This window comes from Sus scrofa, chromosome 7, assembly GCF_000003025.6.
Source record: "Sus scrofa isolate TJ Tabasco breed Duroc chromosome 7, Sscrofa11.1, whole genome shotgun sequence".
Lineage (NCBI taxonomy): Eukaryota > Metazoa > Chordata > Mammalia > Artiodactyla > Suidae > Sus > Sus scrofa.
Genome location: NC_010449.5, coordinates 83,003,083 through 83,064,030, shown reverse-complemented (window position 1 = coordinate 83,064,030; position 60,948 = coordinate 83,003,083). Strand labels below are relative to the sequence as shown.

At 45.8% G+C, this 60,948-nt stretch overlaps 1 protein-coding gene across 1 annotated transcript; it reads left to right on the top strand.

Moving 5' to 3' along the window:
* On the top strand, nucleotides 234-33,712 carry LOC110261756 (microtubule-associated protein tau-like). The gene is made up of 4 exons (XM_021100068.1): nucleotides 234-459; nucleotides 1,783-2,302; nucleotides 31,814-31,911; nucleotides 32,459-33,712. The coding sequence occupies exons 1-4, from the start codon at nucleotides 234-236 to the stop codon at nucleotides 32,488-32,490; spliced, it is 876 nt and encodes a 291-aa protein (XP_020955727.1). The 3' UTR covers nucleotides 32,491-33,712.

Sequence of the window (60,948 nt, the reverse complement as noted above, 5' to 3'; positions counted from 1 at the left end):
CTCGTCTGGAGCCCCGCCGCCGCCGCGCCCTGGGCCTGAGCGGGAGGAGCCGCGGGACGCCGGGCCTCGGGCCTCCGAGCATAGAGAGCTTGCCTCTCGCCCAAGCCTGACCTCAGCGGCCCTCATAGCCCTGTTCAATTGCCTCTGGATTTCCAGCGCGAAGAAATGGCAGCATCATTGGAACCTGTTGGTCTTCCTTCTCCCAGGCTAGAGACCTGGGGCCCACACAGTGCATGGCCACACAGGGCAGGTTGGATGTGGGCGGAGGACCACAGGCGAGGAAGCAGGATGCCTGCTCCAGGCCCGGCTGCCCGCAGCGACCCCACCACCTCTCCAGGCAGAAAACGCGTCGTGGGGTAAAAACCTGTATCCCCAGCCATGTGATCCCACCTAGCTGGCTGCCCCTTGCAGCCCTGCCCGCTCGGAGGCCTACCCTTGGCCATGACGCCTTGTCCTCCGGTTTGGAGACCCCCCAGGGGGATGGATACGATACCTGGTACATAGAAGCACTCAATAAATGTTAGCCATGCTTCTTGTCATTATGAGGCACATCTGGTTTTCTCCCTGAGCATCTCCTCATACACATTTGTTCCAGACCAACCCTGTGCTGGGTCCCCAAGCCCTCAATTCCTGCCTAGGTGCCTACCAGCTGCCTCTGACCCCTCTGAGCCTAGGAGCCACAGCCCTCCACCCCTAATATGCCATAATCTGAGGCCCTTGCCATTTCTCCCCCAGCGTGTAGTCCAGGCCTGGACCACCAGGAGCAGAAGACCTGGAGGCCTGATGCAAAATCCCTAATGCCTCAGGTTAGCATCAGGGGAAAGGAATTTCTGTTAAATAAGAACTTCCTGTTTCATTAAAAGAAAAGAAAAGAAAAGAAAGAAAGAAAGAAAGAAAGAAAGAAAGAAAGAAAGAAAGAAAGAAACCCTTCAGTGTGGTGTGGGTGGAGTGGGGGGAGCAGGGACAGGCTGAGACAGGAGGAGCAATAGTAGCTGAGTCAGGAGCATCAGAATGACACCTTTTTCTTCCAGAAACAATTTCTTGGGTAAGCTTTTAATCGGCCCGGGCCAAGGGGAACGAATCGTCAGAGACAAGCCACTAAATATACCTAGGACGTCTTGAGGCCAGATTTTATTTTACGATCTCAAATAAATATAACCCTGCCTTTCCAATTCTTCTTCTTATCAATAATACTAATAATATTGTTGTCGTTATTATTTTGCCAACGATATTTCAGCTCCAGACTGCCTCTGGAGCCACAGCAGGAGCCACGCCCAGGACAGCGATCACCTGCTGCGCTGTGGCTGGGACTTCGCCCCCTCTTCGTCCCTTCCCTCCTCCCCACAACCCCCAAGGCCGATGCATGTTCTTAAATGTGGACCCCTTTAAAAATGACAAATGTCTTGTCAATACAGACCATCCATCCCCTCTTGCTTTCTAATCATTTTTTTTCGGCGAGAGGAGGGACCCAGGCTCAGGCCCAGCGGCGCGTGTCACGCGGCCTGCATTGTACCGTAATCGCCAAAACCTTGGCCTAATTTGCAGCTAATAGATCTTGAGCGAGGGAGTCGGAAAGAAATCAGTGGCCTAGGAACTAGATTTAAGCTTTGGGGGGATAAGAAATTAAGGAACTGGAAGGAGGATGTGATTCATATTATTCTCTCTCCCTCCTCTCCTCCCACGTCTCCCGGATCGGCCTTTGGGGACGCGGACCTTAGCTCTCGGCAGCCTGTGTCCCTACCGCTGCTCGCTTCCCTGGATCGGGACGACTGTGCGTCTGAGGCGCCCTTCGGCGCGCTCAGACCCCGCGCCCTCCGCCTGGCTTCTCCCCAGCCCCCGGGAGGAGGCGCTGGTGCCCGGGTCGGGCCTCTGGTCCCTCCCAGCCGGCGTCCCGGAGCCCCCATTCACAATTCACAAAGCTCCGCTTGGAGGACGGACACACACACACACACACACACACACACACGCACGCACGCACACATTGCGAAGAGGGGAGCTTGATCTTGTCTCATTGGCGTCTCGGGCCTGAAAGGAAAATCGTTTGGGTAAACAGCCAAGCTTCCAGGCTTAACGTCGGCTCCCGCCCCTGCCCCTCCACCCCCTCCGCCTCCCCCACTCCCCTTCCACCCCACCCGCCACCCACACTCGGCTCCGCAGCCGGGCCCCGAGCGAGCTCCGCGCAGCCGGCCGGGAGCCCAGGGCCCCCAGGTTCAAAGGGCCGCGGCCCGGAGGGGAAGCCCTACTCGCTGTGCCCCGGGGGGCAGAAGCGGACTGCAGGGCGGTGGGACCGGCCCGGGCCACGGTAGGAACCGCGAAACCTCCCGCTTCCCTAAGTAGAGCTGGTCCCGGGGGAGGGCGCCGGGGAGTTCGGAGCCCGGAGGGACCTTTCCGCCAAGATCGAGAGGAGGCCGAGCCCGGGCCACAGGCTTTCCCAGGCGGGCACCCCGGGGCCCTGCAGGCTGTGCCAGGCAGGTGTGCAAGTGTGTGCATGACCGCAGGCGGGGGCGTTGAGCCTCTGCAGGCCGCGGGGCGCTCCGCACACCCCAGAGTGATTACTGGGTCCCCACCTCCCTCCTAGCGGGGCGGCTCCTGGAAAAGCCTTTAATCTGATATTAAGCATTTTCCGAAGTTTGATTTTTTGCAAAGGAGAGTTCTTCACTTAACTGACTGTAAACGTAATAGTTATTAACATGAAAAAAAAAAAGCCTTTGTGTTGTGTTGTCTAAAAGGATATTGCTTTCTCTCTAGCTCACACTCTCAAGCTTGGTAAGAACCTTGAAATCCGAAAATATCCTGATTAGATTATTAGGCCTGATTATATGGTGACCCTCCCTTCCTCTAATGAAATCCCTCTCTCTTCTCCCTTCTGTCTCCCTCTCTTGTCCTCTCTCTCTCTCTCTCTCTTCTTCTCCCAGTCTCAATCTCCCTCTAATCCAGGAGTCATTAGCAACACCCTCTGGCTACATGTTTTGCATCAGTGAAACATTGTGACATAGTTGTAATACAAACTCTGCCGCCTTGCACTGCATCTTGCGGTAGAAAGTGTAATAGCAATAAAAATCATTTTTAATCTCAGGCATTATTCGGTGGAAAAAAACTCAAAAAAATCTGAATGTGAGAAGTGGAGGGGATAGAGGAGAGAGAAAGGAAAGGAGAGAAGAGAAGGAGGGGAGGGAGGGAGAGAAGGAGAGAAACTTTTCCAATTTAGAGACTTTTCAAAACTATAGGTATGCAGATTCAAGCATGTCACTTGCTCTGCTCTCCTCTCCTCTGCTTTTGCCTCCGATCCTGATCCTCACAGCTGGCACTCAGTGGACCCCTGGACCCTCTCAGGAATTGCCTTTTAGTTGCCAGGATCTCTCAGCAACTTCCTTCTTCCCCAGCACAGCACCTCTCTAGTCAGGAAAGCTGCAGGATCCCCCAGGGGCTGAGCCACCCCTCCTCAGCTGTGAAGGGTGAGGGGTCCTCATTCAAGTCCTGCAAGGAAATCGGGGCTTCTTTCTTGTATGGTGTAGCAGAAATCTTTGCTAGCCTGATGGAGAAGGGACAAACCACCCAGAAAAAGCCAACCTGGCTATTTTCTTGGCGCAGCCTTATAATTTATGAGCAAGGGCTCTCAGAGAACCTCCTAATCTTCCATGAGGAGTGCTGGTTACAGGGAGAAGGAGTGCTCCCTCCATCACCTGTTGGCCCTCTGGGAGCTCACCCTACCAACTCTGGGAGGACAAAGTTTCCAGAAATGGTATCTAGGTTGGGTTTGCTCAGGCAGGGAAATACACCTCCACGTGTATACACCCCCCCCCACCATAGCTCCCAGTTCAGTCATCTTTCTAAGTGGGATCCACTGAGCTTCTTAACACAAAAACAAAATTTTGGTCAAAACTAAATTAGAAAAATGTTCTGTACCTTCCTCAAAACAAAGAAATCACACAAATCCTCACAGGACCATAAGATAGACATTCTATTTTTTAATACCAAGTTGGCATCCTCAAGGAAAAGAATCTTATTTTGTGAGATTTGTTTTTACTTAGAACACCTATTTCTAGGGTGGTGTGCTTTGAAAACTTGAAGCAAACTCACCATATGAGTGAACTGATTTTCTGTATATTTTTAGTCTTGCAGAACTTAAGAGCAGGGCAAATCCCTTAAGTTACCAACTGGATTAAATAGGGTCAAATGCCCACTTGCACTTTGAGGAGAAAAGCTGTGTGATTTGGAACTCTTGCCATAACTGCTTCCACTAGCCCATAGATGTACAGGTTAGGGGCTGCATTTTGTGGTAACTTTGTCAGCAGAGCGGAAGGCTGTGCGGTACAAGGTCCCAGTAGGCTGGTTGACGGGCATGGCAGAGACCCTCTGATGTCCGTCTGACCAGAATGAGTGGATTTCGGTGAAAATCATAATTGGGAAGGGACGACTTCATAAGCACCCGCCTCATGGGAGATGTCTGCATCGGCCACAGCCGAGTGGCCGGAAACACATGGCAGCCCGAACCCGTGGCCTCAGAGGAGACATTGCTCATTTCTCTTTTCTATGAAAGCAGCGTCCCAGTTTAGACGCTGGTGGAATTGTACCTACGTGTATTTTTCTCTTTCTCCTGTTATTTTCCCTTTATCCTAGTGCAGACGTTGCGGGATATGTCGGTCACAGATAATGGGTTTTAGCCGGTGGGAAGGCCTGTGTGTTTCGGTTTCTCTTAGGGTTTAGATGAAGGAAAAACTGCGGTGATGGTCAAGCTAGGATTCAGGAGTCTGGGCGGCATGGCCGCGTAATTCCAGTTTCCGCAGCAAGGTGGCGCTCCAAGGTACTGCAGCGCACCCGGCTGCTGGGCGCCAAGCGCCGCGGCCGCGCTCCCGGAGTGAGGCGGCAGCTACCGAGCGTCGTTCGCACCCGCTTCCCTTCGCCTGGGCACGAAAAGTCGGAGAGCGCTCAGACCCGCTAGGCGGACCTGTTCTCGGGTGGGCGAAGGCCTAAGGCCACGATCGGGAAGCTGGCAGTGGCGGGGAGCGTGGCGCGGCCCAGGCCGGGGCACATTCTGGACTCCACGGCTCCGGGGAATCTGCAAAGTTCTTGCTCGCGATGGGACCCGGGCAGAGCCGAAGCGAGGGTGCGGGGCCCGCGCCGCCAGCACGCGGGTTCACCCTCGAACCAATCCTGGAAGTCCGGGCCCAAACACACCAAGCGAGTTGCTCTGGTCCTCCTCCCCCGGCTCGTGAGACTTCGATCTCTTTTTTTTTTTTTTTTTCTTTTTTCTTTTTTTTGAGAAAGAAAATCTAACGCACTCGATATTGTTTTGTCCCCCTAACTAGACAGTTTTCCTGTTTATAGGCGTTTCTTTTTACCTTTTCTTTCCTTCTCATTTTTTCCTTTTTTCCTTTATATATATATATATTTTTTTTTTTTTCTTTCTTTCCCTCCCTCCCTCCCTTCTTTCCTTCCTTCTTAGAGCTGTTTCCTTGTGGGTGGGTGGGTGAGGTAGGGAGAGGAAGTGAGAGCGAGAAAGAGGGAGATTAACACCAGCCCTGGAAGACCCAGCATCGGGCAAATGGCAGCAAAATTGAAGAAGAAATTATTTCGATTTATTGCATGTACTTCCATCCATGCGATTTCGTTGCCACACTTGCCCTCCATGGGTATCTCACAAGATCTAAGTCAAAGACAACTGGGAGGAAATGCCTTTCGCCCTGCCAACTTGGGTTCCATTACAACCAGTTTGGAAACAACGCTAGAAATAATAATGGTAGTAAATAGTCCCGATGGACAGCATTTCCAAACTGCACAGTCTTCCCCGTGACTTTGCGCCTGGCTCTGGGGGAGCCGGGCGGTGTGCGTGGCTGTCAGACTGGGCCCTCTTTTCAGCAGTTTGGTACACCTGAACACCCTGCCCCAAGAAATGCCCCCCTACCCAGCAGCTTTGGGTACCCCGCCTGGGCCCTAGCCGCTGCTGGGAAGTTCTGCTGAGGCTGCACCCGGTCGACTTGTCACCAGCCGCACTTTTTCTTTTAATCAGTATTTCTTGTCACCTCACCTTCCTTCCTTTAAGTTTTCTGGTATAAATGCAGAAATTTTCGGTCCAATTTAGGAGTCTACAGAAACTCAGAGGGTCAGGTCATTAGGAATGTTAACGTGGTGACCAAAATTATAAACATGATCTAAAAGTCTCTTTCAATTCATTTCTTCAAGTATTTATTTGAGTTAAGTGATGAAAAGTGACAGTTGTGAAATAGACAGCTTTTAAAAGTAATGAAGTCAGATGAGGCTTTAACCTGTCGATTGCTATAAATCAACTTTGAAAAAGACAAATGAAGAATATTATTTGGGAGCCTAACTGCGAGCATTTGCTGTGTGGGCTGCGGGTTCTGAAATCAGCCTGTGAACGCCCCAGGAGCAGCAGCTAGTTGAGGCCCTGAGATCGCAGCTTGGCCCTCAGTGATCAGGGATTGGCACTGCCTGAAGGCTACATTTTGGCGGTCGAGGGTCTCCCTTTGCGCTTAGACTTAAGCATATTTGGGCCACCGCAGTGTATCTGAGCAGATGATCCCAGCCCTCAGCAGAGTTGGAAATTTAGAGGGACCCCACCACCCAGGGGACTAAATGCCATGATATGGAACTAAATGCCATGATGTAAATGGGTGCTCAGCCCAGCTCCCCACCCAGTTAAGGGTGTCAACTTCTTTCCTCCAGCCAAAAGACTAGGGCCTGCCTGAGCCCTATCTTACTAACCCTTAGGAAATGGTGGCAGGTGAGGAGGAAGGTGAAAAAGAACAGGAAATTTAATTAGGAGGAGGAGGGCAAAGTGGGGGGGGGCAGGTGGATTTTCAGTGACTTCAAATGGCCCTTAACTATGAGGGAACTCTGGAAAGAGAAGGACAGCATTAGATACCCAGAGGTCTTTGATGGGGATAAGGGTCTTCATTTTTCACCTGCCCCAGTCGGGGGTGGGGGGATCCACATTTGGCTTCTAAGGAAGGTGAACTGACTGGGTGTTTTAAAATAAATTTGACCCATTTTCTTGGAGATCTAATTTCTGCACGAATGCAACTTCTGTCAAAGCCAGGTTTGGGGGGAAGGTCCCCTTCCCCATAACTTCAGCCCCGCATCCCAGTATCCACCCCAAGTCTGAAGGAACATGCCTGGGGCTTCTGGCCCTCTGGATCTGCTAGGGTCTCTTTCCTCCAACACTTCCCTGAGGCTAAAAGTGCACAGAGGCTCTTTCCCTTTTCCTATGCCCCCGCCGCCGACGTGGCTTCTTGGAGAAATCGGGCATTCGACATTCTCCAGGAGAGGCGCCACTCGGCTGGGGCACGGGCAACAGGTCCTGTTGCACTATGTCTCCTGAGCCCTCCATCCCTTTCCCTCTCTATCCTCACTGCTGGGGTCACCTGGGAAGAGAGGGAGTACCTCTAGCTTCCTCTCTCTGAGACCACCAAGAGATACTCAAGGAAGGCGAGGAGACAGCGCCCGGGTCTGGGGGCAAACGATGGACCGGATGGCTTTAGGGACGGTTTTTGGCCCTCCGCATTTGCCCAACTCGAAATTCTGACTCTAGGAGGAGGCTCCGACTCAGAGGGCTCTGAGAAGGAGACCCAGCGGAAAGTGAAGGGGAGGACGAGTGAAGAGGACCACGCCCTCCCCGGGGACAGTCACTAGTGACATAGGGGCAAGGTGGGCTGGTGGCTCCACTGGGCCTACCATGGCTTGCGACCCCTTCTCGCCGCCTGGGGGCCAGATACCGACCAAGTGCAGCGTCCCCTCCCCCTTCAGGTCAATTTCCCTTCCCTGAAGACCCGGACATGGGAAAGAAGGCGCCCCGCCCGGGCGCAAGAGGCTCCCGCTCTCCCCGAGCTCAACCCGCCCTCCAGGTCAGCCGAGCTGGAACCGGGCGGCTGGGACTCCGCAGTCGGCTGCGCGGCCACCGTCCCCCGCCCGCCCCGCTGGCGCCAGGGTTCCCAGCCTCCCAGGCTGGGGCATTGAGGGGCGCGGGGGCTACCGGGACCCGCCGCAGTGGAGGGTGGGGAGCGGGGACGGCAACTTTCAGTTTCCGGCCGGGAGGAGGGAAACTCGTCCTAGGAGGGGGCTGGTCGAGACTCCTCCTCCACTCCGCCCCGAGGCGGCCGGGACGCAGCGAGCAGCGCTTCTCCGCCCGCCCGAGCGTTTCCATAAATCAGGCCGCTGGCAGGCTGCTAATTAGCTCGGGCCGATAAGAATAGGAGGAGGGAGAATCCAGGAGTGTTCGCTGGTGTGGGTGTGGGGGTGGGGGTGGGGGTGGGTGGGGTGGAGGGAGCTCTGTAGGTGGGAGATCAGAATTTCTACGGGACCAACCGGAGACTCCTCGGGGCACGTCAGCAGCCCCCGCGGAGGCCGCCGCAGATCACATCCCCCTCCCAGCCCAGGCCTCCTAGCAGGGGCCTCCAGATCACACGCCCCCCGCACTGCGCGCACCCCCACGTTCGACCCGGCCCGCCCACCCACGCTGACGCCCCCTCTCCCACTCTCCCAGCCAGCCCGGCGTTAATTAACTCTCCCCTCACCCCACTGCCAGATCGTAGGACTTTCACAACTCCTCCCCGAGTGGTTCCTCTTTAAGCCTCAAGCCTCTGGCTTGGAACAGCCTCCAGGAAAAGAGGGAGCTGGGTCTGGAAGGAGGGTCAGTCACCCCTAGGCTTTTGGGATAACGCGGCTCTCCCGGGCCTGGAGGGTGGTGTGAGTTACGATGTTGTGACCCTGTTCCTCCTCCCCCAATGTAAAGAGACGGGTCATTTCAAGATTAGAAAAAACACTAAAGTTGGATTATCTATTTCCATGTAAATCCGGAGCAGAGGACGCAGCAGTGAGAGCGACTTCTGTTTATTTTCCTCCCTTCCCCCCCCCCCCGCCTGCTCCCAGCCTGCCCGGCTCTGCTCCCCTCCCAGTCCTCCCCGCCCTCCGCCGAGAAGGGACTGCGATGACATCACCGCGGAGACCCGCGGCCTCCCCGCCCCCGGCCTCGGGACCCCAGAGCGGAGATTGACAGGTGTCGTTCGCAAGGACAATGCCTTCCAGGTGTCACTGTTACAGTCTCATCCCTCCGAACCCGTCCTCCCTGCCCCCTTCACTTCCAACTCCCCCCCCCCATTTCTCCTCAGAGAGAAGCGCTCTCATACCCCTCCCCTAGCTCCTCGCATCTGGGCACCTTGGCCCGGGTCTAGAGCATGGGCAAGGGTGGCAGGGACTCCGCCTACTGCCTGCCACCGGGCGGCTCTTAGATGCCAAGACACCGGTAAGGGTCCGGGCGGCGACAGCCCGAGAGCAGAGAGGGAGCGTGCGTGTATTTTAAAGGAACCGGTGAGGTCTCTGGACTTCCCTGCCTTCGCTCTCCATCCTCCCCCACCCCAACACGCATATAAAATAACAGACGCGAAGATAATCCTGCCATCTGGCAAATCCCAAATTTGGCGACCGAGCTCAGAAAGCCACGGCGAAGTGTCATCCTGGGAGTAGGTGGCCGACTCTCCGGAACTGGGATGAGGGAGATGAGCTCTGCCCGTACCTGCCCGCACCTTGAACCTCGGCCGGATCCCTCATCCCTGCCCTGACTCCACAGTTTGTGGGGGTTTCCTCTCTCAGTGGACAGAATCTCTAGGGTTCAGGAATGGGGACCCAGGAATGGTGGGGCCCCAGCCCCAGGTTCCACCAATACTGCCTCAATGAGCTAAAACCCAAATTCGGCCTCATTATGTAACTCCGAATGTAATTTATAGCTGGGCGGCCTGTCGGCAGCGATTTAGATCATTTGGTGATAAGGATCACACTTATTAGATTTCTTCAAAGCCGATGGGGGTTTTCTATCTTTTTTTTTTTTTTTTTTTTTTTTAAGGAGGGCATTTGTGCTAAATTGCCCAGTGCTGGTGTGATAACTGTCAAAAGTTTGACATCAAAGGAGCTAATATTATTCAGTTACCAGAGAAGCTGTCTGTCTAAATAAGAATATCTTAATTACTGCATGACAAAGGTAGGAAGGGGTCGGATCTGAAAAGGGGAGAGGCATTCAGCCGCTCCTTTTGATGCGCTATCTATATTAGACCGATGCGCGCTCTTAATCAGGCCCTAGTCCGATTTCCTCTCCTCTCCCCGTCGGTCCCCTGAACTTTATAACTAAATGTAAACACGTTGTCACTGGGGACATAATCTTCTCGGGTTCTTATTAGAAGAAATTTCCATCCTTTCCCGTTCTAGATTAGCAGTGGAGTCCGCTCCATCAATGAAGGGACTAAGGTTTCGTGGACAATAATGTGGCAATTGTTGATGGTTTGTGACCCATAAAATGTGGAGGTGACTGTTCTGGCTTTGGTATGTAATTATGCAAAACACTTTCCATAAAGACTTGCCATTCGATCTAATGGCAGTCCCTGCGGTCTATTTCAAAAAGGGAGGGTCTATGTACAGAGAGAGAAAAGTAACATTTGTTTTAACACAGGTTTTATGGGGGGGGGGGATGGATAAATACAAACACATCCCACTGCCGCCCAAAGTATTTTTTTTTCGAGTCAAATTAAAATAATTACGAGGGGGTTTAATAAGTTAATCATAGCAACATGGCCCATCCAAACACAGAGGGAAGGGCAGTTCAGGCTTCAGCCCACCACCTCCCCGACCTGAGACTGGGCTTGTGGGTGGTGATTCACCTAAGCCCGGTGGTGTGCCTCTCCATCTCAGTTCAATCCACATGGGTGCTGGGTGGGCATCTAAAGTCCAGTCTGGGGCTGAGATTGGGGGTGGGGGGTGGGCAACATTCCCATCCCCGAAATCTTGTCGGGGAACTGTTTGCCAGAGGGCATTTTAACAAAGCAGCCCTCTCCCAAGAAGCCCTCCGCCACATGCCCTTTCTCTTTTGTGCCCTCAGGCCCCCAGGATTTAGGGGTCCACAGAAAGGATGATGGGAGGGGATGCCAGGGCAGGAAGGAGTGTCTGACTGGTTTGGATAAGATGTAAGAGATGCCTCTCATGTCTCAGAGGCGTCAGCTATGGGGTGCGACTCCCAGTAGCTAAACCAGCACCTCTCCAAGCTACCTGAGATTTTGTTTTGTTTTAAAAGCAAATAACGGAAGGAATTAAAAACGGCTTCTAGGTGGAGAGGTGGAATGAGAAGGGAGGGTGGCCACCGATCCCGACCCAGTCCCAGACGCCGGCTAAAAAGTTAGCGTTTTTTCTGTAACTCCAGGGGCCCCCACCCCGCCCGGGAGAGATGCCCTCCACACTCGGAAGGGGTCTGCGTATGACTCCGCGGCCTCGCTGCCAGCCGCGCCCTGACATTGCGGTGTGAGCCCCGCAATGGCGGGCGACGGGAGATTGTTTTTCAAGGGAGAAATGATGATTAAAAGAGAATCATCTAAATATCAAAGTGATACATGGGGAGACCTGGAAAAAAAAAAACATTTAAGCTAATGAAAAGCAAATAAAGAAGCAGGCACTTAAGCTGGGAAATTAAATATTATGTTTAAGATGGTGCTTTTGTGCAGGCTTGAAGATTTCCGATTCATGTACACATAATAAACACTCAGGTTTGTCATCTGGAGGTGCAAATCTGAAAGATATTCCAACAAATGAAGTGCTGGCAGAGAGAGGAATAAAGAGATCGGCGCCTGTCAGGGGTCAGGCAGCCTGAGATTGCTTCTAGAGATCTTTTGAAAATTTCACACGATTGAAGGCTTAGGGGCTTCGCTGCGCTCGCATTTCAAACTCAGATCAGTGGGATCACAATCAAAAAATAGAGGTCTGGAAAATTTTGATGGCCACGGGCTGCAGTGTTTCTCTCACGAGCTCCCGCTCGCTCTCTCTCTCTCTCTCTCCTTTCTCTCCTCTCTCTCTCTCAATCTCTCTTTCTTTCTAAGATACACACCCTGACATGGCTGTGATCCTTTGGATGACAGAGTTGTCAGAAAAGAAAGAGAAAATTGGATCTTGTCTCATAACTTCCTTTCAGTCCAAAGGAATTTAAGGTCTTATTTCCAATAAAAGAAAGAAAAATGATTATTTTTTAGGAAGTATAGGACCCTAGCTCAAAAGAGTTTCAGATTTCATAATTAGCGATCTACTCCTAGACATTTTAGGTCTAGGTCTGCTCTTCATTTTTTTTCAGATTATTAAGATGATTTTTCATTCAGTTTGTTTTTACATTACATTAATATTTCTTACCTCCATCAATTATATGCAAGTTCAGGGGTATAAGCAAAAGTATACACTTACACATACATTCAGAGTGCACATACAAGTTTAATTGTTAAACTTGGAGATTGGCCTGGGTGCTCATATTATGTGGGATTTAACGCTCATTCATACTTCCTCCACACACCCCCCCCCCCAGATGTCAGCACTTTCTGGTTCAAACAGGACACAGAAAAATCAATTGTCTCTGTGATTGATCCATCGGATGGGGGTAAGGGAGGGGAAGAAAATAAAGGAACTAGGGAGGGGGAGAGTGCTATGAGAGTTCTAAGGAACTCTGAAATGGGACCAGGCTGGGTAGATGCAAGGAAGCAGGTTTGACAGGGCTGTGGAACACTTTGCAAACAACCAGAAGCAATGCCAACTATTCCAAAGTGGAAATGGTCTAAAATTAATTTCTACTGGTTTGGCAAACTTTAGGAAGAGCAGATAAAAAAAAGGACTAACTTACTGTCACTTTTTCAGTTTTAGTTTTAACCCAGCTATCTTAGACAAACAACAGGGTACTTTGGGGGAAATAATCTGAATTGTAGCTGGTTTTCATTAAATCTGATCCCAAGGTGAGCTGATGTTAGAGTCCTGAGAATTTCCATTAAGTGCAGGTATTGAGAAATCTTTCCTGAGCTGAGACCCCACAGTGGAGGAAGAGACCGTACTAAAGAATGCCTCCCGTCCCCTGAAATATCGACTCAAACTGGTAATGATGTGTGTACTTTAACAGGTGGGCAGAAAGGGAATAATGTAGAGTTGCTCTAACTGGTTTTACAGGTTCAAATCCTGGCTTCCTCTAGTTTCTGCCAAGTAGAGCAGCCGCTGTCAGATCTTCAGATTTGGGGCACAGAGGCAGGACCCAGGTGGCAGCTAGGCAGGCGGACAGGCCTCTGCAGTTGTGGCTCTCCTACAGTGCCAGGCCAAGGGGAGGGTTTGGTGTCTGGTGCCCTGGGTTTGGTGATTCCAGAGGGAGGCACAAAAATTAGAGTACCCTTTAAATCTCACATTTAGAGCCTTTGCAGACAACCAAGCTGCCAGGCTAGAAGTCACCCTGGAGATTTTAGAGGAAGCAGCCCTAAGTCGGCCGGACTGCCTCTACTGTCAGGTGGGCTTCTCCAATATATATCTTCCCCTAGATCTACGGTAAAGGAGTAGGGAGCAGATACTTTTATAACTTTTCAAAGCTTGAGCAGAGATGCAAACGAAGAGCAGCCTTCTATTTGCAGGAGGGCCACACACTGGTTCTCAATCTCGTTCTTTCTCCGTCTCCAAAAAGGGACCAAGCCCCTCAGCTGGGCTTTAAATGCGGGGGTTTTGTGCCGAGAATACCGTGGGGCCTGTTCTGGCTTCCAAGAGAAGCTCTTGGAGTGAAAAAGGGCTGGCAGGATAACCGGCAGGGAGCGGGGGAAGCAGGAAGGGACCCTTGGCGGAAAGGACACTGTGCCGCCTCTGAGCCGTAGCCCGGCGGGGCCCCAGCGGGGAGGCGGCACAGCGGGGCGAGGGTTCGGCGGAGATCGACGCCTTCGCGGGCACAAGGAGTGTCCGCGATTGCCCCTGAACCAGGCCCGAGAGGGATTCAAGGCTCTTCCGGTGGAACGTGGGAGGTCTTGGGATAGCCTTCCCCGCAGAATGCAGAGCTGGCAGGAGGCTCCATAAAACCCACTATAACGATGCGGTTTTGAGGGCTGCCCGCTTTGCCCACAACAGAGGGGTTTTCTCGCACCACGAGGGGAGGTGAAACCCATGCCACTCTGACCCCGAGAGGGACAGGCGCGGTATACCCCTTCCGCAATTGATTAACCAGGAGCTCAGGGTCGAGGATAAGGCAGACAATTCCAATTCACAGGTTGCCGGTGACCTCCGGGTCCTCCTTTTCTACCATCTCCAGCCTGTGAGCCGAGGACGCGAGTAACTTTCCTCTTACAGTTCTAGTCTTGCCTTAGCGCGCCCCCACCCCCCCGCCCCCGCAAAAAAAAAAAAAAAAAAAAAAGTCAGGGCCCAGGGGAAGATTGCAAGCTGGAGGTCAGAGACTTCACGGAGCTTGAAAGGAACCCGCGTCTCTAGGTTTTAAAGCAAACAAAGCCGAAAACAACCCAAGCGCCTCTGGCAGTCCACGGGTCAGAGCTCGGTATGTCCAGGGCAGCGCGGGAGCCGAGCGCTCTGCCTCGGGATCATCCCGGGCCAGATCCTGGGCTGGGCCCGCGCTCCTCTGTCTGACTGGCCTTAAGGCAAGAGACCCTAAGTGCACCCTTCTTCTCAGCTGTGGGACCCCTCCAGACTGGGTGGTTGCCTGTAAGGGGCGCCGCCCAGGGCATGGAGGGCGTGGGGCTCAGGTGGAGAGTCAGACGCGCTGGAGGCTGGGCGCTCAATACCGGGCCCCGATCTCAACCGCTCAGCCCCGCGCTCTGCTCTCTACAGGAGTGAAACGTTCCCGGGTCTAGCCGAACGCTGGGGAGGGAGAGTTGGAGAGACCGGAGGCAACCTCCCGCAGTATTACCCCCGGCACGGAAAAATGAGCGTTTCCAGTGTTAGAAACCTCCCGCGGCTGCTGGGAGAGGCCCGCCACGCCGGGCGGCGGGAAAGCACTCGAAATCCCCGCTTGGCCAAGTTGGCCTTTTCTAAAATGATGCCTTAAAAAATAACATGAAACTAAAAACTCCAGGCAAGGCAACGCTTTTCTTCCTCTTTTGATATGGCATCCACTAAATAAAATCCGCTTTTAAGCCACCCAGACTCTAATTTCAAAGGAGCGAATGTTAATTTTACCTTTATGTATATAGATTGCCAGGCAGACTTGTGAGAGATTCTCTCCCTCTTCTGGTCCTCCCTCTAGATTTTAACATATGGAGGATGGTAAAGATGGAGCTGGAGAGCAGGCAGCTCTTCCCACCTGCCACCCCCCCATCCCAACAAACTCCTTGACTCATTTTGGTCGATATTGTTAATTCATAGAACACCCTTTAAAGTTAAGCCTGAAATGCACGTCCCATGACACACTGGGCGAGTGTGTCGGTGATCTCTAGAGAAATCGAAGAGGTGACACACTAAGAACACATTTGAAGGCTCCTTGGGTGCCTGCAGACCATGCCATACGGGTTTTAGTGGACACCATTTCCTGGTACCCATGATTCCATGATCTAAGCCCAGACATGGATATTCCCATGCCTCCCACGCCCAGGTGACCACAATCCCAGGGGTTTGCCACTCAGGACTAAAGTGCTGTTCCTTGAAGACAAGGGTTTTTGAGGTGGAAGGAATCGTGGGGGACTTCATATGATCTTTTTGACACCACGTCCAGTTTTTAGGATCTCATGCCAATTTCTCAGTGTGTTTTTGTCCAGATAGACTAAGCTCTTTGGAGTTAATTAACCTGTGGTCCTACACCGATTAATACAGAGCAAAGACAAGACAGAAAGAGGGGGATTTAGAGAGAGGAGAGGGAAATCAAGTAGAGTGCGTTTAGCGGCATTCCTTTACACAGGTCGGCCACAGTTAGTTACCGACTTTCCAGCTGCGAGGACGCTGTGCGCCATTTACTGTAATTGAATTGCTGTTATAACACCTTTCAGGGGGACAGCAGTGTGTTGCAAAAAAAAAAAAAGTTGCACGCGCGGCCTGCGGCTGCCTATCCTCCTCTTGCAGTCGCCGGCTACCCGCCAGGCAAAGCTGCCCCACGGAGATTGGAGACACAGGGCTCGACGTGCCCCTGGGTGGAGCTGGAGGAACCCAGCCCCTGTGAATCCATCCCGGGCAGTGGAGTGGACGTCTCTCTCGCTTGGCGGAGACTGGAAACGGCGGAGGGACTGAAACCCCAAGTTGAGACTGAATAAGGGACGAGGATAGACCTGGAACTGCAGAAACTGGGAAAATCAATATGCGGTCTGGAGTAATCTCCCTGCCACCAAGGCCTTTGCCCTCACTCCTCCACTGGGTTTGGATATACCCGTGCTTCTCCCGGCCAGGGCTGGTTAGACAGCGCCACCCCCCTCCCCCAATCCCCAGCCTTGGCCTGGCCTCTCCTGGGTACCTGCTTGCCCTTAGGAAATAGGAAGGTTTCCTGCTCAGGGCTTGGAGCCAGAGGTTGGGGACCGATGTTGAGATGCCCCGCGGTGTACTCCCGCGGATCCCACTCCGACTCTGACCGACCTCTCCAGCCTCAGCTTTTGGCCCTTCGGACCAGGGCAAAACCTTGGAGGCGCCAAGACTCAACACCTCGGTCTCTCGGCAACAGCCTCCTGCCTCTTCCACCGCCTGGGACCCGCACCGCCCCCCGCCCCAACTCTTCCTTGCGGCTCCAAACGCCGCCGAAGCAGTGTCTTCGCTAAGATGTCAGGGCCACCTCTTTTCTCTGGTACTCCTATATGGGCGCTGGCTCCTTTCTTCGGCTCTGCACACCTTACTAGGCGCAGAGAGAAAACTATCCATATGTGCATCCTTCCCCCAGCCGCCAGGCCCAGGACAGACAAGGTCTCGATGCTTCCTGTGCAGCCTTTGGCTCAGCTGCCAGGGTAGCAGCAAGTTGGGAGAACTGTGTGTGTGTGTGTAGGGTGTGCGTGCAGGGGGATCTCCCCACCCTACAGCCCCCAGTACAATCTCTGTGGCTATTTTAAAGAGGCTAGGAAAAGAGGAAGGCAAGAACCAAAGGCTGGAATGTATTTCACCAGCCCTGGGAGGTGAGCAGAGTGCAGCAGGATCCAGCACACTGGTTGTCAAGGATAACTCTTAGACTCTAGCATTCTCTGTCTCATCTGTGCAGGTCAACCACAGAAGGCTGAGGTGCTGTCCGCCACTCTGTTCTTCCCCATTCACCAAGCACACTGCGGGGCAGGGGTCAGTGAGGTGTGGGGGGAAAAAAAAACTGTCCGGGGAAGACTGGGACTGAAACCGCAGAGCGATACAGGGTAGAAGGAAAAATAGCTCTGGGGTGGGGGTGGGGGTGGGAGGTGGGGATGGGTGTGGGGCAGAAAGAATGCCATAGGGTCTGGCTCAGCAACTGTGTGTGGAAGACTTATGGCCTTAGTTTGGGGCTCACCAACCTGTATGTGTCTCTGTGTGTGTCGGAGCACATGAGGTGGTAGTGTTGAGTGGGAGACCTGGGACATGGGGGTGGGGGGATGGTGGCTTGGCATCCACCACAGACATTGATGTGACTCCACTTGACCTTCTCTTTTCCTGGGAAATCTTCAGCGTCTTCCCGGGCTTGCTAGACATAAAGTTGCCTTCAGAACCAAAAGAGTCTATTGCACTTGGAGGCATTTGGCAGAGACCCAGAGTGTGCTCTGAGGTCCTGAGAACTGGGGTGCCTTCACTTCTTTCCCTTCACACTACAACACCCCCACCATCAGCATCCTCTTTTCTGCAAAACCAAATTCTTTACCTTTCCTGTGTGGGCAAGAGATGGGATGGGGAAGATACCTGCTGCTGGTCCTCCTGCAGCTGAGAACAGTTTGGGGTGGAGTTGGGGAGGGTGATAATACCTGCAAAACTAGGGGAAATGGATTTGATGGGGAGGCCTTGGGGAATAAATTGCTTCAAAGCTCAGTAGAGGACAGGAGAAAAAAAGTGGGTGCCATCTGTCTGTATTTGGACCCAGTTTAATCTGCAGGAAACCCCAGCTCTTAGGTTTGTGCCTCAGCGTGTCTTGGAGATGGAACAGGTTCATGCCTGCCCGGTTAGTAGCGAGAAGGGAGGAGAGGACCCCAGGGGGATGGGGCTGCAGAGCTCATTCAGGAGTCAAGGGCAAAACCTCATTGTGCTCGCCCAGGGCCAGTAGCAAGGCCTGGGTGGGTCTGTCGGGTCTAAGACCCCTCTTCACCTGGGATCGCAGCCTATGCTGATTTGTGAATGCCTCGCTCCCACCCCACTTCTGGCTCCATCTACTCCCGCAACCCTGACAAAAATCCATATCCTTGCAGTTTTGACCTACTCATCTGTAGACCTTGCTCAAGAGTAATTTTCGCTGGGTATTAACCTTTGTACAACAAAGTTGATTGCCAACAGCTAGAAAAATTCTTTAGGAAAAAAACATGGACAAAAATAGAAATAAGAATACTGGCGTGCCTCATGAGCCAGCAAGTGGCTAAGCACCTTACCTGGCTTATCTCCTTACATCCTCCCAACCCACTCTCCACCCCCCACCAAGAACGTAGGTACTATATTGTCTCCTTTTTTGCTGCTGAAGACACTGAGCCTCAAGGAAATAAGAACCCTAAGTTTAGCCAGCTAGCCTGACCTGGATGGAACAGGGTCAACTTTTCTGAAAGCCAGCTTCCCTCCCAGACTAGACTTGGGAGAGAAACCTGCTCACTAGGAGGGCTAAAGGGAGCCTCTCTCTGGGACAAAGTGGTCCTTTTCTGTATAGCTCTGTCCCAGCCTGTAGGGAGCCAGGAAAGTGTTTTCTACAGGCTCCAGCTCACAGACCATTCAGCTGGGAGGCAGTAACCAGATGGACCAGCGATTCCCATCCAGGGCCCAGCTTGCTGCTGCCAGGGCTAGGAGTCAGTATGACCCTGCACTTGCCATGATTCAGAGGTGAAGCAGAGGTACTTGCTGTGTCATATGTCCCCACAAAAGGAGTGCAGGATAATAATTCCTTTGTGAGAGCCCTTTAAAAGAGCACTTACATTTGTAAGGGGGTTGGGGAGAGAGAAAAAGAAAAGAAAGAACCTCTAATTTTTGGGTATATTTATCCTGGGAGATGAGCACATTTTGGTGGTGGCAAACAGTTCGGTGATTTGCAACATTAGAACAAGTAGTTCTATTTCCAGTATGCTCCCTGTGATGATGGGGAGAGGTACTGATATAAACACAGGCAAGAGTATTTCCTTTTTACTAAGAAGTCCCATTTCCTCGTGGGACTTCAGGAAAATGTTCTCAGGGTGAAACAGAGAGTTGTCCATTTATGTTTCCAGAAGTTCCTGCCTGTGGGTGCTGATGGGGGAACAAATGGCAAGAAGGGACGCACCCCATTTTTTCCCTCTTAATTTACTTCAATGCTCTTTTCACAGATTTCATGAAGAATCCAACTTTAGAACTAATTTTTTTTTTCCAGCTAGGAAAGCAGATTATGCCTTAGGCATAATCATAGCAGACTTATGTAGTAGCAATAATAGAGAAGGATTAATTTTCCTACCAAATTGGTGTAGGTAGTATTTGACCTAACTTTTTTCTTTTCTTTCGGTATTTTTTTTTTTTAATATTCTTGTGAGGGTGAAGCGATTTTGAGAGCACTCTTAGAATCTCTCTCTCTCTCATATATATTACTTCTCTGTGAGGCTAAGCATCTAATTTTTTTTAAGGCTGATGTGGAAAAAAAAATCCTTGTACCTAGTTAGTCATTTTTTAAAAAAAATTCACAGCAGCAAAATGACAGACAGCTTTCAAATCTTCAACTTGTAGGAGGGAACCCCAATGTGTATTACTCATCTGGAAGAAAATGGTCAGCGTGGGTCAGTCAGTCCTAGGGGAATATTGTAAATCAAGATCAGCTGTGCCTTCCTGGTGACACTCCAGGCCTATTCTGCTTTTAGAACCTCCTGGCTTGGGAAGTGGATCATGCAGGCCAGGGGGAGGTGGAAGCATGGGTGGGGCCGTGGGTGTAGCATGAAGAATACAGAAATCTAGTAGGAGGGGGAAAGAGAGATTATTTTCCTGCTCTCCATGGAAACTTTTTCACTTATGTGTCTATTGCACGCCCACTAATTGAGTAGGTAGGATGTTCCCAGCATGGTACAAGACACTTGTGGATACAAAGATTAGTAAGTCCTGGCCTCAAGGAGTTTTCAAGTCTGTGGGGGTGAAGCAAGCAAACATGACATCATCATACTCGCTGATAACAGGTACAAAGATCTTTGGAAGCTTGAAAGAAGGTGGTTCTTCCTGCTTCAGAAAACCACCTGGGAAAACTGTCAATAGTGAAGGTGATTTAATCTGGGATTCAGAAGGTGTGGGAGGTGGAGCAGAACAAGGATGGGGAGAAGAAAGAAATGGGAACTCCAGGGGGAGGGAGGCACAGAGTAAAGGTAGGAACATTCAGACCAGGTTTTGATTTCTCTGAAGGACAATCATGTTTAGTTTCTTGGATTATTGAGGTTTGTGTGAAGAAGCTATGGGTTTCTCACATCTAATTCTTAATTAGAATGTGTCTTCCTCCGCCCTGTCATTCTCATGATGGGTAGGGGCAGTGGATTTGAAATGGTTTCCAAGAGAATGGAGGTTCTTTTTAGTCTGATGGATGAGCCACATTTAGATTTCCTTCTAGAGTGAGTACATTGAGCTCCTTGTGTCCTGGACATTTAACTGAAGTTTTAAGACAGAGAAAGCCACGTAGAAGTGGACAAGGTTGTGAAAATATGAGACAGTATTAGTACAAGGAGCATTGTGTTCCCCTGCTTCAAATTCCTGCCAGGATGTATTCCTAACTTTGCATGTGTGCCAGAAGTTTGGGTACCATTGGCTTCCTCTTCAGTGCTTATGCTTCTCTCAGAACAGATGAAACATGCTGTTTTGGTTAGTTCTATGTGTCTCTCTCTCCCTTGGGGCTGGAAGCCCCTCAGAGGCTGGGAGTAGAACTGTTTCACTTATATTCCCAGCTCCTGGCACGGCGCCAGGCACATAATAAGGGCTCAGTCAGTTCTAAATGAATGAACAATGCAAATGTAAGGCTTTTACCTTGTGTTCATGATAGCTGGAGAATCTGAATATCTTTTTATGTTTATCATTTAGAGTTTTTAATTATGATTGCAAAAAGTAATCACAATTACAACTAGTTCTAATAAAAACCAGTTCGTATGGTGGGACTAATCTGTTGAGGTAAAAACCATGAGCACAATAGTTATTAAACTGTGTCCTCTGCCTTGACTTTGGATAGTCACCTCCAAGAAACTCAAGAGCCACAGGGTTGTAAACAAAAGGCTTCAAATCCATGTTGTCCAGTGCTCTGGTTACCTCTCAGCATGAGGATTAGTCTTCACTATGCTCCCTATCTTAATCTTCATACCTTCAGAACCATAGTAACTTCTCATACAACCCAAACTCACTTTTTGCATATATTCTGCTGTGGTTATTTTGTTGTCATTTGATATGCAATTTGAACATTGGCCAACATACTTTCTTAGTCAGACTACAGTGAGGTTAGGATTCTTCTTCCTATGGCTTCTATATAACTTTTGGATGACCTAAGAAATGGCAATAATCTGGGTTCTTAAAAGTCAATGTCTTATGGCCCCTTGCCTAGGGAGAGGGCAAGATCTATGTCAGAACAGGAATTAATCTAAGATGTTTTCATGCCCTTCTTTTGCACCGCTGCTCTGTGTTAGCATTTTCCAGTGTAGGCACCAATTAGATCTTGGAAACAAGCATGAAGAAAAGCATAAAATGAGATCAAAACATGATCAGCTCCCTCTGAATTCTACCTTATGTTTTAGCCAGTCTATTGGCTCCTTGGCTTGGAGTAATTTCAAATTCCCACTGGCTTAGTGGCAAGATGTCTTCTCATTCTTTTCTAAATACACTCTTTCTAAAAAAAAACCCAAAAAACAAACAAACAAAAAAAAACCAAAAACCTCCCCACCACCTTCTCTCTCTTGTGAATTCTCTTTTTAGAATTTATATTGCAAAGAAATTCACAAGTGAAATAGAATACATTTTTGAGCACTATGCTTATTGTCATTCCTAGCTCTAGGGAGAAGTAGAAATTTTCAGTAAAGAAGTTTATAGTTTTTGTTTGCTTTTAGCTGAGGGGGCCATGTTAGTCTTGATAGTCATCTCAGAGATACCATGTTTTGGTATTCAGACAGCCGAGGTACTGTACAAATATCATCCAGCCATGAGTCCATGACTCAAAAAAAAAAAAAAAAAAAAGGCAAAATTTTGAGGGCTGTGGGCCTCTAGGGGTAAGGATGTGTTAAGTTCTATCAGTAATATCAAAGTATGATTCCAGAGAGCCCAGGGAGAGAGATTCAAATGGGATTGGATGATACAAATGCAAAAGATAGGTAATCCAGCTTTAGATCAGATGGCAGCCCTTTGCATGCTAGTGGCTCTGTGAAGACTATAAAAAGTGGAACTGTGTGTGATTGGGTCATTTTATTATACAACAGCAATTGAAGAACCATTGTAAATCAACTGTAATTTTTAAAAAAAGTAGAGATTTCGCCTTTGAGATTCTAATGGGAAACCAACATAGTAACCTCTTCCACCTTGGAGGATTGTATTCATGCTCCACATGTTTACACCTGGGAATCTAAATAAATATTAAAATTAATGTAATATTAATCTATTATTCTATTATTATTATTATTATCAATCTATTATTCTCTCTCTCTCTCTCTCTTTTTTTTTTTTTTTTGGTCTTTCTTAGGGCTGCATCCATGGCATATGTAGGTTCCCAGGCTCGGGGTCCAATTGGAGCTGTAGCTGTCAGCCTATGCTACAGCCACAGCCAGAGCAATGCCAGATCTGAGCCTACACCAGATGTGGTGTCTGGAACCTACTCCACAGCTCACAGCAAAGCCGGATCTTTAACCCACTGAGCGAGGCCAGGGGTTGAACCTGCATCCTCATGGATACTAGTCAGATTTGCTTCCACTGAGCCATGACAGGAACTCCCTCAATCTCTTATTCTTGATGCAAACATTCCTAAGAAATAATAAGAAAGAAAATGGTACACTCATCAATTGAAAGAATTAAAATTAATTGTATTTAAAACTGGTTGTGCCAATATGTTTCCTTTTGTATAAAGTATGGCTGCCTGTGCCTTCTGTACTTCCATGAGATGGCCTGTGAGGATCTTCCATGGTAGACAATGAAAAAAATTCTTCCTATGTTGCCAATTTAGTGAGCATAAATTACTGGGAACTTTATATGGAATAAATTATGTTCTTAAGCCTTCTCAGATGTGCAGCCAATAGAGATTTTAAAGCAGAAAAGGAAATGCAAAATTTAGCTCGAAGGGGCATTTGTTGTGTTTGGAACCCTCTCTGGGGTTGTTTCCTCTTCACCTCTGTGAGGGGATTACAGGGGCTGCATCCCAACCCGAGGCTTTCTTAGCCACACACCGCTCTTCAGAAACCTGCATGTGGTTTGCTTCTTAGATTTAAATAAAGCAACCAGGAATATTGCAATTTGATGTGGCAGTGGGTCCAAGGAGAAAAATGAAGAACTCTACTCGAGTCACAGACAGGACAAAGAGGGAAGGTGTCACTGACCCCAAATATGCCATTACCCGACTCATGTGCTTTTGTTGAGAACCCTGTGCTACCATCTTTTTTTGTATGACCATTGTAAGTGCAATTCATGGGTACTTGTAAATGCAAGGTAAGTTTAATTGATTTGTGGCTTTCCACATTGCTGACGATGAAGTGGTGCTTTGGCTGTTGAAAGGTGAGGGGAGCTTGATTTCAATGCAGAGATGAGATGCTGCATTCTCTACACTGACAGATGGAAATTCCGCTTCAGAGTTCATTATTCAATGTGAAAGACAATAGTGAAAATTTGAATCTTCGAAACAGTTCAACAGGTCAAAATACAGTCAGACCATTAAAAGTTAAATGAATTGCAGTGTGGAAAATCATTGGTAAACGCATACATGTGGCAATTTCTAGGTTCCCTGATGATCTTTTTTTTATAGCCTTTTCTGTGTCATCTTAAGTTTTTCTCACTCTCTTTGAGCTACAAAAGTGCCCAGCTAGAACTTTGGGTCTATGTAATACCTGGCACATGAATGGAAAATAGCATTCCTCATCCAAAGATACCAAATATCTTAATGAGGGTTGATGCTTTCTGGGTCTCCTATGTAGAGATCAAAACCACATGGCAACATATAGTTTATTAGTAGAAAATTAAGTTGCAACAGAACACAAATTAGTCAAAAATGTGTATGATTTTTTTTCAAAGGTTCCTTTCTAATCAACCCCCCTCCATGGTTTTCAAATTATATACATGGATTCTCTGACGGTCCTCTCTTTGAAGGGTGGAGCCTATTTCCCAGAAATAACATAGAACTTTGGAGATGGCATAATAAAAAGCAATTGTGGCTTCTGATTCAGATGTAGGCTCCCTTGTTTTCTCTGACTCTTGGAAACCTTACAGAAAGGTCCACATGGCAAGGAACTGAAATCACTACCAAGAGCCAGTGAGGAACCAAGGCCTGTCAACAGCTAGGAGAGTGAACTTGGAACCAGACTCGCAACCCTAGCTGGTCTTAAGATGACTTCAGCTCCAGCCAATAGCATGTCTGAAACCTCAGGAGAGACCCAGAAGCAAAAGCACTTCACTAAATTGTTCCCATAACCCCGAGCACTAAATGTTCTTTGTTTTAACCATAAGTTGGGGGTTAATTTGTTGTACAATAATAGATAACTAATACATCCCTAGGAAGTAATTGCATAGTGTCTGGCATTGGCTAGAAATCTAATAAATATTTGTTGAGTTTATGAATTAAAATGAATAAATGAAAAGTTTAATTCCATATCATCCCCTATTTTATAGCCTTTTAAAAACTAGCTTCACTGAAGAGTATTTCTGGGAGAGAAATCTTTTTAATAATTAAAAATTCAATCATGCAACAAATGTTTATTGCTGTTACTATTTGTCAATGAACTACTTGTCCATTATGAAATACTTCTGAGCCCATTTGAGCATCTGCCAAGCTTTTATAAAGAAATAGTTACTGAAGCGCTCTCTGCTTAAAGAATTGAGGAACAAAGGTTGGTGTTAGGTAGACACAGTGACCGAAAAAAGTGAAAGATTAGTGAAAGGACAGAAGTTATTTCTACACTGACATACTCAAGGTATTTATAGGTGAGAATGAGACCAATCATTGAACTGAAGGATATGAGTAGTGTAAGACATTCAACAGTGAATGTGAGCAACGTAGGAGAATGTCTCTCATTCATCTTCTCTGTGGTGTGATGTGTGACTGCAGCTGGCTTTTGGGTCAAAAAATCTGACTCAGAATCTCACCTCTTCCATTTACCAAGTGTGAGAACTTAAATAACGCATTTAATCCGTTGGAGTCTTGTTTTCTTCATCTACACATTAAGTAAACAAATAGTACGACATAGGATTTTTAAAAAGACAGGACATGTAAAAGGGTTAACCTACTACCTGGCCTGTAGGAGGCACTTCAGAAATTGTTAGCTACTTTTCTTAGAATGTGTTGTCATGTTTCCTTCATTATTAGACCACATTATCGCTCACATGAACCTCCCTGTCTTTTTACCCATGTGCAATATGTTGAGACGTCTGAAAATCTGGAGTCAAGGATTGCAATTAGAACATGGTTGGACTTCTCTGCTACCCTAGGAGGAGGCTGGTAATGTGGGATAAAGGGAGCACTGACACATTTACAGTGTTTAAGACTGGAATCTGGAGAAGATGCTGAACACTCATGCTACTGCTCTTTCGGCTCCATGTGGCTTCTGTTTAGGTGTAGTTCTGCCTTTTGATTGGTCTCTTTAAGGGACCAAATGCATTTGGAGGCTCCTCTTGCACTGTCAAGGTGATCTTGATGGTTGGTCCTACATACCTCTAAGCTGCAATTCTGAGATTTGGGCCATGGCAGAAATAGCTCGACCAAAAGATTTCAGAGCTATTTAGCGAAAGAGTCAAGTCAAGAAGTGGTCACCACTCACCACTTGGCTGCTTGACCTTGACTTGGTCATTCTTGAAACTGTGTGAGCCCTCTGCATATTCTCTGCTCTTTTCTCTTTATCTTGTTAACCCTTCATACTCAGTCAGTTTCTTCTTCCACTCTCACCCACCACAGTAATCTCCCTCATTTCCCCTTTCTCCTTTCCCTTCTATCCACCTCCCACTCAGAGTGAGATAGGAGAGAAGAAAACCAGGAGTGGGACTGGAATCATTCTGGTTCCTCCCTTTCTTTTCTTCACCTTACTCTGTGCTTCCCTTATAGAGGCATTCTGGAATTATGCCAAGCAAGTGAGTTTTCAGGTAGATTTTGTTATAGTTTAGGAAGAGATCTAAGGCTTCTGTAAGGATCAATAAAACATATTCAAGTCTTTTACTTTTATTTTTTAAATTTTTTTTTGTCTTTTTTTTAGGGCCACACCCATGGCATATGCAGATTCCCAGGCTAGGGGTCCAATTGGAGCTGGCCTACACCACAGCCACAGCAATGCCAGATCTGAGCCGCATCTGCGACCTACACCACAGCTCACAGCAACACCAGATCGCTGACCCACTGAGGGATCTAACTCACAACCTCATGGTTCCTAGTTGGATTCGTTTCTGCTGCGCCACGACAGGAACTCCTTATATTGAAGTCTTTTAGTAAAGTGGACAAAGATACCTTTTTCACTTGCCTTCCTCTTTGGCTAGAAACACACCATTTTTCTTTTTCTCAACCTTTGGTATTTTCCTTGAACAAGCCTTCTGATCTCTGGCAACAAAATAAAACATGAATACATAAAGCTGACAAAATATCAACCAGTTTGAACATACTCCTTGGTTATGAGAGTAAAGACATAATGTGGGGAGTTTCCATCGTGGCACAGTGGTTAACAAATCTGACTAGGAACCATGAGGTTGAGGGTTCAGTCCCTGCCCTTGCTCAGTGGGTTAACGATCCGGCATTGCCGTGGGCTGTGGTGTAGGTTGCAGACATGGCTCGGATCCCGCGTTGCTGTGGCTCTGGCGTAGGCTGGTGGCTACAGCTCTGATTCGACCCCTAGCCTGGGAACCTCCATATGCCGTGGGAGCGGCCCAAGAAATAGCAAAAAGACAAAAAAAAAAAAAAAAAAAAAAAAAGACATAATGTGCAGAGTCAGGACTATGAAGTTATTTATTCGATTTATTAAAATGTACTTGTTATTCAAGCCCTTTGGGACACATCTGCAAATAAATATCACTAATAAATTAAATGCAACAGCTAATTATATTAAACCTCCATTTCTAATTTGTATACTTTTAAATTAACATGTCTTTCAAGTTTTACTCCCACTTTTTTATATTTAGTAAGATAAAACACATCTTTTAATTTATTTTTTATAGTCCTGGTGGGAGGAATTGAAAGACAATATTTAAGAAAATTTTGTAGGAGTTCCCATCGTGGCGCAGTGGTTAACAAATCTGACTGGGAACCATGAGGTTGCGGGTTCAGTCCCTGCCCTTGCTCAGTGCGTTAATGATCCCGAGTTGGCGTGAGCTGTGGTGTAGGTTGCAGACATGGCTCATGATCCCGCGTTGCTGTGGCTCTGGCGTAGGCTGGCGGCTACAGCTCTGATTTGATCCCTAGCCTGGGAACCTCCATATGCCACGGGATCAGCCCAAGAAATAGCAAAAAAAAAGACAAAAACAAACAAACAAACAAAAAGAAAATTTTGTAGAATGACTCTTCCTGGAGATAGAGAAACTCTATGGGGCCTCTCCTTAATCCCTGTCTCTCCCTGCAACTTATAAAGAAAAACTATCCTAGCAGATCTGTAGGGTTCATGGCTTCTTTTTTGCTCTATATCCATTATTTCAGCATAGAAAACATATGCATGGCAATTGCAGCAAGTGAGAGTTGAGAGAAAAAGTGGAAATGATTGTATTAGTCAGTATAAGTAGGTTATGATACTGTAACAAATTAGAACTGAAATATTTATTGTTTTTAAAAAATGAAGGCTTATTTCTTATTCATACTACATATCAGTTTCAGGTTGGCAAGGGGATTCTGTTCCAAGTACCTCCTTGAGGTCCACGACGATGGAGGCTCAATCATCTATGATTGGACCATCTTGAATTAATGGCATCCTCTGCGGCCATAGCAGAGGAAGAGAATACTGGAGGGTATCAAGACCAGAAGTAACATGTGTGTCTTTTTTTTTTTATATCTTGTTGGCCATAACTGGTCACCTGGCCAAGCATAACTCCAAGAAATCTGAGAAATGTGGTTCTTTATGTTCTTGGAAGGGAGAGAAAAGCCAGATATTGTGAGTACCAGCAATGTCCACCATATTGCATAATTCAGTCCCATCAAGGAAACCAACGACTAGAAGGGCCTGTATCCTAGGTCACAAAATACACTAGTGGCAGAGTCAATACTAGAATTCAGCTCTTTTGATTCAAGGTATTATTTCTGCTGCCATTTTTACAGTAGTTAACTCTTTATCTCCATCGGAGTTGATGGCACGAGGGTATTGCAGAACTACAGAGTACATGGGCTATATCATCACTTGTGAATGAAGAATGATCACCTAACTAACAGAATCTGAATAGAAGCTGGCTTGATCAAAAGGAGAATGTACTACCTCTGATAATGGAAAAGAACAGAGAAGAGCTAAATACATAAATAACACCCCTAGGAAACATTTTAAAAAATCTTTATGTCTGCATTCATGGCATATGGAAATTTGCAGGCCAGGGACTGAATCTACAGCACAGCTGCAATCTATGCCACAGCTGTGGCAATGCCAGATCCTTTAACCCACTGTGCCAGGCCAGGGATGGAACCTTTGCTTCCACAGTGACCAGAGGTGCTGCAGTCAGATTCTTAACCCACTGTGCCACAGTGGGAACTCTGGAAACTGTTCTTTTATCTTTAGCTTTGCTTTTCCTTCTCACGTAGACTCTCTTCATGTGGCAACAAAGATGGCTACGAGTACCTCAAAGATTATATTTAGTAGTTTAGCTTTTTTTTTTTTTTTCCCCCTCAGACGTTACATCAAACATTTCAATGCTGACATCTATAGGTCTTGATTGGGTCATGTGCCCAGCCTTGGAAAAATTACCATCATTTTGATTGGTTGGGCTTTGGTTACTTGCCTACTGCTGGACCCAAGTCCCTAACTCTTAAGGACTGAGAATACAGAAAGGAGGTGGCGTCCTAATGGAAAATCAAGCTTCTATTACATAAAGAGGGAATGAATGCTGGGCAGAAAAAAATTACAGATATCTCTTCTAGTACTCAACTATATCCTTGAGTACTCAATAAATGCAGGAGAGAACATAAATTATTACAGGCAAGGGTGTTATTTTATGTTGAAAGCAAAGAGAGTTAGGATACAAAGGACGTGGAAAAATCGGTAGATGAAATTGGATCTCAAGTTACCTTCTTCTCTTTTAACACTACGTTTCCCCAAAGCTTTGCACATGTAATAGAGGTAGATAACATCTTTTACACTTTCTTTCTTTTTCTTCTGTCTTTCTTTCTTTTTTGGGGAGAGTGGGGGGGCTGCACCTGCAACATATGGAGATTCCCAGGGTAGCAGCTGAATTAGAGCTGCAGCTACTGGCCTACACTACAGCCACAGCAATGCTGGATCCAAGCCACATCTGTGACCTATGCTGGATCCTTAGCTCACTGAGCGAGGCCAAGGATCAAACCCCCATCTTCATGGATACTAGCTGGATGCTTAATCTGCTGAGCCACAATAGGAATTCCCCACATTTTCATTTTTTATAGAAAGATATATTGGGGGGAGGTGTATAGGCTATAAAACAAAATTTTAAAGCCTTACAAATGATCAATATTCTCCAAGGAAATAAATAGAGAGACCATGGTCTACTCTTTAGGTGAGTTCAAGTTTTACTGCCCAGGAAACCCCTGTTATTCAAATGGGTTTACCTTTGCTTAATCTGTAAGCAGTTCTGGTTCCAAGCACCACTGTGTTCAGAAGAGGAAACTTGTCTTTGATCTTCTTTTTCTTTTTGTCTTGTTAGGGCCACACCTGCGGCATATGGAGGTTCCCAGGCTAGGGATCTAATCAGAGCTGTAGCCACTGGCCTAGGCCAGAGCCACAGCAATGCCAGATCCGAGCCACGTCTGCGACCTATACCACAGCTCATGGCAATGCCAGATCCTTAACCCACTGAGCGAGGCCAGGGATTGAACCTGCAACCTCATGGTTCCTAGTCAGATTCGTTTCCGCTGCGCCACGACAGGAGCTCCTATTCTTCTTTCCATGGGTGCCAATCACAGTTTCTCCAAGCCTGGAGTTCAGTTATGGTACTGCCACTTCCCTCTTCAAATCACAGTGATTTATCTGTGTGGGAGAAGTCCATCATTTTCACCCACTTATCATATCTGGTTTGGTAGACCTCATTTTAAACCATCATACATAAAATATTCCTTAAATACCAATGAAATTCATAAAAATACACCAAGAGACAGTGCCTGTAAATAAATGCTACCCACTGATGTTTGTATAGCACATTTCTCTCTCCAGCATTCTTGCATGTAAACCACCTCACTTGATCATCTTGGGAACAGTGGAAGGCAGACAGGGCAGATAAGAATATTATTATTCTCATATAAAAATTATGAAACAGAGATGGAGTGATCTACTCAAACTGATAATTACTATGACTTTTCAGATGCCAGACCTCAGGTTTTCCCACAAGACTTATCTGAATTTGGGTGAGGACTGTATTGTTGGCTAGAAGGTAAGAGGAAAAACTCAGAAATTAAATATATTTTATTCATTTGAAGGGGATTTGAAGACTGGCTCTGCTGATTGATAGTTACATGGCCTTGGGCAAATTTCTTAATCATATAGTCTCAAATTACTCAGCTGTATTGTTTTAATTTCCCATACCTCACAGGAATCTGGTGATGATTAAATGAGATAATACATGGACAGTGCTTAGCAGAGCTTCCATATGTAAATACTGCTTTAATGTGCTGGTTATTATTGTTATCATACATTTCTAAATGCATATTTAACCTTCATTCACAAAGAGAAATAAAGAACTAAATAATTCACTCAGATTGCTCCATGCTTCTGCTTCTATTACCTACATCTCCTGGGTATGGGTAAAATGGGAGTGTGAATTGCCTGAATCAGTCTTTTACTTCACTATGCTTGGGTTAAACTGCTTAATCTATTTTTGTCCCATTCCAAGTATCCACCATAAAGCCAAGTACATATTATTTGTACTCAAAAGATTATAAGGTTAATACTATTTTGCAAATTCTAGGAGGTAAGTTTAAACTCTGCAATATGATTAAACAATAAACTTTTGATTTGTTTAAAAACCACCACCACCCATGGAGTCCTTGGGTTTTTTTTTTTTTTTTTGTCTTTTGTCCTTTTAGGGCCACACCCATGGCATATGGAGATTCCCAGGCTTTAGGTCTAACGTGAGCTGTAGCTGCTGGCCTATGCCACAACCACAGCAATGCCAGATCCGAGTCTTCGACCTACACCACAGCTCATGGCAATGCCGGATCCTTAACCCACTGAGTGAGGCCAGGGATGGAACCCAAAACCCCTTGGGTTCCATCCCTGGTCAGATTCGTTTCTGCTGCGCCATGATGGATACTCCGTTTTTTGTTTTGTTTTGTTTTGTTTTGTTTTGTTTTAGATTAAATGATCCTCAAAGAAACTATTTCTCCCATTTTACTTAGCTTTGCACTTTTCCCAATTCAGACTGCATTACAGATTTTCCCAGTGTTCATTTTATAAAAGACATACCAACTATTTCCGCATAACACCAATACAGTTCTTCTGTCATGCTGGTGTTTGACTATAATAGCCAAAACATCCATTTCACTTAGGCAGACTCTCACCAGTGGGTGATTTTGTAAAGTAAAGGCAAATGGAAGTAAAAAGCATGATTCTGAGAAGAGGCAGGCTTTCTTATTGGTCTTGATGTTTTTCTTTCATCCATTCAGTGTGTCAGAATTGGAGCTCAGTGATGGAGAGCAGTGGTCCATGGGCAAGACCAAATCCCTGCCAAGAGGATCTTGCAGTCTAGTGGTAGAGACAGAGAGTAAGCAGATAATGAAAAATGGCCCCTGAAAGATGGGGGCTGTGCGTGCATGTACCTAACTTAGATTTGGGGAATTTTTCTCAGAAGTATGACATCTAAGCAGAGAACTGATGGATGTTTGTGAGTGAGTCAAGTCGGGGTTTGGTAGGGAGAGAGAAGAGGCAACTATTTCAGCCCAAGGGAAGAGCAGATGCAAGGACTGGAGGAGAGAGTAAACTTAGCTGGATTATGGAGCACAGAATTTAAGGAGAAACCTGGCAGGAGAGAAAGCAGAAGAAAGGTTAGAAACCGAAATGGGGAGAGAGCATAAGAATGGAAGGTTCTTTCATTCCTCTTTAAATCCTTGCTTGGGGAAATGACCCCTAATGTCCTGCTCTCCCCCAGGGAAAAAATGATTTCTCTTAAAACCCAGGCTTTCTGGGGAATTGAAGGAAATTAACAACAGCTGAGCACTCTTATGTACCAGGCACAGTTTTAGTTACTTTATATTGATTTAAACTGAACAGAATCCTATGTGATAGATAATATTGTTCTACCTATTTTATAGATGAGGCTACTGAGGCACGGGGAGTGAAATGATCTGCCTAAGGAACTCAGCTGATGAAGGCAGAGCCAGGACTGACACCCAGGAAGCCTGGCTCCAGAGACTGTCCCCTCCATCAGGAGTGCTTGTAGCAGTGAGTTGATTCAGGAATGCCTTGTAGAGCTTCCAGCAGTGCCAGAGCACTGTAGAAAACTCTCCTGACATTAATATAAGTTTATGCTCTTTCATATATTTTTACAATTTTCAGCCAGGAAAATATTTTAATAAGACTGACTTAGGAACATTGGCGTGCCCTGGTGGCTCATTAGGTTAAGGATCTGGCACTGTCAATACTGTGACTCCAGTCGCTGTTGTGACACGGGTTCCATCCTCGGTCCTGGAATTTCTGCATGCTGAGGGCACGGCCAAAAACAACAACAACAACAACAACAACAAAAAAAAAACCCAAGAAACAAAACCAAAAAAACCCCCATGCTTATGAAAATAATGATGTCTTCAAGTTCAAGTTATAACTGCTATGGGAAGTTATGGTGTTTTACCATGAAGGGACTTCCAGATACCTTTTACATTTACTTTTGCTTTTTCTTTAACATGGGTGATGAAACCAGACAAGTCACTGTCCCCTGAAGTCAGTAACACTTCCTGGTTTCCAGGAGGTGACAACGATGACTTTTCAGCACTGTTACACTTTGTGGAAAATCAAGGATGAGGTTTTATTTTGACTTATTCAGGATTTTATTTTGCTTGGTAAATTTGCAAAGCAAAATGTCTCATTTTTTTTTTTGGTAGATGGTGTGATATTCTCTCGTCCACAAATGAAAATGCAGGCTCCAGTCACACCAGAAATGCCTTTTGGGGTATCTCCTTTAGAAGTTCATACATTAGAATGTCAAAGGTGTAATATTGCTTTTGATGCACCTGTGGTGGCATCAAGTGAAATTCTAAAGAATACACTACATTTTCAAGGGAAAAAAAAGTTAAAGAGGTGGGGCAGATTAAATTTAAAAAGTTAAATTTAAGAAGAGGTGGGGTAGAAGCTGAATTTAAGCTATGATATCTTTATCTAAGGAGTTTGTTGCTGACCTTCACCATGACAACCTCAGAATTAACATTCCCTTGCTCACAGGTACATGCATTCACAACTTCTGACTAAACCCTAGTGTCCGCTGGGAAAAAGAAAGTCTTGCCTGTTAGCTGTTTTCAAGTGTGGCAGATCTACTCTGAGAATAACAGTCAAAAGAGGAGATCAGATTAAAACAAAACCACTGTATAATATTTATATTGTCAGGAAAATGGTTTTTTGAGAAATATTTTAGGAACGACTATAATTGGTTCCTGCAATGGTTTGTTTTGCATTGTTTAAATTTTTTTTTTGTCCCTGTCAAAAAACATTTGTCATATTAGATCAGGTCATTTGAGCTTTATATTCTATTTACACTTTCCTTCTAGGACATGTGAGCATGGGCAAACACTTTTTAATTATCCTGGTCAAGTCTGGGGGACATCTTTTTGTTGACCCCACTTGTAATCAACTGTGATCTTCTAGAAGCAGGCGAATTGATTACTTCTATCTTCCCCAACTAGCCAGAAGAGTGAGTTGTACGCTATTCTGGCCCTCAGAAAAATCCAGCTCAGGGATTGATTTTATGATGGCCTATGGCAGCAAATTCCTCAGAATGAATTCTACCAGGTGAAGAAGTATTTCTTCTAACTTGCTTTAAATTCCCTTAGCATTAACTTCGCCAAGTGGTCCAGTCTTTTATGGGACAATGCAATAAGAATCTATCCATCTTACTGCCCACTACCTATCTTTAATGCCTAAGTAAACCTCTCTTATTTTCCAGCCCAGACTTAGTAATTTTAACTTTTGAAGTCTCTCATCATGAGTGAATCTACACTTCACTTGATTTCTTGCTCTGTTCTGGAGCTCTGCCATCCCTGAACAACATCCTTTAAGGTGAGAAAGTGAAAAATGGAGACAATAATGCAGATGAACATGTATGATTCTCCTCTGCGATGCTACTGGACTATGTGCTCTCTTACATTTTTTTTAATCTTGATTTCTCTGCACATAAAAGGGAAATTCATGGAAGACAGTGGAAAGTTGCCTTGAAAAAAATATTTTTTTCGTGGCCACACCCATGGCATATGGAAGTTCCCAGGCCAAGAATCAAATCCAAGCCACAGTTGTGACCCACCACAGCTTAAAGGATCACGGCAATGCCAGATCCTTTAAACCACTGTGCCAGGTTGGGGATTGAATCTTCACCTCCACTGTGCCACAGCAGGAACTCCTGAAAAATTTTTATCTTGTTCATACTCACATACAGTGCAATGTTACCTTTTACAACATTGTACAGCTCGGGTTGTTTCTTGTTTTGTTCTGTTTCAGCTTTTTAGGGCGCAAATGCGGCACATGGAAGTTCCCAGGCTAGGGGTGGAATCAGAGCTGTAGCTGCCAGCCTACACCACAGCCACAGCAACTTGGGATCTGAGCTGGATCTGTGACCTACATCAAAGCTCACGGCAATGCCGGATCCTTAATCCACTGAGCGAGGCCAGGATTGAACCTGCGTCCCCATGGATACTAGTTGGATTTGTTTCTGCTGCACCACAAAGGGAACTCCCAGCCTGGAATTTTTATCCTACAGGAAATATCCTAAAGGGGATTTGGCATAACTTTGTTTGTTCCAGTTTCTACATCCCCTTTGGTGAGGTTGAGCCTTCTTTTTATTAAATAGAACAGACACCTATTTCATTAAATAAATGGAGGCCTCGAGCATTAGTTATGAATGACATCAAATTATAAATGCAATGTCTAAATATCCAAAAACCACTTTTTCTCTAGATTTTCCCCAAGATATTCTTCACCTCCACCTGCACCTCCAAATAATATTATTTCTAGTGTTTTTTTTTTATTAAGTTTGCAATGCCACTATCAAGATGGGATTATTTGATGACTTAAGAAAATTTTTGTAAGATTTTCAAACCTCAAATAAAAAATTATATTTTATAAAAATGTATTTTGTCATTTATTTGTTGAGATGTATGTGAGAGAGACATGATACTTTATGCTTGTTGAGTAAACCCGCTTAGAAATTGTGGAGGCAGGATCGAGAACGACCAAAGGAAAAAAAAAGATCAAATTGGAGTATACACCGAGGCAATGATAATTTTAATTTTGTTTTAACTATGGTATTTCAGTGGAGATGAGAAAAAAAAGTGGAGGGGAGAGGCCATGGGGGAGGGTGGGTATGACAGATTAGGAATGCCTCTGGAATGATGCTTTTTTTTGCCCTTCCTCTGCTGTTTTTCTTCCCTCCCTCCTTCCCTTCCTGCCTCTCCCTGTCTTCTCTTTCTTTTATTTCCATCAAAGATTATTATTATTATTTTTGTGTGTGTGTCTTTTTTGCCATTTCTTGGGCCGCTCCCGCAGCATATGGAGGTTCCCAGGCTAGGGGTCGAATCGGAGCTGTACCCACCGGCCTACACCAGAGCCACAGCAACACAGGATCCGAGCCATGTCTGCAACCTACACCACAGCTCACGGCAACGCCGGATCCTTAACCCACTGAGCAAAGCCAGGGATTGAACCCACAACCTCATGGTTTCCAGTCGGATTCGTTAACCACTGAGCCACGATGGGAACTCCATAAAAGATTACTGAGTACCTACCACATGTAAAAATTGTGCTAGGTTCTGGGTTACAATGGTAAAGCAGAAATAGTCTCCGAACTGAGAGCAGGAAACATGTGATCAAAAAGTAATTGCATGCAGTGCGTTAGATGTCATCCTGCAGGAACCAGGGCAGCGTGGGCCAAGAGCCCATGTCCTACTTTGAGGGAATGGTAAAGGTTTCCTGTTGGAAACCCAGGTTGAAACTGATGCACAAGGGGTGGGTAGCAATCAGCCAGGGGAATAAGGAGTTAAGAAAATGTCACTCTTAAAGCAAATGGAGCTTATAGTAGAGGAGCTAAAGGAAGTCCAGGAGGCAGGAGGGATGGAGGGCTGGTGAGCAGGGTTCTAGGGGAGAGTGCACTAGGGAGCACATGAGGGCTTGGAGTGCCAGCTGTTGCTTTGAAAACGAAACTAAGGACGGTATTTGGAAAGCCATTTGGGGAAAGAAGGTGTTATTTTTTCTAAATCTAAGATAAATAGAGTTGAAATCATTACAATAAAAAACTTTGAATTGGCTTTAGAACTTTAAAGAGGTTTAAATAAGAGGACATTAGCAATTCAAGAATATACCAAATATCAGCATCCCTGTATCTGCCTCTCTATACGGGGACAAGAAGATGGATATGGGCAGTCCAAAGAGACTAGCTGGCTGTGGTTGCAGTTGTCCTATCTATAAACTGGCAAAAAGGCTCACCTGGTATAGAAAGGTTTTTTTGGTTTGTTTGTTTGTTTTTCCTTTAATGTTAACCCTTTCAACATCAAGCACATGCAACTTAGAGATACCATAGGAAACACCTTTTCAGATATATAGTACTTTTAATACTGGTGCTCAATACTTTCTTTTTTGTAGTCAAAGCCATAAACATCATAAAAATTAAGGAAATTTTCCACCCAGAAGGAGTGTCACTTTATTGAGTGGAAAGGTCAAGGTCAAGATGAGTGGAAAAGGTCAAGGTCAAGATGCCCCTGCTCATCTTCCCATTGGTGCAGAAAAATAATTGCAGGGCTCTGACTGCACCTAGAGACAAAGGCCCCAGGGCCCCTCCATTCATCCATCCGTGTCTCCATGACTGACAGGACAGCAAGGGACATTCAGCTTCAAGGGGAAAAGAACATTTGCTGCAACAGGCCCCCTAGGAGCCTCACATAGTTCTGCCTGATGGAACTGTGACCTACTGGACAATGAGAAGGCAATTTGGGACCACATCCTTCTTCCAAATAATCTTGATGAGTGAGTTCCATATCTCAGTTTCCTAGACTATCTGCTTACCTATCTTAGCTGATCCCCTAATTTTTTTTGGGTGAGGGGCATTGGCCTAACAGAGGCAAGTAGTTGAGAGAGATGATACAAGATATAGATTCTCTTTGGAAAATGTAAGAATATATTCTGAAGCTTGGCTGGGGAAGTCAATGTAGGGTCCTAGACCATCAATTTAGTTTCTGGCCTCAAGATTCTTTTATGCAAGAAAAAAAAAGGCAGAGATTATATGTCAAATTATTAAAAGAGTCATGACTTACCCATGCTGTCACAGAGGCAGACACATGTTTGGGGGCAGAGACAAAAGGCATATGGGGCCCGTATATACAGACCCAAACTCTTTTGCTTAGACATATTTTAATGCAGTTTGTATTAGTATTTAAAATTTTAACTTTAAAAGAGTTTAAACTGAAATTGTTTTATTAAAATACTGCGTGCGCGTGTGCACACACACACACACACACACACACACGAAGAACAAGGCTTAGGATAATGTGAGTGCTAGTTCAGATTCAAAGAGGCCAGTCTGATACTTTGAGAGGCTGTCTCTCTTCAGCTTCACATAAGACCACTAACTGGACGGCCACATTTGTGTGATCCCCCTGTGCAGGCAAAGTCCTTATCAGACAGGGACATCACCATGCTCTCTGGATCCCGGCGTACTCCCCAGAACGCTTTCCTGAGTCTTCTACAGAGAAAGAACCAAAACACACTTTTGAACTGAATTAAATGGTGGAGCTGGTAGCATCTAAGGAGGCTGAAATAGCCAACCCTAGGGTCCATGCCTGAATCCTGTTACTACTAACTTCTTCCCTGCCTATTTCCTGTTCCCAAAATATCCATTGCGGAGATAGTTGACTCAAAATGGAAAGAAAAATATCCATTACTGGAGTTCCTACTGTGGTGCAGCGGAAACGAATCCGGCTAGGAATCATGAGGTTGTGGGTTTGATCCCTGGCCTCGCTCAGTGGGTTAAGGATCCGGCATTGCCGTGAGCTGTGGTGTAGGTCGCAGACCCGGCTTGGATCTGGCGTTGCTGTGGCTCTGGCCTAGGCTGGTGGCTACAGCTCAGCTTAGACCCCTAGACCCCTAGCCTGGGAACCTCCACATGCCACAGGTACAGCCCTAAAAGGACCAAAAAAAAAAGTCCATTACTGAGGTAGTCCACTCAAAATATTGCACTAACAGCCTAGGTGAGCACTGACTATGCAGAGTGCCAAACACTATGATTTTCTGTGATCCTTTCAGCAGCTGGAGGAGGTACGTTGCTATTATTATTTCTGTTTCACAACTAAGGAAGTTCAGGCTTAGGGAAGAAGGCCTCAATGTCATAGGGTTAGTAGTGGGTGGAGCTAGAACTCCAAGTTGGTTTCTGTTGTCTGATCCTTGATACTGTGCTATTAATCATTACCAAACTCACCAGACTGGACTTTAAAACCACCGAAGGTTCTAGAAAAGGAGATAGACTTCTATGGGCCCTAGCACCCAGAGCAAATTTAGTGTGGGAGACCTCTCCTTGGGGGCTGATTTTCCTCTCTTTCCTTTGTTTTTCCTTTCTTTTTCTCACAACTCTATTAAGTTGTTCCAGGAACAGTAAGACCCTTGAGTCAGGGTAGGAGAGCTGAGCAAGAAAGACCCTGCCTGTTCTGATCCTCTGCCCTCTTCCTGTTCTTCCCACAGGGCTGATGGGCTGAACAGTTTTAATAGTTGGCTGTCACCATCCCTTTGGAAGGTTCCAGCAGACCCCATGTCCTACAGTTCAACAATTCAGACCTGCCTGTTTGTAATTCCTATGTAGGATTCTGAGCTCTGCTGTCATATTTTGGTTTTACAACTATTCAGAAATATTTTGATCCAAATATGCCCTTAGAGTCTTGCTTTATTAATGCAACTTGATGCATATTATCGAGTACCTGCTTTTGAGCCATATGCCCTGAATAAGTTATCGGGTTTCATTGTTTACTCTTAGTTAAAAAAAAAATTCCATACACCCTGACCTAATGACATGTAAACCCTGCTCATGCAGTTAAAACAGGAAAACTGGTTATCTGATATCATGAAGGCAAATCAGCTGGTAGAAGCACTCAGATGTTTCCATTTCCACTGGTGTGCGGGCATTGTGGGAGCCATCGATTATTAATCAAGGAAGCACAGGAGAGAATTTATATTTTGTTTGTTAATTTCCAAAAATAAACCCAGTACAAGGAGATATGGCTACAGTGCATTTGTTTTTCATTGTTAGCATATATCATCATGTCATCACAGAAGAATTGCCCAAAAAGATAGAAAAAAAAATTACCACACGGATTGCTTAATGGCCCTCCTTCTGCCAGCCTGCGGAGTTGTCTGAGAAAGGAAAACACATGAGCATTAATCAGGCCCTCAGGGTGAGGAGGCTTCTCACCATGAGCAGAGCCCGGTTAGCCTGGTGTCTGTGGAGCAGGATTTGGCAGGCAGGCCACCGGAGAGAGGGCATTTCATAACCCAGGACTTATCCCGGAGGGATTCTGAGCCAAGACACTGGTGGGAATCAAGGGCCAGAACAGGGTCAGAGAATTTATTCTGTGGAACAGAACCCCGGCACTTAAAGACAGTTCCTTTCTAGTTTTGGTTTCCTTTTATTTTAGCTGCTACACATTTTTTTCTCACCATACTTCACAAATTGTTTTGTCTTTGGTGCACCTGAATACATTGCTATATATTCATCACTAAAGAATATATTGGCTGGAGGAGTTCCCGTCATGGCTCAGTAGTTAACGTATCCTACTAGGAACCATGAGGTTGTGGGTTCGATCCCTGGCCTTGCTCAGTGGGTTAAGGATCCAGCGTTGCTGTGAGCTCTGGTGTAGGTCACAGATGCGGCTTGGATCCTGAGTTGCTGAGGCTCTGGTGTAGGCCAGCAGCTACAGCTCCGATTCAACCCCTAGCCTGGGAACCTCCATATGCCATGGGAGCTGCCCTAGAAATGGCAGAAAGAGAAAAATATATATATATTGGTTGAAGTCCCTGCTGTGGTGCAGTGGGCTCAGGTTGCTGCAGAGATGTGGGTTGAAACCCTGGCCTTGTGCAGTGAGTTAAGGATCTGGCATTGCCACAGCTGTGGGGTAGCTCACAGCTGCAGCGTGGATTTGATCCCTGGCCTGGGGAGTTCCATGTGCCATGGGTGCAGCCCTTACAAAAAAAAAAAAGAAAGAAAGAAAGAAGACAGAACAAAGGAAGGAAGGAAGAGAAGGTGGGAGGGAGGGGAATATTAAATTTTGGTGAGTCAATAAGAAGGCCGGTATAGCTTCCCACTAAGGGCTGGTCTTGGCAAGTGATTCTGGAAAAGAAGAAAGTATGACTTCAGATTTTCTAGCAAAGGGTGAGGCTGGAATTTTTCCTCATCCCTCTCAATTTCAAACCTTGGAAGGAGCATTAAACCAAAAAGAGGACTAGCTCACGTCTGTCGCCATTTCCTACATCCTCACCACCAGGCCTGGTCGATGCCATTAATCATACAATGTGTCCATCTGTGTGCCTGTCACTTGAGCTGCTCCCTATGGTCAGAAAAGCAGATGACAGGCAAATGCCAAACTCTTGGTTTTGTGGGTCTTTGGTGATGACTGGGTAGAAAAGTTACTTTTCTTTGCATACATTTTAATTTTCACTAAATCTAATTTACACTGCAGGATGAGGCAGTGAGGTTTAGAGAGAATGGAGGGAACCCAACTCCATTTGGCTTCCTTACTGAACTAAAAACAGGGAGGTTATAAATATTACTGGGCAATCAATACAGTGGAAGCACACACACACCAATTTTGATACAATAAATCAAGAGCAGGGGCTATCTGAACAAACTGGTTTTCTATCTAATTATTCAAGGAGTGTTTGGTTTTTTACACAGAATCAACTAGGACAAGCATTTTATTCAATTATGTTACACATAATTGGCTTAAGTTTGGAAATTTCTGGTTCTTATCAACTCCCCATCTTCCAGGGAGATTATACTCATGAACTCCGATTTATAAAGGAATCTTCCAACTTATGAGATATTATTTTCAACAGAAAAGTTTCTTCCAGGGAGTTTCCATTGTGGTTCAGTGGTAACAAACCCGACTAGTATCAATGGGGTTGCGGGTTTGATTCCTGGCCTCACTCAGTGGGTTAAGGATCCTACGTTGCTATGAGCTGTGGTGTAGGTTGCAGACATGGCTGGGATCTGGCATTGCTGTGGCCATGGCCAGCAACTGCAGCTCTGGTTTGACCCCTAGCCTGGGAACTTCCATATGCCTCAGGCTCGGTTTTAAAAAGACAAAAAAAAAAGGTGGGTGTGGGGGGTGGGTAGAAAAAGAAAAGTTTCCTCCAACATATGGATCCCTAAAGGCCCCAATACAATTTAATTATTAACTCAATGTGATGTTCCCGGAACACCAGGACCGATGGCTCCTTCTAGGCAGAGACAGTTTTCTGAGAACTGCCTGGCTTTTTTTGCAGCCGCCGGAGGCTGCTGGCTTCAGGGTTCCTTTGGAGTCTTTCAAGATGAAACCATCTGGTCCATTCTTAACCACCAACTCCAGAAAGGTTTGATTCTATTTCTAGAAGTGAGGTAATAGTATCAGGAAGGAAACAATACATTCTAACTCCTTATCATCTCCTTCAGATTTCAAGACTCATTTCAGATCAGTGAAATACTTGCCCTGAGTTTTATTTCTTCCATTTTCTTCAGCAGTAGAGGGGCGCTTGGGCTGCCTGCCTCTACCCAGGTTTGCTGGGATTTCTCACCCCCTACCCAGTGGGATGAATTCAGGAGAGGACTGGGCATAAGTTGTGGTCACAAGACAAGGGAAACCAGCTGGGCATCATTCTCAGCATTGGCTTCATTCATCTATCGACCCCACCTCTACCAAGGAACTTGAAGGACTACCAAGTGGAACTCTTGAAGAATGGCTTTCTTTCCAAAAGTGAATGTTTCACTCATTTCCAAGGCTCTTTGAATAAAGCAACAATAAACCACTGCCCATTTACTGACAGCCGCTCTGATTCAGCCACCAGGCCAAATACTGCACAGACTTCTCTACAGTCTTATTGGTATTATTATTTCTGTTCCACAGATGAAGATTCTAACCCTTAAAAGGGTTACATCAGAGTTCCCATCATGGCTCAGTGGTTAACAAACCCGACTAGCATCCATGAGGACGCAGGTTCGATCCTTGGCCTTGCTCAGTGGGTTAAGGATCTGGCGTTGCCATGAGCTATGGTGTAGGTCACTGATGCGGCTCAGATCCCAAGTTGCTGGGGCTGTGGCTGTGGCATAGGCTGGTGGCTACAGCTCCGATTCGACCCCTAGCCTGGGAACCTCCATATGCCACGAGTGCAGCCCTAAAAGACAAAAAGACAAAACAAACAAACAAACAAAAAACAAAAAACAAAAAAAAATGGGGGGGTTATATCATCATCATCATAAATAGCAATAATAGTGCTGTACACTGATGGAGAGCTCTGTTTCGGAAACATGGAGAGCATGCTATTTCGTGAACCCTCAAACAAGTTTGTAAATTAGGACTGTTAATACCCCCATGTCACCACTGAAAAAACAGGATCATACAATCAACTCACGTGCCAAGGTCATAGAGTGCATCACATAGAGGTGTAAGAGTGAGTTAGCCTCACTCCAAAGCCTTTGAACCTCATTGCTACCATTTCTGGCAACGTAGTGGAGTAAAAAGGAACTAAAAATTAACATCAGATTTACATAAATATTTCATTAAGAAAAGACAGGAATAGTTACAGCAAAGGAGAAGAATTTAAAAATCTTGTGGGGGAGTTCCCGTTGTGGCTCAGTTGAAACGAATCTGACTAGTATCCATGAGGATGCAGGTTGGAAATCTGGCCTCCCTCAGTGGATTAAGGATCTGGCGTTGCTGTGGCTGTGGCTTAGGCTAGTGGCTACAGGTCCAATTCAACCCCGAGTCTGGGAACCTCCATATGCTGTGGGTGTGGCCCTTAAAAGACTAAATAAACAAATAAAACAAGGAAAATCTGAGAAACTTATAAAAAGTAAAATAAAAAAATAAATAAAAATCTTGTGGGAGTTCCCACTGTGGTTCAGCAAAAACCAATCTGACTAGCAGCCGTGGTGGGCTGCATCCCTGGCCTTGCTCAGTGGGTTAAGGATCTGGTGCTGCTGTGCCATAGGTTGCTGATGTAGGTATAGGTTGCAGAGGTAGCTCAGATCCCCCATTGCTATGACTGTGGCGTAGGCTGCCAGCTTTAGCTCCCATTCTACCCCTAGCCTGGAACTTCCATATGCCATGGATGTGGCCCTAAAAAAAATCTGGTGACTGGAAACAAAATTTTAAAATTTGGAACAACTAACCTTTTTTTTTTTTTTTGGTCTTTTTGTCTTTTCTAGGGCCACACCGGTGGCATATGGAGGTTCCCAGGTTAGGGGTCGAATTGGAGCTGCAGCTGCCAGCCTACGCCACAGCCACAGCAACACGGGATCCGAGCCATGTCTTCGACCTACACCACAGCTCACGGCAACGCTGGACCCTTAATCCACTGAGCAAGGCCAGGAATCGAACCCGCAACCTCATGGTTCCTAGTTGGATTCATTAAGCACTGAGACAGAAACTCTGGAACAACTAAACATTCTTAATAATCCTGAAAATGTTACTTAAAATTACATACAAATCTCTTCATTGTCAAAAGACTGACTGCTTTAGTGTCATAGTCAGAGGTCTTCTAACTGCTTTTTTCTTTTTAAAAAATCTTTCCCCAGAACTTAAAACAACTCTAATATTTGTGAAAGTGAAGGCTAAACAGTAAAAGAACATTAGACTTTATGGAGTATTACAATGATTTTTTTTTTCTTAGGAATATGACTCATGCACTGCTTTACAATGACACTCAGGAAGTAAAAATCATTTGCATGAACAATAACTCAGGGTTGTAGAGAGTATGTGTAAAAGTGAAAGGAGAGATAAATACTTTTATAAGTCTGGTATAGTGTGATAACTTTTTTTTTTTTTTTTTTTTGCTTTTTAGGGCCACACCTGCTGCTTATGGAAGTTCCCAGGCCAGGAGTCGAATGGGAGTGACAGATACTTGCCTATACCAGAGCAACGCCAGATCCAAGCTGAGTCTGTGACCCACACCACAGCTCATGGCAATGCCAGATCCCAACCACTAATCGAGGCCAGGGATCAAAACTGCATCCTCATGGATACTAGTCAGGTTCGTTATGACTGAGCCACTATGGGAACTTCCTGATAGCATATATTATCCACAGAGGAAAAGAGCAATACTTCCTGTTGTGGACCAGGTATTCTCAGGTGTGATTCTTCCAGTTTCTATCACCTCACATTCAGTAGTATTAAACAAAGGCAATTTATCTGACCTGTGGTTGGGGAGATGAGACTAAAGATTCTTTATATTGTGGAAAGAGGGATAAAAATAAGGCAAAGTGTCAAAAACTCGGCTCATTTTAATTTGTTGAGACTGATAAGAGCATCCTAAGGAAGATTAAGTACCTTTCATAGACTTATTTGTGCATTTAGAGTACAACGTGGTAAAGCACAAGATAAATTTTCAGGAGAGATGCTGTTGCATATGGCACCACTTGGAATCAAAGGGCTTCAGCCTGCTTACCTTTCATGGACTTGAATCAGTCTTTCTTCCTCCAGCATCTCCAGTTTGCCTCCTCCCTACTACCAGCCCTCACACGTGTGCACAGGCATCACAGGAGGGAGGGAAGTTTATTCTCCATAAACAATGCGCTCTTTGGCCACTCTTTGAGCGTGCCAACCAGGTTGCCAATTCTGATGTAGACACCTGTCCATTTGGAACAGGAATGAAAACAGCCACTCATTTCCTAGAAACCATCAAACACCCTGTCAGGGAACAACAGCTCTCCGTTAACTGCAATCTGGGCAAGACATGAACAGATCACATCGATAGCCAATTACCAATCCTCTGAGCCATTCAGCTTCCTTCAGACTGATGAAAGTTTCTGATTCCTTCACTATGTTATAGTTGGAGGAAGGTTATCTTTTAATCATAGTGATAATAAGCTGCTAAAACTTTAATTTTTATAGTACAATTGGGTTTTAAAAGGATGCTAAGCAGAACTTGCAAATAAGGGTACAAGGCCAATTCATATTTTAAAGTGGCTCCCGAAATATCTTCACCATTTGAACAACAATAAAGATGATTTTTAACCACATGGCCACAGGATTCTGGAAATTTTGCATAATTTCAAATAGAAGCATGTACATTTGTGTGTGTGTGTGTGTGTGTGTGTGTGTGTTGGACGGCTCTTAGCTCTTTATCTTATCCTTTGTGCTTTGTGCTTTGATACTGGTTTGGTATTTCTAGGTATGACATCCTCACAAATCTTGGGTGCAAAATATTTTAAGGAGGGGTACCTACATTTCAGATGAAATGTCACCATTGAAGTGAACTTCTTGAGAATCCTGGATCCTGAGTTTACGAGCTCCTTCCTGGCGGAGGCTGGAGACTAATGTGGGTTTAATGTTGTTATGAGCCAGGCGGCTGAACGGGTAACAATACGAGTCTGTTGGACATGTCTTCTGGGTTGTCACGTTCAATTTGCACATGACCTCCTGGCCAAAAAATGGGAAAGAAGTGGTAGAATGTGGGACTGAAAGCTCATATTATTGCTTTGACAGCTTCACTCATCTAGAAGTAATGCAAAATGCAATTTATATTTATACACTCTGACCTCCTGTGCAGAGAGGGAAAGTATCTAATGATGGGCCGAGGTACTGGAGGAAGAAACAGATCTCAATACAGCTGGAATTTGTCTACATTTTTGCTTTTCAACCATTCAATTACAGTCAAAAGATAAATGAAACACGAACAGTGCACTGGTGAGGTAGTGACACAATTATTTTATAGTGACTGGGTTCTGGCTTTGAGTCTTGGCAAAGGTGGCCACAACACGCCTTATTTCACTGGAGACAGATAATCTGTCTGCTCCCACCGGACAAAGGCCCTCTGCTTGTAGGTGCGTCATTATGCTCATCAGAGAGGAAAAAAGACACCAGCGAGTCAGTGACACTCCGGATCTGCATTTGGAAATTCTTGAGAGGGGCTGACACGTTAATCCTATTAACCAAGATAAATCAAGTCAGGCCTGGTGGTAACTGGGGCATTATTCACTTTCGAGTGGAAATAGGCAGTGGGCAGAAAGCACCATTTTCTTTTGTGCATCAGGAAATTTACTGGCTTTTACATGCCCCCAGATAGCTTCATTCTGAATAGAGCCTATGAGCTAACTGGGGAGAATGGGACTAAAATTGTCAGGATCTTCAGAAACGTCCTGAGGATTTCAGAACAGGGTTTTAAATGAATACTGTTTCTAAGGTCTACAGCCTCATAGTCACTATAAAAGTAGGACACACAGGGAAAAGGATTCTGGCTTTGTCCAGAGATTAAAAAGGAACAGTAATAACACCTTCATGAAGGCAGCAGCCTGCATGGCTGATGGCAAACTATCACTTGAAGATGCCCAGGACAAGGGCCATACTGGAAATGCACAATCAACTCTGAGAAGTAAAGGAAGATGGGAGTTTGCAATAAAGAATCTACTAGAGTATGCAGTATTACTAAAATGATCTCTCAAACACAAGAGCATTTTTTCCTATATTCTTGAAATTTTCTCTTCTCTTCTTCACGTCTCCCTTTCTCTTTTTTTTTTATGGCAACACCAGCAGCATATGGACGTTCCTGGGCCATGGATTGAATCCCAGCCACAGTTGCAACCTACACCGAATCCTTTAACCCACTGCTTGAGGACAGGGATGGAACCCAGGCCTCCCCAGCAACCCAAGAGGCTGCAGTCAGATTCTTAATCCCCACATCACAGAGGGAAATTCTTGTCCATGTTTTCTTAACTTTTTCTTCTTTGAGGGATAAAAACCCTCCACTGTTTAAGTTTTCCTAGGTGTATCAAACTTCACCCAACTATGTCTCATCAGTGCCTTCTGATGCAGAAGACAGAAATGCATTTTTTTTTTAACAGAACAGAACATACTTTTATGTGGAGGAATATCAAATAACCCGGACTCTCAAATCAAGTTTTTCTACTTTCCTCCCTTATCACATTTTATGACACACCCCACCCCCTCCACCATTTAAAAAAAAAAAAAGGAAATCACTTGCAGAGTGCAGCCAGTCAATTTCTTTAGGTTTCTTTTAGGGAATAGAATGTAGTTTAGATTTTTAAAATATTGTTTCTAAGATTTTACTAGCTTCCCAGCGTAGAAAGAAATTAGCAGAGAGTTTGTGAATTGGAGAGGTTTGGGTATGGGAAGTGTGGAACCAGCACCTGTCTCTCTTGGGGACACCCTGAGGAGGTAGGGTAGTGTGCCAGAGACAAGGTAGGCTGTTTCTGCTTTACAACTGGATGAGAATGCTCTCACAGCCCCTCCTGGTTTGTAGGTCTGTGAAGAGTATTCTGGGGTTGGATACGGGTACCAGGAAGAGACCCCCTGATACCATCTTTATGAGGAACCTCCCTACTTCCTTCTTTAAACAAACTCAGGACAGAACAAGGTGCCACGGAAGGAGCTTTGGGGTTTCTGGTTTGTCTCCCCTGTCCCAGTTGTGTGCCCTCCTTCTTGCTTTCCTAATCCACATTTCCAATTGAGTGACATCATGGCCATTGGTTCCCCCATCACAAATGATGGTGGACAAGTGAAAAATGGCTGGAGACTCCCCAGCTCCCTCAGTCACCTTTGGGTATTTTAAGGTGACTCCTTTGGGGGCAGTCAGGAAAGAAGAAATGGGGACAGCTCTTTCTAAATTCATAATGGTGGCAGGAGAGGGGTGTTCCCCAGAGATCTGGGGGTTGGGAACCCCTTGGTTAGAAGGATGGGAAACCAGAGGTCACATTCAGGGGCACTCTTCATCACTAGGAAGACCATGTGCCTGGCCAGGAGGCCTACAGGACATCCCAAGTCCTGCCCTTTTGGTGGGGGTAGGAGGGGGCTGAACCTGGCCCTAGTTCCAGCGAGGGATGACGACCTCCCTCATCCCTGGCAAAACTGTCACCAAAAGTGGGTTCTGGCTGCTCACCAATTTAAAGCCAGTAAAGAGGCAAGGCTGGTGGAAAGGAAAGTCTGCTTTATTTCAGATGTCCATCCAAAGGCCAACTCCCTCCACTGACAACCAGTAGGCAAGAGCTTTTCTGGGTGGAGGGAGGGGGCTACAGGCAGAAACAGCACAACTGGTCATGCAGTGGTCTGATCAGTATCATCTTGGTTGTTCTATGCACAGTTAATCTTCAGTTCCAGGGTCCATTGTTCCCATTTCCTGCAGGTCAGTTCTAGGAATTGTGGCAGCTTACGTCATGGCTACAGTCTGGGCATCATGTAGTTAACTTCTTCTGACTGGTGGGGGATTTCAGTAACTGTAAGACTGCTCACAGGACATGGCTCAGAATATTATCTACAGCCCTTAATAGAGTCAAGCCCTTAAAGTCCTTGACTTTGCTTAATGACCAAACAATTATTATTTGGGCTTGTTTGACTGTTTTCCTTTGCCTCTGTATTTCTTTATTTTTCTGATTCAACTCATCTTTGGCTATTTTTTCCCCTATAGACAAAAGGCAGATGAAAGACATGGAGTGGGGGCGGGGAGGAGCCCCATAGTGTCAGTTTGATTTCAAGATGAAACCGAGGTCTGTGCTAACTCTTGACATGTTGGATAGGTAATATCAAATTTTCCCATTTTGATTTCAGGCTTAGGGGGCACAGTTATAAGATGGGTTTAATTAAAAAGATGGTTTGAACCGGTTAAATAACCAGCCTAGTGAAAAGCTCATGAGATGCTGGCTGACTTGACTTGGGTACCATTTTTCTATCTGTCCCTACCCTGTTTGGTTCCTCTCCTCAAACCCCTCTACCATTAAAAAATAAGCCGAAAAGTGCAAAGAGATTCTTCTCATTTTAAGGAATATGCCTTGGCAACACCTGTGTGCTCAGCTCCCAGGCTCAGAACTTTCTCCTAGAGCCTTGGGGCAGAGCCCAGGGACTGAGGAGGTGGGTCCCCCGCCGCCAGGGACCTCAGAGCCGGCGGCTGGGTGGGAGAGATGGGCCCTGATGTCCCCCGGCCGGCCTCGCAGGAGTTAAACCCGGAGGCAGACAAAAGGGAGGCGGCAGCGGCTCCTTTTCTCGGCTATCAGCTGAAAATAGAACGGCTGCCCTCTGGACTTTAACTCCCGCCAGAAAGGGCATTTTATTACAGGTTATGACAAGTTGCCGAGAGACACGGAGAACTCAATAAGAAGGAGCGGCGAGCGGAATCAAAAATGCTCGAGATGTTTGGGAGACGGAGCGAAGATGGCTTCAAATGATAGGTGTTAGCAGGACTCGAGATGGAATCCGCGGGCTCGGCCAGGCCAGGAGCGGCCGTGCGGGGATGGAGACGCTGAGGCCACCCGCCCTCCGCGCGGCCCCGAGCCCCCGTCCAACCCTCCTTCCGCCTCCTCCCAGAGTCAAGCCACCAATACGACCGATCGGCCCAGAAAATTCGCGCCAACCCCCTCAGCCCAAATTTGCTACTTTGCATTTTTCGTTTCTTTCGGTTATATGCAGGACTTCTGCCCCTGCCTCTCCCCTGAGCACAGTTTCCTTCTGGACCTTTGTGAGAACAGGGCTGTTCCTCCTATAATCTGTGTTGTGCCCCCATATACACACGTCTACTTTTGGTTTTTCTCTGAGTTTACATCTTCCACCTAGTTAAAACGGAAGAAAAATAAGATCAAGCCGAGACTTCTACTTTCTGCCAGGTGGGAGATGCGTCTTTTGGGGTTTCTGCTAAGTCAGCCCCGCAGTCTTAGCAGCTGCTCAGGGTCCAGATGACGAGTGGATTTTGCAGAGTGGGGAACATGTGCCCCTTCTCCCTGGCAGCCTTTCAGATGCTTTCATCACCCACCGCCAGTGGAAAATAGTTCTGTCTCTGGGAGTGCTCAGACCTGCAGAACCTTGTCCGCCCTGAACTCAGATGGGAACATCTCAACAGAACACAAACCCAGCGCCCCAACTAGAAGTGGAGCTTGTAAGATTTGGGTGGGTGTGAGGATACCAGTTGAGTTGGGGAGAGGCAGTTATCTCTAGAAACCCAGGAGGAAAGGAGTTGGGGTGGGCAACGTTGTATTCCCTAAAGGGAGAGCTGTTTATCCAAATTCCGTTCCCACACTCAAATCTAGAGAAGAGATGGAGGGTAGTTTCAGAAGTAAGCCTCCTTACAAAATTCGTTAATTGGCAGCGTTTGAGCTTAGTCAAAGCCAGAAACTAGAAACTTTCTACCAGAAATTCTTGGCACAGTAGGACAAAATGCTTAGGAGGAAAAAAAAAAAAAAAAAAAGACCCCTATAGATTTTTCTCTTTGCCTTTCCCCCTCCTGCTTAAAAAAAAATACATGGGAATAAAAAGTGAACAATGTTATGGACCTCTATTACTGAGGAGGTAGAGAGAGCAGATAAACTGCTGGTATCCATCAGTATTTCCCACCCTTGGAAGGAGGGCTGGGTCCTGCACCTGTGTGAAAAGTTGCTCAAGCGCTTGCCTGATGGTTGAATCGATATACACGTAACAGCCCTAAAAACTCAGAGAGGGGCAGTTTCTTAAAGTGATGATCTTTGACTTATGGGACCCATTTACTACATTCTCCCCACCCCGTGGAACAGATGAGAGCAAACCCAACTTTGTTTTCCCGATCTCAACACAAGCTTTTACGAGACATTTCTTTCAGAACTATTTATCCTCCTTGTGTCCAAATGAGCCGGATTTTTATAAGCTTTAATTATTTGCTCTCCCTCTGGGACTCTCAGTTAACCCCACCCCCACCAACTTGTTTCAGATATTTAAACATACCTCTCAAATTTGTGACAGAAGTTGGAGAAAGTTCATATTAAAACAACTGAGCTGAAAAGCAAGTCCTGAATGCTCACTGTGTGCAGAGCAGCTGCTGCAAAAACTTATGTTAAATGCAAAGAGCTGTGAAAGTGATTGGAAAAGTCTTCTGGAAAATAAAAAAACTGTGTGGCATGAAGTCACAAAATGATTAGAATGAAAGATGCTATTTATTTTTCTGTCATGATGGGCCATTAGTGATAATAGTACCTTGAAGATAAAACCATATTTCCCCGGAGATCCATTTATTTGTGTTATTTTTGTTTTAAAATTCTTCAGAACTAAAAAAAAAAGCAAAATTGTTTTTCTTCAAATGACTGCCCACTGGCAACTAATCAGCTAAAAGTTTTGTAGAATTATAGGACTCTTCTCATTAAATATTAACATACAGAAAAAGTTTTATCCCTCACAATAGAAATCATTCCTCTAATGTTTTGCTTTTGAAAAGATTGGGAGGGAGAAATTTTAAACGAAATCAGCCCCCTGTCTTGGTCTGTGTAGACCGGGAATCTTTACAAATCTACTGGGGCAAGAAAGAGGTGCAAACTGAACTGAGATCAATGCCCATTCTTGCATTTGATAAAGTCTTAACAGGTGAGAATTAATCTTTGTTTCTCTTTTTCGTCTCTCTTCCTTTGTGGAATCTGGTTACATATCAATTCATCCTTCAGAATCAAACTCCTATACGCTTAAAACTCCATTGATTTCACTGTTTTGTCCTTTCTATAAGCTATGTCCCTCCCTCTTTCTGGAAATAGCAAATTACTGGGAGTAAAGAAAATCACACATCTCAAACCTTCCCCTACAACCTCCCCAAAAGAAAAAGAATAGAGGGATTTAAGTAGAAGTCATGTGAAGCTGTCACCAGCAACACGGGGGCAGGGGTGCACGGGGGACGGACACAGTTGTAAAAATAAGAAAGGTCATTTGTAAGAAAGTTAAAAACAAGAGCCATCACTGGTAAATGAAATTGCCTTACAGAGGTGTTCTGCATTGTGGCAAAAAATATGAACAGTATCGCCCCTTGGAAGTGAATAAGAACGAAGGTACTGACAAGGGGAAAGGGGACAGATTTGTGGGAGAGGTTAAATAAAAATCAGCAAAATTCCTAGGAATATTTTTTGCGCCCTTATCTTTACAAATCTTCCAGGCAGCTTGGAGAAAAGCTGGAAATCGAGGTGAGAAAGATGTAATGAGGAACTCTGAGGAAGGTTGGGGCTGCTTCAGTCCCTTTGTAAGAAGAGCACAAACATCTCTTTTTAAGATTTTCCTCACTTCTGAGGCTTGGAATAATAAACTCAAGTGGCTACCCGTCAGCCTCTGTCTATCTTCTTTAGCAAACTTGACATAGTGGAAGGAATATGACATGTGAATTATTAAAGAGGAGCTAGTTGACTTTTAACCTTGAGTGCCTTTCTCAGACCCTATTACCTGCAAATTTACCTAGCAATATTCTGCCAGAATTACAGGGCGTGTTAGCCAGAAGGAAGAGAGGAGAAAGCAAAGCTAGGATTTGGTGAAAATATCAGGAAAAATCAAGATGCTTTATCTTCATATTTGTCCACTCAAGAACATGAGTAATATGTTATAGAAAACTAGCCACTCTCAGTCTAAGAAAGGGGTCAGTTTCTCAGTCACAAAAAGCAGACAATTTAAAGGATCTTCAGAATCACCCCTCCTTGCATCTTTCTGATTCCCATTTCCTTCCTGCAGAGCTTCTCAAGATTTTAATTTGTGTTATCTTTAACCTGATTTAAATGAATGCTTAACTTTATGAACAACAATCATATAAAGGGCTCTTCTCTGTCTCCTCTTTCTTTCTCCTCTTTTTTTTTTTTTTTAAATACAACTCCTGTTTTCATTCAGTTGCAGACACTCTCAAAAAAGGAAGAAATATTTTCCATGTACTTTAAAGGTAGCTCAGAGTTCCTCTCTAAGTTGAACTCTTCCAAAACTTAAGAAAACACCCCAGAGACTATTTCATTGAGACAACTGATAACATTATAAAAATTAGCAATGATCACTCAGGTATTCAAACAAAAGTTTCTTTGTGCTGATTAAGCATCCATTATCCAAGGGGATTGAGTAATTCACAGCTGTGGTCAGGCTAAAACAGGAAGGGATTTTTGAATACTTAAGGGTTTCTTCTTCTTTGGAAATGAACAAGAAAAGAGATGCAGTCAAAATAATAATAATAATAATAATGTTATTATTATTCAGTGATTTGGGCATAGATCTGTATATCCTGTTGCCAGGGTGAAGGTAATGACTGAATCTATCCCAAACCTGAGTGATGGAGCAGTCAGAAATGACTCCATATGACAGAAGAGCCAGGAGGCAAGTGATGGATACTATTGTCCAAACGTGACCCTCCATTAACACCACCTATCAGCATCTGGATCCTGTCACAGTGTTCCATCCCAGTGCCAAGAGGGCTGCCTGGAATATTCCAAGTGCTTCAAGGGCTTCCAGGCTGTGCTCAACCCCAGCATCAACTAAATGGATGGGGAGGCTGACCCGAACCTTGCTCCCTAAATTTCCACTTGCCTTATTAGCCCTCTCCAGGCCCATTGTTTGGCAGGTGCTGGCAATTTGCTCCTTATCGTGCCTCTGTTTATGAGGGCTTTTTATTAATAACAAAGGGAGAAATGGTATTAATATTAATTAACACAATAAAATGAAACAGTTTGGGGAATCCACCAAATGAATCATCTCATCGTCTAATTGGAGCTGGAGAGAAAGGGGGGAGGAGGGGAGGGGAGGAGAAGAGGAGGGGGAGGGGGAGATACAGATGACCTACTGGGTGACAGGCACAGGTTGGAAGGGTGACATTTTATTGTAAGCCTCCCAATGAAAGGAAGAAAAGGAAGGGACCAGTCAATTTAATGCAGGGACCAAGAGTGCAAGAGTGTTGCTAAGAGACAGAGATGCTGCTAAAGTTCTATCAGAAGCACTACTCTGACCTTATGCAAATAGAGGCGGCCAACTCTTTGTGGAACGGCTGAAAATTCCACCCCCTGTGTCACCAATACCTGGCATCGAGCCTTTTATTCAAATGTTCTCTAAAAACACACACAGAGGATGTGACAAAGCATGACACATTTAGGGGCTGTGAAAACACACACACACAAAGTGGGGGGAATAATAATAATAATAATTTTTAAAACGGGGAAAAAATTGACACCAGATCTTCCTGTGGAAATGTCACCTATCTTTACCTTCTGGCACTGTCATTTTCCTTTAGCTGAAAAGTAGCCTAAAGATTCAGAAATTGCCTTCTCATCGCAGACACGGAAGCTTATTAAGACACCCCTGTGGCTCTCAAATCAGTGTCTGGTCTTTTACACCCCAGGACCGTGGAGAGGAAATGGTGTGAAAGGGTGGACAGGGTGTGTGAAAACCTGGTTGCAGACTGAAGAAATTACATGTCCCCCTTCCCAACTAATAAAGTAAGTACGACTTTCCTTCCATTTTAACCATCCGCCCTAGGAGAAGGTTAAGTGGAGACAGAGAGAGAGAAAGAGAGAGAGAGGAGGTCGGGGAAGGGTAAGGGGAGAGGGGAGAGGGTCAGGGAGCAAGAGGCTTGAGGGGACCAGTTGGATCTCCCAGAAAGTTGACTGTCCTTGCAGTTATGTAAAGCAGGAAGCCAGGACACATTTTGGCGAGTGTCACTCAGGCACCTGAGGGCGGAAGGGCCACCAGAGGGTCCTGGACTGGACCCGCAGGTAGACCTGTGTCTCATGCCACGCCCCACCCACCCCGCCCCGCCCCGCCCCGCCCCGCCCCCGTGCCTGGGTCCAGACGGGAGCCTCCAGCCAAAGCCTGGCTTCTGTCACACGCCTGACTCCACCACTCCACTGTGCTGCCTTTGAGGGGTGGGTGAGAGAAACCTGGCCCCCACGAATCAGTGTGGATTGGCCTGGCATGCCAATCTGTGGATCACTTCGGGCAGTTGGACTTTAGAATCGGGTTTGTACACCAGCATTTCCAACAGTTCAGGCCAAACTAACTCTCTCTCTCCTTCTCTCCTCTCCATCTTCCTTTCCCTTCTCCTCCTTCCACTCCGCATTACATTTATCCCCAGGACAATCTGCCTCCTAGGAAAATCACCTGACCTGGAGCGGGGGGCGGGGTCAATCCTGGAAGGTCTCAAAGAGTTGACCCTCATAACTGCCTAGAACTTTGTACCCCTGGGTCCACCCCCTGGGACTGCAGCTTTGGGAACATCTAGAGCTTTCCGCCAGGGGTGGGGGAAGCTGGTAGGAGAGCCCCCTCCCCCATACACCCCTGACAACTCTGCAGCTCTAGCAGCGCCTCCCCTCTGCCTCACCCCAGACTAGCTGCAGCCAGAACCCAACACCACCTGGAAACATCTGCTGTTCCTCCCTCCCCTTCTCCAAGGACACCAGCTGAAGACGAGAGGCGTCTCTAAGTGAGGGCTCACACAACACACACGACTTTGCAAACTCAGTTTAACCAGTGAGCTTTTTACCCACTCCATTCCCTCCCTCACTTTTGATTTCAATATTGATAAAATGCCCACCAGTTCACATCTTCATGGTAATAGTTGCAAATGAATACATTGAACGACTTGGGAGGCGTTTCCAGCGTTCAAAGACGGATAACTTCCCAGGGCAACTTTTCCCTAGGACCCTCCCACCTCCCCTCTTAATGGTGGGACTTTTCATAATGTGCACAATACTATTAAAATTTCATATTAGCAGCGTGTATGGTGAACTTTGTAATGGGAAATTCAATAGCTGCTGTAAATATTAATGGAATATGAAATGAAGCCACAGCCTCGACCAGCCCTGACAGTAAAACCGAGTGAGCATGTGGCGGCCCCAGGGCGAGAGAGGCCTTTCCTCTTGTCGCTCTTGCTTTATTACATTAGCGCGGACCTCCCCGCGCCGGCGTGGGCTCTGAAGCCGAGGCGCCGGGTCACCCATGACAAATGTCCCCGTGTCTCACCAACAGGCCCCGCCTGGCCCTGCCACTCCATCTGCCCAACAGGCCCCTGGAGAGTGCTTGCGGGTGTCAGTTTCAGGTAAAGAGCTCTTGAAAGCGCAGAGTCGCCAAAAAGGTTACAAGGATTCCAGCGCCTCCTCCAGTCCCCGCAGCCCCGGTGCAGCTAACGCTGGAGGGGGTCCTCGCCCGGGGATGGAGGGAACCCCCAGCAATTTTGACGGCGGCCAGATCCGTACCCCCTAGCCTCCCTTCCATCCCTCCTTGCCCCCTTGTCGAGAGGACGGGCCCCGAATTTGGACCTGGGGCTGGATAGGGCGCCTGGGAGGAGACTTGGGGAGGCCAGTCTAGGCCTGGCCGCCCTGGTCCCGGCGCTTTCTGGGTCTCGATTTGTCCCCACGTGTGCTCCAGTGGCAAAGGCTGCCCGAGTGGTCCGGCGACGAGGTTGGGGGTGTGGGTGGTCGCGGAGGGCCCGGTTTGCAGTGATCTAAGGCCGCTCAGACCCCAGGCCCTGGGTCGCCAGTCGGCCCCTGTCTAGGTATGAGTCTTGGGGAAACCGGAGGGGAGGGAGCGCGTGGATGCGAGAGGAGGGGTGAGACCACGGCGGCTGCCGCCGCCGCCCAGGTTGGATGAATTCCGAGTTCCCGGCGCCGCCGAAGGAGGGTCTGCGGAGGCGCGACGCGCTGACAAACTTGGCCGTCAACACCTCGAGCTGCTCGGGCGAGTTATTTCAACAGGCTGGGAAAGATCGGTATTTTGAGAGGCAGGCGACGCCTTTCCTCACTTCCCAGTATTTATGTTGTACGGACGGCACTTAGGAGAGCTTAGTTTTAGATGGGACAGTAATCTTCACTTGTTAAGAGATAGCCTTCACGTTGGACCAGGGCTTTCCCACCACGGAGGACTCCCAGGCCCAGCGCCCGGCCACTCCCGGCCTGGCCAGACACGGACGCGCTGCGACTCAAGTCCACGCGTGACTAGGGGACGAGCCGGGGCTAAACGGGTGCAAGGCAAGCGCTAGAGAAGCGCCCGAGAAAGGTTAAAATCAAAATCGACTCAAATGACAGCCCAGCCTGGCCCGGCCCCCTAGAGCGTCCTGGCACCACTCCCCAGTCAATTTTGCCTGTTTGCAAATGGGGAGAGGGGACTACTTGCTCAGAGCGAGGAGTTTTACTTAAGCCACAAATCACACAAGCCAAACCCCCTTGACTGCGAACTCGGGCCAAGTCTTCCTCTTTCGCTTTGACTGACCCCCGAGTGTCACCGATGTGAAATCATCCACTATTTCTCCTTTATCACCAACTCTATGGGGTCACTTTTCCATGCACTAGGGGAATCCCCATTTTTAAATGATTTCCTCTCCAGTTATTTTTTTCTTCCAATTAATCCAAAATAGTTCCTCATCTGCTTCAGATGCAGCAGACTGCAGAGCTGAAATGAGCTGAAATCAGAACAGAATTGAAATAGCGTGGTTTTGCTTTGCACCAGGGGTTTCACTGCAGGGATAGTTTCAACAAGGCATCTGCGTTTTCGAGATCCGGTGGAAAAGCTTCAGGTGGGGTTTTTATTCTCACCGACCCTCTGGCCATTTCTCCCGCTCCCAACCGCTGTTTCTTGTACCCCCCGCCCCCCAAGTTGAATAGCTGCGCCTCCCTCGTTTCTTTGGCACCGTTAAATCTTCTTCCTTTCCCTTGGATTGTGCATCTTCTTCCCCCTCGCCCTTTAAAAGAGTTACACTTTCGAAGACTCAAAAAAAAAAAAAAAAAAAAAAAAGACAAGAAATGGATATAGGTTTTGTAAGTGTTAAATAACTTTCTCAGCGTGTATTAAAGGAAGATTGTATTTTATCAACAGCTGATTGATGCAGCCGTGTGATCCTGTCGGTTTGTCTATAGTATCATATTTATTTAACCTGCTGGGGGACTGTGTTCAGGGGCAGCCTGTTCACGCTGACAAGAGCATGCACATTACACACTACCCCAGGTATTTTGATTGATTGTTCCCACCCCAAAGCCTTTGGTTCATAATTTAGCACAGCAGGTTTTGCATCACAGACTAGGTTTAAAAAAAAAAAAATCCTGTAAGAGATTTCAATGAACAACTACTGCCAAGAAACCTTTCTCCACCTGCAACCTCCAAATATTTTAAATACCTCCTGAGATGGTTCAGTTTGTATAATTACAGGGCACACAACCTTTATTCACCCTGGTTCCCCAAGTGTGATCAGATTATTCATTTTAATTTATGGCAGGACCAACGTTTTCTTAACTGAGGGTAGCACAGGGGTGAGGTTGTGGTGGTGAAAATGTCAAATAGTGTGAGCTTTTCTTTCTTTCTCTTTTGCTCTCTTTCTTTCAATAACAGGTCTGGGACGTGGAAGCAGTAGAAAGGCAGATGAAGTGGCTCTTTTGCACAGTCTCCTGAGGTTGCCTTGGGAATTAGTTCACAACATCCTGTGGCAGTAGACTGGATTTTTTTTTTTTTTTTACTATCTCTGTATGCCCCTCACCATACTCTCATGGGTGAGAAAGGTTTTTTTTTAATAAGTGCCAAACTGTCTGTCCAGTGTGTGGAATAAACGTCCACAATATTTGTGTCTTTTCAAATAGATAATCCCAATGATCTGGGCACATCCTAGTGGTTTTGAAATTTGTGATCTGAAATTAGCATTACCTCCTGAAGGATCAATGAATAAAAGGGAGACTTCCCCTTGACTTTTTATTTTTAAACTAATAATGGAGTACACATACATGGGTACTAACTATGCTTGAAAAATAATATATATTTTTGTTACAATAAAAACGGGACAGTTTTTTTCGTGTATCTTATTGGGTTACTATTATTCTGGTAAGCAGTGGTTGTGTATGTTTATATGTGTGTAAAAGCAGAGTTTCAGATGCATGCTATTTTCTGGTAATAGAGATGCTGTTTATTGTGCTTGCTAGTAATTTTACATTTAAATTGAAATTAAATTTTACACTTAATTTTACATTTGTCCTTCAGAAACTCTTGGGATGACTCCTGAAGACTGGAAAGGCAATCTTAGCACTATTCTGTATCTCTTTGTCCATCAGAAGTTTATTTTGTCATTCTAGATCAGATGGGAAGGTCATTACCAAGGTGGTTAATTGCATATGTATATAATGCTGCACCAGGTGGTGGGGATTCATGGCATTAAAAAAAAGATGTTAAGTGGAGAGTTGATCCCCAATAACTCAACACATTTAAAGTGTTTTTTTCCCCCTCAGCCCATAGGTTAATATTGGGGAAAATTATATATGATGATGATGGCAGAGATTCCAACATTTATAATTAAAATTTTCTTCTGCATCCATTTTTTCTTCATCCTTGAATATTATTATTCACAGAAGTGTACTTTTTGGCTTGATCGTGTACTGTTATAATGATAGTAAAGAAATTAACCAATGCCATCCACACCTCCCATTCCAGTTAGTATTTCCTTTAACCAAATGTGCCTTACATTCGGGGCAGGTTTGGGAGACCCCGATGGCAAACTTTCTTTGTTGATAATATCATATTCAGCAACTTTTCTTTATCCCTAGATATTTATCCTTAGATGGTGTTTGATAACAAAACCCAAAATATTTGCAAAACTCCAGGAGATGCATCTTTCTGTTGAGAAAGATATCTTTATCAAAAGTAAGTACAGACTCAATGTCTGGAGAGAAAGAGAAAGAGCAGCCTCATAAAGGAAACATTTACCTATAACTCAATGACAGCCAGGGGGTATTAAGGCAGCGCAAAAAAGGTGAAGAAAAGATACTTTGTGGAGAACAAAATCCATATAGTTTAATCGCTTGAGCTAAGGAGTTTGGATATACCACGAGAATCAATCAGCCACTTTTCCAAAATGTTTTAGTTTTGCATTGGTTTGCATTACAAATAAACATTTTAAAGCCATACACCACCAGGTTTCTTTAATAGGATGTACATTACCTCTAATAAGGAAGAAGATACTTTCATATGTTGTCTGTGTCCTGGGGAGACAAATAAATTGGGTCCCATTTCATTTCAAGGGGGCTTTTTTATTGTATTGACCACATGCTCACATATAGACACACATATAAACAAATTTCTTTGACGTTTAGTCACTTCCTAGCTGGGCAGCCTTGGACAAGTTACTTCATTTCTCTGTCCCTCAGTTTCCTCATCTAGTGAAATTATAATAGTATCTGCCTCAGGGGTTGCTACATGGAGTGTTAACACAGGCAAAACTCTTAAAGCAGTGCTTGCCATGTACTTATATCTAGATTTACATCTATTACTATAACCTGTAGTATGCATTAATGTCTTTCTAATACCATTATTGACAACAACACAGTTTTAGTTGTGGTCACCTGGAATGTTCTGACTCGATTCCAAAATTTAAACCTTAGATTTGAATTGGTTCTTTTAAGGCATTGTTTTCAAATCTACACTGTACCGAAGGGTAAAATTGTTCTCGAAGGGGCAAAGTAATTATTGTCTTTTTCCCTGTCTCCCTAAGCCCCTTGGACACACTAAGTAGCCTTCTATGCAAATGCCAAGCTAAAACACCACTCCAGGGAGTGATGGGTTCGCCACTGAAGTGTTTGCACATCAAATCATAGGCCATAAAAAAGCAAGCAGCTCTCTAGCCACTCAAGTGAGGTTGCCCGCATATGCCTTCCTCA

Bases quoted from the DNA above. Each gene is read 5' to 3' on its own strand.
- LOC110261756 (XM_021100068.1), top strand. From the start codon at position 234: ATGGCCACACAGGGCAGGTTGGATGTGGGCGGAGGACCACAGGCGAGG. The intron at 460-1,782 runs GTTTGGAGACCC...TGTGCGTCTGAG, and splicing joins CCATGACGCCTTGTCCTCCG to GCGCCCTTCGGCGCGCTCAG. The intron at 2,303-31,813 runs GTAGGAACCGCG...TCATCCATTCAG, and splicing joins TGGGACCGGCCCGGGCCACG to TGTGTCAGAATTGGAGCTCA.